Source organism: Hakea prostrata, chromosome 1, assembly GCF_041222555.1.
Source record: "Hakea prostrata isolate BN-2017 chromosome 1, UWA_Hpros_2, whole genome shotgun sequence".
Lineage (NCBI taxonomy): Eukaryota > Viridiplantae > Streptophyta > Magnoliopsida > Proteales > Proteaceae > Hakea > Hakea prostrata.
Genome location: NC_142600.1, coordinates 74,991,536 through 75,055,763, shown reverse-complemented (window position 1 = coordinate 75,055,763; position 64,228 = coordinate 74,991,536). Strand labels below are relative to the sequence as shown.

The 64,228-nt window shown below is 36.7% G+C and overlaps 5 protein-coding genes across 5 annotated transcripts; all 5 read left to right on the top strand.

The window, feature by feature from the left end:
• The first annotated feature begins 21,044 nt into the window (after positions 1-21,044).
• LOC149030077 (uncharacterized) lies at positions 21,045-21,497 on the top strand. Its single transcript, XM_089144504.1, has one exon. The coding sequence runs from the start codon at positions 21,045-21,047 to the stop codon at positions 21,495-21,497; it is 453 nt and encodes a 150-aa protein (XP_089000630.1).
• An 11,209-nt stretch (positions 21,498-32,706) lies between these two features.
• Positions 32,707-33,141, top strand: LOC149030076 (uncharacterized). The gene has a single exon (XM_089144491.1). The coding sequence runs from the start codon at positions 32,707-32,709 to the stop codon at positions 33,139-33,141; it is 435 nt and encodes a 144-aa protein (XP_089000617.1).
• Positions 33,142-39,317: 6,176 nt separating this feature from the next.
• On the top strand, positions 39,318-39,752 carry LOC149030075 (uncharacterized). Its single transcript, XM_089144479.1, has one exon. It carries the CDS (start codon positions 39,318-39,320, stop codon positions 39,750-39,752), a length of 435 nt encoding a protein of 144 aa, XP_089000605.1.
• Positions 39,753-54,935: 15,183 nt separating this feature from the next.
• LOC149030074 (uncharacterized) lies at positions 54,936-55,370 on the top strand. Its single transcript, XM_089144466.1, has one exon. It carries the CDS (start codon positions 54,936-54,938, stop codon positions 55,368-55,370), a length of 435 nt encoding a protein of 144 aa, XP_089000592.1.
• A 6,387-nt stretch (positions 55,371-61,757) lies between these two features.
• LOC149030073 (uncharacterized) lies at positions 61,758-62,192 on the top strand. Its single transcript, XM_089144456.1, has one exon. The coding sequence runs from the start codon at positions 61,758-61,760 to the stop codon at positions 62,190-62,192; it is 435 nt and encodes a 144-aa protein (XP_089000582.1).
• Positions 62,193-64,228: the final 2,036 nt, after the last annotated feature.

The following is a 64,228-nucleotide window of genomic DNA, read 5'->3' as shown; positions in this document are numbered from 1 at the left end:
ACATATACCATCCTGAACCCAACCAAATGTTCCTTATTGGGCCCTTCGCCCCATAAGCCATTGTCCCTCATTCAAAGCTCCACTAGTGATCATTCTCCTTCCATGCCGCCGATTTAGATCCTCCTCTCTCTTCCCCTTTAAGTATTCTTGCTTGTGCTGATTGCAGAAGCAGCAATCGCTTAGTTAAGGGGGACAACCCATTCGGCGAAGACTTTTTGGTTGATCTCAAGCCCATCAAGAATAAGAAGAATATGAAAAAATCCGCAAAATAGTCTCTTTGGCCTTGTCTAGCCCATCTTCCTCGGGCCCTGCCCGTTTTGCATTGTTTGTGCTTTTTAATTTTTGCTTTCCTGTGCGATGTAGGCATGTTATTTTCTCTTAATACAATTACTTATTCATGCAAAAAAAAGAAAAGAGTAAGTTAAGTAGTTGTTGTTTGCTTGTAAAATAAGGCATCAAAATGGTCTTGAGTTGAACTTTTTCTCAAACAAAATGACAATTGATTTCTATATGTTTAGTTTGCTCATGTGAAGCAAAGATTTAGAGCAATGCAAAATAGAACTTGGTTATTGCAAAATAATTTATTGCAATCTTGGAAGTATTGAAACCTGGTTCTTCTAATTAACAATAACTTTATCCAAACTAATTTATTTTAATTACCAGCTAATGTCATGGCCCTTTGTCCTTGTTTTGCACTTGTCCCTACCACATAATTTTTTTTTTTTTTTAATTTTAACTTGCAGATAAAAAAGCATGGTGAGTATTGTAAAACTTGATCAAAGCAGATCTTTTTTTTTTTTTTTCACTAAAATAAGTATGTTCAAAGACATTAGGATTTCTTATTATTTTTAAAATATAGATTTACGTTTATTATTGTTTGTTGCTAAATAATTTGTTTTTCAAGTGTTTTGGAAGGTTAAACTCTTCAAGTTTATTTTGACTTGGTACGACTTATATCCCATCATTTTTTTTTCCATTCAAAATGGGCAACTGATTCCCTTTTAAAACCCGATTTTCTATCGTTGTACTAGCCTAATATTCAATGTACATTTCAAAACACACCTAATGCCATATCTTCCATACACAATAGGCCTCACACACTATTCCTGTGAAAACTCAAATAAGTTGAATTTAACTATACATCAAATAAGAAAATAAATTAATCATACGTAGACATCAATGGTTAGTAATAAAAATACTAATGGAGTCGCATTGAATTCCATTTTGGTTTGCTACTCAACAAGAAGCCCAGTCAATGTGATAAAATATTAGAATGAACACAAGTTCCGTCTGGCACGGAAAACCAAAAAAGGTTCCGTCAACCCTCACCAACTGTGACTAACAAATAAATAAAAAGCCCGCTTGTGGGACTCGGTCCACTTTTGGACGAAGACCCGGTGTTTTGTGTCAGCGACTCACCTTCAGGTTTTGTATATAAATATCCATCGATCTGATGATCAGACTTCACACCCACAGCAAGCATACTGCTCTCTTCTAGATAGTTGCAGAGAGTTTTTCAATTTTAACCTTCTTACGTTCTATCTGTTACCTAGTTGGTCCTATTCTTCATGGCAACTGATGAGAGAGCTGGGGCTGAAATCATCCGTGGAAAGGAAGCTTGTGATCTATTTTCAGCAGAATTGTTGAAGGAACTTGGATTTCCCAGTGGTGTTCTTCCCACGGGAGAACTGGTAGAATGCGGGAGGGTTAGATCCACGGGCTTTGTGTGGTGGAAATGTAAAGCACCCTATGAGCACTTCAATGCAGCCACCAACACCAAGAACAGCTATGCTGCTGAGACCACTGCGTATGTAGAGAAGGGGAGGATGAAAAAGATGACCGGCTGCAAGGCCAAAACACCGCTGATGTGGGTTTCCATAACAGAGATGTGCATCGACGGCACCAAGATTTCCTTCAAATCGTCCATGGGAGTCGGCAAGTCCTTCCCCCTCACTTCTTTCATGCATGAAGAAGAAAAGAAAGCTTATCTCTCCAACAATTAATACCTTCTGTACTCTCCTTCAGTTGATGATCATTTGTTAGCTATACGTCCTATTTGTATTAAGTTCTTGATTTGTCCCTTTGTATCCCTTCATGAACTAATATTAATACTTTGAGAATATTTATTCCTTCATCTCATAACTTCACTAGTGTTTGATGTCAATGTGTGTCTGGGACACAATCAACACCAAAAGGAACTCAGCCAAAACAGACTATATACAAAGCTAGTTTATATTATAAACGTTATAACAGAATGTTCCTCCACAGAATAAGTGAGATGTGCTACACTAGCCCACAGATTTAGTGAAAATATGGTGCTATTGATTATCATAAGCACTTACTTTGAAAAGAAATGAGAATTTCGTTACCTTCACAAGTGGATATCAGAGTAGGCCAGTACATTTTCCTAACCATGTAGAAGGTCTAGTAGATTGTTATGCGAGAAGTACTATTACGTGATACCAGTGGAGAACGAATCCGGATCATCTCCCCATCGGGGGAGCACGGCTTCCTGACCACAAAAACCAGTGGGCCCCACTGGTGAAAAAGTTTTTTTTTGTTTTTTCCAAAAAGTGTTTTTCACCATGGGCCCCACATGGTCGGGGTCGCAGATCCGGACTCAGAGGAGAACATATATTATACTATATCGATTGGGCCTACAATTGTAAATTTTTTTGCAATAAAAGATAAATAAACCCACAACAATAGCCTATAGCTGCAGAATACCTGGCTTTTTAGCTACAAATGTTCTTGTAGCTATCCCTATGGATGTTGACTATAAGTTGCAAATAATTCTATAGCTACCCTCTACCTATCAATATTGGGATTATGGATGTTTCTATGGCTATCATATAGCTGCAAAAAATATAACTACGGATATTTCCACAACTATCCTACAATTACGAAAAATATAATTGCAGATTTCTCTGTAGATTAAGGATGTTTCTGTAACTAAAAGTTAAATTACTAATCATGATTTATGTTTACTATACAAAATTGTGAGAAATGTAACCCTAGACTTCTTAAGATTGGGTGCTGGACTTTAGAAGGAGATATTTTGAAAAACTTTACTATTGAAGTGGTAATACAAGGAACAAGTGTGACTTTAAGGCAGGCACAAATGCATATGTAGAGAAGGGGAAGATGAAAAGATGATCGGATGCAAGGCCAAGACACTGTTGATGTGGGTTTCCAAAATAGAGATCTCCATCAATGGCAACAAGATCTCCTTCAAGTCATCCATTGGAGTTGGCAAGTCCTTCCCCATCACCTCTTTCATGAACGAAGAAGCAAAAAGAAGGCTTATCTCTAAAATAATCAGATGATCTGGCTGACATATATAAACCATATTCTACCCTCCTTTAGTAGTAATTGAATTTTTACCATTCCGATACCTTATCAGCTATATGTATATGTATTGAATTCTTCATTTGTATCTTTTTGTATTCCATGCATATACGAAATAAATTCCCTCGTTTGTCTTATGTTCTAGAGTAAGGACTTATTTACTTAACTAGATTACAGAGTGTCCAATTACAATTGGTATTCTAATCCCTATACAACTCTCTATCTAATCTTTTATTGGCTGAAGAAGTTTATCCAATTGCCTAGCAATTCAAGTTTGGTTCTGTTAACAACTTCAAGTTTGGTTCTGTTAACAACTTCGCAAACCCTTCCCTACTAGTAGAAGTGATGAATATGTCAGAAGTCAACTTAGAAATTATATCTTAAAATACCGTCATGGAAAGTGCTTTGGTAAACATGTCAAATAGTTGTCTTCCCTTTTTAACCTAGGGCGTCAAAATGCTCTTGACTTGGAACTTTTTCTTAAACAAATGACAATCAATTTCTATTTTTATAGTTTGCTTGTGAAAAACAAAACTTGGAGCAATGTCTATGACAAAATAACTTCATAATTTCATTGCAATCTTGAAAGTATTCAAACTGGTTCCCCCCCCCCCCCCCCCCCAATTACTGTCAAAACTTGCTACAAGTAAAGAGTATCTGCAGGTGAGGAATAAAAATGTGTTTGGTGATGTCCAAACTACGATCAAAAGTCTGCAGTTGTAGTTCCAATGGATTCAAGGGTTGCCTTGGGAAGAAGAGACTGAATATAGAGAAAATGATCTAACTTAAAAGCTAAACACCTTTCTTGAATATGAAGAGGAATTCTGGGCCCAAAAATCTAGAATTGATTGGATCAGCTGTGGGGACAAAAATACTCAATTCTTCCATGCATGTACGTTCCAAAGAAGGCAAACCAATAGAATCATGAAGACCAAACTTAAAAATGGGGAATGGAGCTTGAAAGAGGAGGAATATATCATGAGTTCAAGGAGCATTACAAAACCCTATTGACAACTAAGGGGTGTGATAGTAGGCTCTACAAATGTGATGCAAGTTACTCAACTGAGAGTGGGGAGGGAGGAGAACGAGGCTCTATGTACTGTTCCTATAGAAGAGGAAGTCAGAGGTGCTCTCTTTGATATGGGATCTTTGAAAGCCCCAGGGGTGGATGATTTCCCCGCTTTGTTCTCCCAGTCCTTTTGGGAGGTGATTAAAACTGACTTATTAAGTTTTGTATGTTAGTTCTTCACTTTTAGGAGTATTACTAGACGCGGCAAATGAAACATTAATTATGCTTATCCCAAAAAGGGCTGGTCCAGAAGAGGTGGATCACTACAAACCTATTAGCCTTTGTGGAGTTTGCATTAAGGTTGTGACAAAAATTTTGGCTGCTAGGTTGAAGGTTGTCCTCCCTGACCTCATCGACCCAGCCCAATTTGTGTTTGTACCTGACAAAACAATCTCAAAAAATGTTTTCATGGCCCACGAGCTTTTTCATTATATAAAGCTCAAGAAGAAAGGGAAATAAAAGTTACTCGTAGCAAAGACTGACATGCAGAGAGCATATGACAGAGTAGAATGAGAATTCTTAAACAATCTACTGCCAAGAATGGGTTTTTCTGGCAGGTTCACTGAACTGGTGATGAAATGCATATCAACTGTCAAGTATTCTTTGATGATCAATGGAGCTATCAGATGTAGTATTATACCTACACGTGGGCTTAGATAGGGGGACCCTTTATCTACAATTCTGTTTGTGTTATGTGGGCAAGCCTTTGGTGCACTGATGAGACATGCTAAGGATGTTGGACTTTACTTAGGAATGGCAGTGAAAAATAGAGGTATGCCTATTTCACATTTGTGTTTTGCAGACGATCTAGTGGTATTCATGAAGGGTAGCCTAGGGGCAGTCCAAAATCTCAAGACCCTTTTACAAGTCTATGGCACGGCTAGTGGTCAGGTAGTGAATGCAAGGAAGTCTTCCCTATGTTTTAGTCTGAATACCCCATCAAGAATTAAGAGATGGTTCTCACGAATACTTAAAATGAAGTATGGGGATGGACCATCTAGATATTTGGGGCTACCATCTATTATAGGGGTCTAAAAAACTGAGGTCTTTCATGAGCTCAATGAGAGGTTGGCTGCAAGGATGAATGGGTGGACAAAAAAGATGCTCTCTTCGGTAGGTAAGGAGGTGTTACTTAAAGCCACTGCCTTACCATTGTCAAACTATGTTTGCATGCATTTTATACTCCCAAAAGCTCATCACAAGAAGACAACTCAGCTGGAATCAAACTTCTACTGGGGTGGAATAAACGGGGAGAAAAAGGTGCATTGGATTGCATGGGATAAAGTATGCTTTCCTAAAACACATGGTGGATTGGGATTGAAATATACATATTTGCATAACCAGGCTCTATTGGCAAAGGCAGCATAGAAGTTGTTCCAAAATCCAAAAACAATTTGGACAGTTTTCCTAGAGTCTATATATTTCCCTAGTATGACCTTTTCTGGAGGCAAGAGTGGGTAGCAGGCCTTCATGGGGTTGGAGATCCTTAATTTTGGGCCGTGCAACACTTTGTAAAATGTTGACCCTTGGATCCTCTTGGTGGAGGGCTATAAAGTGAAAGGGGAATCAATTCAAGTGGAGGGAGTTAAGGTGGTGGCGGACTTTATCACTCAACCAGGTCAGTGGATATGTGTTATGCTGAATGAGTTGTTCCCAAATGAGGTGGTAAAGGAGATTCTAGAAATCCCATTACCAGTCGATATACAGGATGATAGGATGGTCTACGGGCCTGATAAAAAATGAATATTTTCAGTTAAATCCACCTGTGCAATGTTGTCCAGTGAAAAGGAGAAGGAACAGCTAAATCAACCGTCCTCATCTAAAATGGATATATGGGCATGTACCCCAAAAAAAGCTATGGAAAGAAACATGGGCTCTAAAATCCTTGCCAAAGATAAAATCTTTCATATATAAAGCTTGTGCATATGGAGTTGCCTCGGAGGAAGCATGTATGAGAAGGAACCTGAACCTTGACCCAAAATGCCATCAATGCAATGAAGATATGAATCGGTTGACCACATTCTGCTGCATTGCATGTTTGCCAGATCAGTTGGGTTTGGGTGTAACTTAGGCGTTAGACCTCCAGGTGATGTTTCTACCCCCTTTGCAGAGTGGCTATTGAATAATGAGCAGTTGGGCCTTTTATCAAATAAAGAAAGAAGGGAGACCCTTGGTGAAATCAGATTCATACGATGGTACCTTTGGAGAGCACGTAACAGTTCAAGGATGGGGAAAGAATCATGGACCCCAATGAAGTCATCCAAATAGCACAAAAGGCATATGGGGAGTTTCCAGATGCAGGGAAGATCAATGGGGAGGCACAAGGAGGCAAGTGGGAGGCGAATGAGGTGGTCCAAAGAAATGTCTCTTGGCAATGCCCTGAAAGCCCGTGGATCAAGATAAATAATGGGATAGATATTGTGGTTCATGATTGCTCTAGTAATATCATCTGGTGACAAACGCAGGCATGCCCTTTGATGATATCTAGGTAGGGGAGGCACTGGCAATACGGGATGGTCTTATAGAGGGTATCCAACTACGTATGTTTGATATAATATTGGAATTTGATTCAAGCCATTGGTGGATTTGCTTAACTGTGTCAATTCCCTCTCCCCCCCCCCCTCCTAATTAGGTTAGTGTGATGGTTGAAGATATTTTGTCTTGTGTTTCCCCTCCTTTGAGGTGTTGTTTTCGCTTTATTCCTAGAGAAGCCAATGTGTTGGGAGATAAGATAAACCATCCATAACGATACCCGAAACGATACCCCAATTGTCTATTTTTACAATAAAAGATAAACCCATCCATAACGATAACCTATAGTTGTACATTACCTGTCGTCTACTACCCGTTGGTAGAACATTGTTGCTAAGATAGTAGAACATTGCATGTACAAGGTTGTCTATAACTGGTTTTTTAGTTACGAATGTTCCTGTAGCTATCTCTATCGATGTAGCAAGTAAATTGTAGATGTTTCTGCGGCTAACCTTTAGCTATTGATATTATAGTTATGGATGATTCCACGGCTAAACCTTTATTTAAGGATTATATATGTATGAAAAATTAATGATGTAGTGGATGTCCATGGCATGAGTAAGAAGTCAGCCCTTAATATTGTTTATAGGACTGAAGATGGTAGGAGAAAGGTGGTAAACGAAAGGTCGGTCACTGCTAACAAGAATTTGGAAGCTTTAATTTCAACGAAGACACCGTCTTTATCAGATGAAGCATGTCTATATTAGAATGTGGGCCCAACGTAGTCTACCTGTTCTTCTTTAATCAGGTACTTACATGTAGAATTAAGAAGAAATTACCAGATGCGAGTTATGTATTAAAACTTAAACTAAAGGAGTGCAGTGAGCTTTTGTTTAACCAATGGAGAAGTGGAAGTGGGAATCTTTATATTCATTACAACCCATCATACTAGATTAAAATAAAGGCCGGGTCAAACCAGGGAAATTCTAGTTCAACGCAGAATATAAAATTTTTGAAAGAGACCCGTTTCACGCACCCATGGAGCCTTGTGTATAAATTTTCATTTGCTTTGACTTCACACTCACAAACATACATCATAACTCTTCCAAAAACTTGCAGAGAGTTTCTCATCCATTAATCTTCTTACTTTCTATCTATTACTTGAGTAGTTGACTCTTTTCATAGAGAGCTGGGCTGAAATCATCCATGGGAAGGAAGCTTGTGACCAATTTTCTGCAAAGTTGTTGAAAGCGCTTGGATTCCCCAGTGGTGTTCTTCCCACAGGAGAACTGGTAGAATGCGGGACGGTGAGATTCACGGGCTTCGTGTGGTGGAAATACAAAGCTCCCTATGAGTACTTCAATGCAGCCACCAATACCAAGAACATTTATGCTGCTGAGACCTCTGCGTATGTAGAGAAAGGGAAGATGAAGAAGATGACCGGATAAGGCCAAGACACCGTCTATGTGTATTTCTATAGCAGAGATGTCCATCAATGGCAACAAGATCTCTTTCAAGTCATCCATGAGAGTTGGCAAGTCCTTCCCCATCACCACTTTCATGGACGAAGAAGAAAAGAATGCTTATCTCTCCATCAATTAGATGGATAATCAGCAATTATAGACCATACTTTACCTTTCTTTCAGTAATGTAGTTCCTGAAGGTAACTCCGATATTTTTCAGTTACTCATTTGATCCGTTTGTATTCCATTCATCCTCGTTTGATGACCAAATAATAATTGATGAAAGAGTTAAAATATAGGACTCGTTTCACTTGTCTTATTAGTGAGAATTCATTTGCTCAACTAGATTACAAATGCTATCTTATACCTTTTAGAGCAACTTGGATTTGGTTTTATGACTAACCTTGCCGGCTCTTCCCTCCAAGGAGTAAAGACTCGTCTATCGAAGGTCAACTTGGAAAGCATATCTTGAAGCACCATGCATTCTGAAACGTCCTTAAACTTGTCGGTTAGTTGCTGCACTTCAAACATTGGGCATCAAAATAATCTTGAGTTGAAATTTTTTCTCAAAGAGAATAACAATCAAATTCTATAGGTTTAGTTTGCTCGTAAAACCAAGATATGGAGCAATAAGAATTATAACTTGATTATCACTATTAGGGATATTTTTGGAAAATCAACCAAAATCCTAGACGCCACTCCATCTCAAGCTTATGCGGCTAGGGTTGCTTCCAAGAGTTCCACCATTGTTAGAAGGCCCACAGGTGATTACACACCAATTACTACATTTAGGGCTTCCAAGAGTTCTACCGCTGTTAGAAGTCCCATAGCTGATCAAACACTAGCTACTACATTCAAGAAGAACTCTACAATTGGTACTAACAAAGACTCTAGTCAACCCAAAGAAGAGTTTGATACAGATTGGTACAAAACCCTGGTCAATATTTTATGTAATCTAAAACACCTATCTTCATGTAAATCAAAACACTGTAACTCAAGAGTTCTAGAACCATAACTACAAGAGTCCTAGAACACTGATGAAGAAAGACTCTATTTCTATATAAAGCCATGTACACAACTCTTTGTAATTTTATGTGAATACAATACAAGTTCTCTCTCTCTCTCTCTCTTCTCACGTCTTCTCTCTCTTTCTCCTTGAACGTCTCTCTCTTCATCTCTCTTTCTCTCTACAACCATCATTATCAAATATGGTATCAAAGCACCAGGTTTTTTCTTCCCTCCTGCTTTGCTTCCCTCCCTTAACAATCTGCTGACCATCAAGCTCACAGACAACATTACTTACTATGGAGGTTGCAACTTGTTCCTCTCTTGAAGACTTATGACTTATTTTCTCTCATGGATGGCTCCTCAATATGTCATCCTACAACTACATTCATTGAAGAAGATTCCATTCCTATATGCAAACCGAATCCTGCATATAATTCATGGATTCGTTAGGACCAACTTCTTATGTGTTGGCTTATTGCCTCACTCACAAAATCCGTTCATGCTCAAATTGTTGGATGTTCTACCACCACAGCAGTTTGACTTCATCTTGAATCTTCCTATGCCACACCCTCTGCAACAAAGATTACGCAACTACGTCTTCAGTTACAGAACATGAAATGATGTAATAGTAAGATTCATGACTACCTTCTTCGTATTAAGCATACTATCGATCAACTTGTGGCTGCAAGTAAGACTATTTCAGATGATGACATTTGTCTTCATGTTCTCAAGGCCCTGATTATTCGGCCTTTGTTACTTCTATCACAACTCGTAGCATACCCTGTCACTTTTGCTGAGTTAAAAGGAATGTCACTCACTCAAGAAATTCGTCTTGAGGATGACTTAGCCGATGACACCTCTTTACCTTTGGTTAATCTGGCTTAGACGGGCAATGCTCACAATTATCGTCCTCCCTTTTGGGGTTGATTGCATAACAGAGGCAAAGTTTTTTGTGGATGTTCTTCTAGCTATCGTCCTCGACTTCTTGCCACTCCACCCTCTACTGATGGTTACAAACAACAACAATCCTCTTTCATTATTTGCCAACTTTGTGATCGTCACAGCCATAAAGCTTGTGATTGTTATCAACGCTACAATCATGCTATTCAAGGTACAACCAATGCTCCCCCTTCTATGCATGTCTCTAAACTCTCTGAAGGGCCTTATATAGACAACATTTGGTATCCTGACTCTGGGGCTACACATCGTATCATCAATGCCCTTGACAATCTTCAACTTGCTCAACCTTACACTGGTTCGGATTAGGTTCTGGTAGGTAATGGTACATGCTTTCCAATCACTCACACTGGTACTTTTTCTCTTCCTACACAACTTTCTCCTATTTCTCTCAATTACATTCTTCATGTTCCCTCCATTCAAAATAATCTTTTATCAGTTTCCAAGTTCACTTGTGACAATAATTCTATCTTTGAGTTTCATCCTGACATGTTTTATATGAAGGATCGAGCAATAGGGTGTCTTCTCTAGGGAACCCATTAGGAATGGGCTTTACTAGATGCACTTGGGAGACTTTTCTCCACAAGCTTTCATTGGTGACTGCGCTTCTGTCTCCCAATGGCACTCCAAACTTAGCCACCCTACTTTTAAATTAGTCCATAATTGTCTTGTTTCTCAATTTGAATTACCTGTTACTTCTGAGAAAATTCTGTTTTTGTGTGATGCTTGTCAACAAGGAAAGAGTCATAAAATCCCCTTCTCCTCTTCTACTTCAGTTTCTATAGCCCCTTTGGATTTGATCTATTCAGATGTGTGGGGACCCTCTCATATTGCTTCTATTGATGGTTTTCGGATATTGTGTTATTTTTGTAGATGCCTTTAGTAAGTACACTTGGTTGTATCCTATGCATTTGAAATATGAGGTTGTTGGGATTCTTCAACGGTTTAAATTACTTGTTGAATTTTCTTTTTCAAGACGGATTAAAGGATTTCAGAGTGATTGGGGTGACAAATATCGTATTATGTCTACCTTTCTCACTTCTTGTGGGATTGATCATCACCTCCCTTGTCCTCACACTTTTTGAGAAAAATGGGGTTGTCGAGTGCCGTCATTGCCATATTGTTGAAACTGACCTGGCCTTACCTTGTTATCTTATTTTTCTTGCCCTAGAAAATTTTGGAACTATGCTTTTGAAACTACAGTATTTCTTATAAATAAGATTCCTACCCTTGTTTTGGGAAATGTTTCACCGCACTACAAACTCTTCAAAGTCTGGACCATACCTCCTTAAGAGTTTTTGGTTGTGCATGCTACCCTTACCTTTGCCCTTACAACAAACAAGAGCTAGAGTTTTGCTCTAGCATGCATGTCTTTCTTGGATACAGTTCTCGTCACCGTGGCTATCGTTGCTTTAATCCTCAAATAAGTAAACTCTTAATTTCTTGCCATGTTGTTTTCGATGAAAAATAGTTTCCCTTTCACCATCTATCACCCACTGCGGTTACCAATCAATCTCAACCACCTTTACCTTCTCTTCTTGGCCCTCCTCCTATTTTTCCTTCCCCTACTCTATCTCCTCCACCTCCGGTCCCACCACCCCCTCCCACACCCTTGGCCGAATCCCCTCCCTTAGAGGACCACAACTCCCCTCCCCAACTAACCCCTATTTCTTCCCCTGGGCCCCACACCTCCACCTCTTCCTTATCCTCTTGTCCCTCTTTGGAAATCTTCATTGAACTTCCTTATGACTCTCAACCTCATCCAAACTCTTCTCTTGACACTCATCCCATGGTAACTCGCTCCAAAGCCCACCATCCACCTAGAGCCTTACTTACATCCATATTTGCTGATACCCAAATTGAGCCTACCTCTTTCACTATTGGCAACAAATACCCTCACTGGGCGAACAACTATGGATTATGAATTTAATGCCATAATAAAGAATGACACTTGGTCACTTGTCCCTCCTCCTCCCCAGACAAATGTTATTGGTTGCAAGTGGGTGTTTCGAATAAAAAGGAAGGATGATGGTTCTATTGAAAGATACAAAGCCCGCTTAGTGGCCAAAGGGTTCAATCAACAAGAGGGTCTTGACTACAATGAAACTTTTAGCCCTATTGTCAAACCCACTACTATTCGCCTGGTTCTATCTCTTATTGTCTCCCACTCTTGGCCTATTCGCCAACTAGACATCCAAAATGCCTTTCTCCATGGCTTTTTAAATGAAATAGTCTACATGAAACAACCACCAGGGTTTGCTAACTCTCTTCATCCTGATTATGTTTGTCGCCTTCACAAATCTCTTTATGGTCTCAAATAAGCCCCTCATGCTTGGTTTGATCGTCTTAGTGCCTTCTTACTGGAATTTGGTTTTGTTGGATAAAAATTTGAAACTTCTCTTTTCATTTATCATAATATTTCTGGTATTCTTTTTATCTTAATTTATATTGATGACATCATTGTTACTGGCAATTCTGAAGTGTTGCTATTAAAATTCATGACTGTTATTGCCTTTGTCTTTACTGTCAAAGATTTTGGTCCCTTACATTATTTTCTTGGAATGTTTGTATCTTTATTCTCTAATAGTCTTCATCTTTGTCAACAACAATATATTACTGACCTTCTTCACAGGGCCAACATGAGTGATTGCAAGCCTGTTACCAATCCTCTTTCTCCCTCTACCTAATTGAGCAAATTTTCGGGGGAGCAAATGGCTGATTCTACATTGTATAGAAGTATTGTGGGGGCTTTACAGTATGCTTGTAACAACCCCCATATTTCTAACCCAGAATCCGTATTGCAAACCCGATAACCCGAAGGTCAAGCCAGAATAAGTTGTGGAGTATCCACATTGAAGTCCATGATCCATATCTTGAGTCTATGGATCTGGATTCTCTTGATGAAGAACCTGCCTTACTGGGAAAGTGGATTTCCAGTCAGAGTCAAGAGGTGTTTGAAGGTGTTCGGATTGAAGGTAAGACCTCCCTCATATTTTGTTTAGGGTTAGGTTGGAGTTGGGGATCAACCCCTTGAGCAAAGCACCCAAGTACTGAAAAGTACTAGGGGGCGGTTAGTTAAGGATGTTGATTGGCCAATCAACCGCTCCAAGTGACTGTCAGGTCTGCTTGTGTGGTTTCTAATTTGCCCCCTGTTCCCTATATATAGAAACCCTGACCTTTTACTCATTATTTTACTCAGAAATTCTGTTGTGGATGGTTAGGAGGTAGAGAACATGTGTTGGAAGGTGAGAGAAGCGTGGATTGCGAAGTAGAACCAATCCCTCGTCTGTTTGCGAATCTTGAAGAGGTAAGTGATCTTCACTCACTCCATTCTCTTCCCTCATCTTTTGGAATGTTGTAGATCTATTTCCTTTTTGTTGGTAGTGACTAAATTGTATTAGTTCTATTCCCTATCAATGATTTTGAGAAGATCCTGTCTGAAAACAGATCCTTGCATTCGAATAAAGGATGGATCTAATCAAAGGAGAGGAATTGAATTATGAATCTTTATAATTTTAGGTTTCTGTTTCACACCTTTGTTATAGACTTCTTAAGAACGAATTTTGGACTTAAATCATCCCAAAATCATATTCAAATTGGATGATCGAAAGTTAGAATTTCCGACTTGCAAACTGTTTGTAACAGGGGCGGTCACTTCACAAAGCTACTGTGACCCAGCCGGTTGCTTGGGCCGGTCAGTTGGGTCAAGTGACTGCCATAATTTGCTTATGAAATCTGGGAGGCATTAGTCAAGAAAAATACTCTTGAGGATGCCGGTAACTTAAGGTTTGTGGTTGAAACCTTTCTGGAGTTTACCATGGTCGATGGGATTAGCATCTCCGACCAAGTAAACAAGTATCAAGTGTTGGTGGGGAATCTGGCAACAGAGAATATCATTCTGCCAAATGCCTTTGTGACCAGTGCCTTGATACACAAGCTTCCTTCCTCTTGGAGTGCCTTCAAGGTCTCAATGAAACAGAAGAGGAAGGACTGGGCCTTTGACAGTGTTGTGGTTCGGATCAGAATAGAAGAGAGGAACCGACTTAGGAACGAACCTAAGGCCAACTTGGTAGAGCTGAAAGGTACCCTCACAAAGAGAGTTACTTTACCCTTTCACCCACAGCCTTTTGGGCTCTATATAGACTCAGTTTCGTGTTCATTTTGAAGACTGAATTTCTCCTCCTCTTTCTTTCTCTCTCTCCCTGTTGTTGTTCTATCAAGCAGTGAACATTACCTAATACACTTTAAGTAACCTTTCTTGGGTGCAACCTTAAAGGTTGGGATGACTGATCTTGGGGTGAAGACACTGTTGAACCCGTATTGCACAATTCGGGGTGTCTAAATACCTTAAAGAAAGTATCTTTGGTATGTTTCAGCTCTCAAGAAGTATTGTAGATCAAATGTATTTGCAGATTCCTCAACAACGTTTCAAAGGTGAGAATAGATGATAGGGGGAGGAAGGTGAGGAAGGAAAGGTGGGTCGATTTTAACTTACATCCTGATCCATACCACATGTTTATGGCGATTTGAACAAGAATTTGAAAGCCTTAAATTCAAAGAACACACCTTCTCTATCATATGGAGCATGCTTATATTAAAATATTTAATATGGGCTCAACATGGCCTACCTGTGAATTTAGCCTTGTAGTTTTCTTCTTTAATCAAGTACTTAAATGTAGAAGAAATTATCAGATGGGAGTTATACATTTAATCTTAAATTAAAAGGAACCAGTTTTGTTTGACTACCAACGGAGAAGTAGAAGTGGGAATTTCCATGTTCATTACAGCCATAACACTAGATTATAATGAGTGGTCATTTGACTTCGATAATAACAAGAACCCAATATATAATTTATCCCACTTGAGCATGTTAAAGTTTAAACTTTGGTGAAGTTTTTAAATTATATATAATCTCTCCCACGTTCATATTCGTTCTATTGAATTTATATAAACATTTTAAAAACTTACAAAATAAATATCCATGCACTGCGTACTTCAATAAAATAAGTTCACCATCAGGTTTAGGTTTAGGTTTAGGTTTTATATGTCTATAAATAGGAATATCCAAGCATTGCATCGCAGAATCGAACTTCGACACCACAAACAACCGGCAATTTGATAGACTTCCTCCGGTGATCTATTTGCGTTTTAACCCTAAGGTTGTCATGGCCACTGATGAGAGAGCTGGAGCTGAAATCATTCGTGGAAAGGAAGCCTGCGCTCATTTCTCGGCTGAGTTGATGAAAGAGCTTGGATTCCCTTCTGGGGTCTTTCCCACGGGCGACCTAGAAGAATGTGGAAGGGTGAAATCCACAGGCTTTGTGTGGTGGAAATGCAAAGCTCCCTTTGAGCTCTTCAGTGCTGCAACCAACTCCAAGAACAGCTATGCTGCCGAGACTACTGCTTATGTTGAGAAGGGGAAGATGAAGAAGATGACAGGATGCAAGGCCAGAACGCCATTGAGGGTGTGGATTACTATAGTAGAGGTGATCTTCGACGGTGACAAAATCACCTTCAAGTCATCCCTGGGAGTCGGCAAGTCCTTCCCCCTCCTCAATTTTATGAATGAAGAGGAAAAGAAAGCTTATCTCAAATCAAATGGTTCAGCATAGTAAACCATACTCTACCCTGAAGGTCTTGATTAATATCAAATCCAAACCTAATCACCCTATATGTATTGAGTTTATGTCTCTTTGTCATCCTTGTATGCTCACTTCAATTCATGATGCAATAATATCTACTTGATGAAATGTGCCATCTAAAATATGTTTGCATTGAATTTCATCCGTGATTTCGTGCTTTCCTGCAGTAGGCTTTTGCATTTGGGCATTAAATATCAGGAAGATATATTTAAAAAGGAAAAACTTAACATTAAAAGGTCAACTAGGGACCTTGCTTATGTCTTGTGCATTAAATGCGCAGAACACGTTTCGCGAACACTCAATTGCTAGATCGATTTCGAGTGGAATCTGGATCATAATTGTTGAAAATCAAAAGTCGAGATTGAAATCTCGACTAGATCTTGATCTAATGGTTCGCTTAAATGCATCGGATTAAAGCAAAATGCGTCAACTAGCCTCTGGATTGGATACTTTTTGTTACCAAAAAAGAATTGGATAATTTTCAAATATTAAAAGATCAAGTAGGTCTAATAAGTGAAAAGATTCATTTCTATTCATCTATTCTCTATGAATGCTTTAGCTTGAATATGTGGACTTAATAGTCAATTAGGTTTGTAAATTATTTAGGGCCAGATGATATCTTGTCAGGGAGAGATATGTGTTCTCTTTATACTTTTCTAGCATATAATAAGGGTGAGACTCACTTGAGATCCACTAGGGGTTTCACATCTGATTCATTTTATCAGCATTTAGAGGAGTACATACCTCTCCCCTAATAGGAAGGTGATCCCGATCGAGTCGATTATTTAGAACTTTAAAAAAGTTATGTTCACGACATTTTGAAATGATCAAACTTCACATACTCCCTTCCCTTGGAGTTGGGATGTACACTTGAGTTTTATGCTATTCTCACACCTATCTACCCGGGGGTCTCCCTCTTGATAATTCTGAAAAGAAAAATTAGAGATGAATCCCCTACTTACACCCCCCCCCTTTTAATGTGTAATGAAAAATATTAGGGGAGCAAGAATCTCTACCTGTCAAGTAGAAGATCTAGACTCTTCCCATGACCTCTTCAACATCTATAATTTATTTGAATATGCATATATTATTTGGGATGCACTAAGGACACGATTGGTAATGGGACAAGGAACAATTTTTGGCGTTCTTTTGTTTTCAAAACATTGAAAAATGCGAAAAAGTATTTTGTAAAATGGGTTGTTCTTTCATTTTTAGGTACAAAACTTTTTGCAAAACAACTTTGACTTGTTTCATCATTCCCAAAAACGAAAATCACAACTAAAAATTACACACAAATAAGGACACTTGATCAAAATTTCATTCACACACAACTTCTAACTATTTTCCGCCTTCATGGTGAGTCTCTTTTCCTTTTAAGTCATGATATAAGTCAAAAAAATATAGCTAAAATGGTTCTTAAGAACAACAGCTGCTAATTTGTTCAACTAGCATTTTCAAGTGTTCTCAACACAAGTTTTATTAAATGGTCAAAATTGTTCTTAAATCACCGTTCTTTGATAAAAACGCTAGAAAACGATTCTCATAAAAAGTGTCATTTTTAGAAAAGACTGTCACCAAACGCACATTAAGAAGCACAATTTTGATACTGTGAAAAGTATATATCTTGTGGTTTTTTTTCTTCTTTTTTTATGATAAACGATGAAAATAATATTTCTTTCTCAAAACAACTAATGCTTTAGAGTCGTTTGAAATGCCTAAGGAGAATTTGATTTCTTAATTTATTTATTTATTCAAGCTTTTCTATAAATGCTTGTTTGGTTACATGAGTCTGAGAGATTTCAAATCTATAGAATCATAATTTATAAAATTAAATGTTTGGTTGTGGAATGAAATCTATGGATTCATCCTAAAAAATTATTTGATAAACATGATTTTTTGTGAATGTGCAAATGTATAGCTTTTTTGAAATCTCTGGATTTCACCTCTTACCCATAAATCTACAGATTCACGTTTTTAGTGTAAAAAGGTGAATCTCTAGGTATAATTCTCAGATTCATGAATCCAGAGATTTCAAATCTCTAGATTCATGTAACCAGACAGGCCTTAAATGTTGCAGAGCAGTTTTGGTAAATGGGGATTCATATGCATACTTTCAATTTTGGCCCCTCAAGGACCAATCTCATCATTTTCACTTTTCTATTATTTAATCATGTATAAATTAAGTTAGATGTTATTTTATTTTTCTTTTACGCATTAACCTCGTTCAATGTTTACACTTATTTTTTTATACAATTGACCTGTCATAGAAAGGGTTTGTTAATTATGTCTCCAAGGCATTTCGATTAAACCAATGCCGAAAGATCAGTCACATGCTGTGACACCGACTTTACTTAATTATTGGGATCCATAGATCAAATGTTGAAACAATAAACCTTTCTAGATGAACCGTGGACACTTATATAATAGATATTATATATAAAATCTAGAAGTATTAATTTAAATATATTTATGTTTGAAAATTTTAATAAGGTAATGGGTTGAGTTAGATCGAAAAATCCATTTTCGTATAATTTTAGTAAAAAGAAAAAAAAAAGATTATTAATAGTCATGTGATGCGTGTTTATTTTAAAATAAGAAAAATGTTAGAGACACTTTAAGATAATTGGCGACAAGTTTGGACACTCCAAAACTACGTCTTATTAGTAGTGGTCCTCTTTTCCATTAAACTATTAACTTGTTAGAAGAAATGATGAATATATCTTAGTTGTGTTTTATATCATAAAATATAAAATAACTAAATTGAGAAAAAAAGAAGATACTCATGGATGAAGAAATAAGAAGACATTTAAGATTCTATTTTACGAAGGATAGTTTTGTAAGATCACAAGAGATTAAAGACAAATATAAAAGGGTAAATAACATTTACCTTCGCTCTTTAACCAAATGACACTTAGACCTCTTATTAGTTAGATAATATCACTTACCTCCCCTCTTACCTATTAAAGTTATCAAATACTTTTTTGTTAAGTTTTAGTTTTTCTATTAAATATTTTCTAAAACCCGAATTACCCTTAATTAAAAAAGTATTTAAGTTTAAAACCTCAAATTATTCTCAATTAGTCTATTAATTAAAATTTAAATTACCCTCAATTAATATTATTGTTAAAACCTCAAAATATGTTTAATTATTTTAATAGTTAAAATCTTAAATTAACCTCAATTAATTTTATTCCAAGACCCTAAAATACCCCCTTTGTCTTTTAATTTAGGTATCTTTCTTTTGTTAGGAAAATAAATAAATAATTAAAACCTAGGAAAGAGTCATTTATATTTTTTGATTGAATTTTTTTCTTTAGTCTAACTAAAAAGAAACATAATTAAAGAACATAGGGGTATTTTGAGATTTTATTAATAATATTAATCGAAGGTAATTTAGGGTTTTAATTACTAAAGTAATTGAGGATACTTTAAGTTTTAACAATAATATTAATTAGGGATAATTACTGTTGCCCCCTTGTACTCTGATTTAATTACTACTTTATCCCCTCTACTTTTAAAATTGCTAACCAACCTTAACTTTGTCTAAAATTACTAATGCCCCTCCGTTGCTCGGTTAGTTTCGATGATGTGGCTTATAGTTTTCAAAACCCAAAAATAACCTAAGTATCTTTCCTTTTTATCTTTGCAGTTATAATACTATCCTTAATTACTATGGGAATTAATTTTAAATTAAATTTTCTTTCAAAAACTACCGATTAAAGAGCTTGATTTTCTTCTCAAAAGAATCGCAATAAAGGAATATATGTTAAATAAAACTTAAAATAGAAACTAAAATATTAGGAATATATGTAATTCAAAGTTGATTGAAATCTCCTAATATTGCTCGGTCGTGTGGGTCCCCCAAGCCATTTATTGTAAAATATAAATTTTGGATATATTGCTTCAATATAGTTTCTAATGAGGGTAATGTTTATTTTGTAACTTCTTAATTTTAATGAAGGGCAATGCATTCTTTTGTGTTAACAACCACTTCCCGTTGGTGGGGGGCCGTTTTCATGGGGTTTGATTGTTCCGTCAGGGGCTGTATTTCCCTATTAATTAAGGATAGTATAGGATTTTAATTGCTATAGTAACTAAGGATAATTTAAAATTTAAACTAAAACATAATTTTAAGTCGGGTAATTTGGGGTTTCAATAATACTTAACGAAAAGAAATAGAACTTCACGGAACAAGTTAACAAAAGGGAGGTGTTCGATATCTTGCCAACTAAGAGGGGGTCCAAGTGTCATTTCATCAACTAAACTAATAGGGGAAGTAAATGATATTACTCAATATAAAATTATTTAACCATGATTTAACGAAATTTACTATCAGAGTATACTATTGTACAAACTTAAAGACATTTTCGTGGAAGGGGTTACTCCCAATTTGACATACTTTTGAAATGTTCATTTTTTGCCAATTATCTTAGGATCTCCTTGAAAATTTTCCTATATTTTACTTATATGTTATATCGATCTTAGATTTATTTATTTATTTATTTGTCTTTTCTTTTTGGATTTCCTTGACAAAATAATTTATCCAAAAAATTTTTAAAAAAAATTATTTAAAAAAAAAAAAAAAAAAGGAATGAGTTCCGCTGTACCATCCATGGTGAAAACAAAATCTTCATTCCCATTCCAACCAATATGATCAAAGTTGATTAGTCGATGAGAGAATTGAAGTGTTGGGCACGTTGTGGTTAGGGTTTAATATTAATATGGTTGGGTGCGTTCGTTTTACTTTCTTTATCTATAAGGGCCGGTGTGAGGACAATTAAGGACAATGATGAGTTCTATAATTTCTTCTTTAAATTTCATACATTTAATGCACTGCATGCTCAAATAAAATAAGTTGCTCAATTTTCAGACATCCCAAGAGAGGTGTCACTTTCATGGATGCATTGCATGCTCAAATGAGGTCACCATCAGCTAATCTGTTTATACTTGTATAAATATCCATGCATTTGCATGCTCGAACTTCACAGCGAATTTAAAACAGCCTGCAATTACAATTAGGAGAAAGGGTTTCTCCACTTATCATTCTAACTTTCTTTCTCTGTTAGTACTTGGTTAGTCGAAGTGATGGCTACTGATGATGAGAGAACAGGGGCTGAAATCGTCCGTGGAAAGGAATCGTGTGTCCGTTTCACAGAGGAGCTCATGAAAGAAGTTGGTTTCCCTGTTGGTGTCTTCCCCACGGGAGACCTTGAAGAATGTGGAAGGGTTAAATCTACAGGCTTTGCATGGTGGAAATGCAAAGCTCCATTTGAGCATTTCAGTGCCGCGACCAACTCCAAGAATAGCTATGCTGCCGAAACCACTGCTTATGTGGAGAAGGGGAAGATGAAAAAGATGACCGGAGTCAAGGCTAGGACGCCACTGAGGGTGTGGGTTACGGTGCTGGAGATGTACATCGATGGCAACAAGCTCAGCTTTAAGTCATCTGTGGGAGTCACCAAATCATTCCCCCTAGTCTCTTTCATGAATGAAGAAGAAAAGAAGGCTTATCTCGCAGTAAATGGTTCCGCAAAATAAACCATACTCTACCCTACCTCCTTCATGGAGATTAGTCAATATCAGTCCCTGGATCGAGCTACTATAAGCATCAAGCCCGTATAATATGCCATCACCCCTATATGTATTGAGTTTCTTATGTTTTCATTTTAATTCATGATGTAATAATCTATGTATCTCTCTTTTTTCCGTGTTCTCTTCCAGAAAACTTTCTAGTCAAGTGTTCCCATTCTCTGTTGCTACAAGTCAGACAGACCTCATAATCATATTACATATGTTTGAAGAATCTTAAGGTTATGAGGTCTATATTTGAAATGTCCAAAGAGAATATATATCCTCTCCTAGATGTTGCCAAGTACTTTCGGCATGCGTGGATTCATGTGTTTTTTCTTAGTAATTTTATTTTTTTGATTTTCTATAAAGAAAGATGTTATATTTTCCAATATATTAACATAGCTAGTTGAGGTTTTCTTTTTTCTGTGAAGTGAACATCAGGACCATAACCATAAACTTAGGGATTCTAAATTAGGCTAAAAATGGGGACTCCTTAAGTTTTTGTTTTTTTGGTAGAACAGAAGTTTATTATAGGGAGAAACCCCGGTTACAACCGACACCTAGTTGATCAAATAGTAAAGGCTCACTTTCCTTTGCCAAAACATCACCTATCATATTAGCTTCTCGATAGATATGTCTGAATGTGAGAGAGGCAAATAGTGGCACGAGTTCTTCGATGTCAGAGATGATTGGGAAAATCTTCCATGGTACTTCATGTGGACTTCGTTGCAAGATGTGAAATAGTGTCTGATTGTCAGTTTCTACTTCAAGTTCTGAAAAATGAAAATCACGTGCCCACAACAAGGCTTGACGCAACGTCATAGCTTCAACAGTGAGAATGTCTTGAGAGTCAGTTCCTCTACCAAAGCAAAAGAGCATATTGCCCTTGTGATCCCGTGCAATGTCTCCAAAGCCCACAACTCTGCAATCCTTAAACAAGGAACCATCCACATTTAATTTTATGCATGGGGGGTATTGGGGGTACCCATTTGATGCGGATTGGTTCGATATTTGGCTACTTGATGTGTTGTGAACCCTTTTTATAAAATTGAAGACCTTTCCAAATTTGGAAAGTTACCTGTGTTGTGGCAGGGTGCTCATGATTGTCAAAAAGACTTGTGTACGCTTTCCATAGAAGCCAAAGCGCTATGAGTGTGTTAATGGGTCTTTCAGCCAGCGGGTCTTCATGCCACTGGTTGAGAAAGAAATGACTTTGTCTACCAGATTTCCCTGTTGTTCCAAGATAGGTAGGTGTAAAGTCGCCCAAACGGCCTGAGCGAGAGGACAAGTGACAAAGATGTGGTCAAGGGTGGTTTGTTCTTCTCCACAGTGGAGACAGTAGGTGGTACATGAGCATCCTCTCTGTTCTAGCAGAAGTGCAGTGGGCAGTTTCGGATGCATGACTTTCCATAGGAAATGTTTAACTTGAGGTAACAACGGTACCTTCCACAAACGCCTCCAAGTATTCATCTGGATGTGAGAGGACATAGAAGAGGTCGTAGCCATCCTATATGCTGATTTGACCAAGAAAATCCCCGAGGAAGTCCATTGCCGATTTTTTTTGTCGGATTGTTTTGTGACTGATAATGGAATTTCCAATAATCTTTAGACAAAATCCGGAGGCCACCATTGATTTAATAGTGTTTTGTTCCAAGAGTGAGAGCGCATGTCAATGAATTGAGAGACCATATGAGGGGCATTGTCAGCATAAGGGAAGCAAGCCACATCTGGATTCGTTTGAGGGATCCAATGATCAATCCAAGGATTAATGGGATGACCATCTCCCACTTGCCATAATAGGCCTTTTTTGAGCAAGTCTCACCCCAACAAGATGGATCTCCATCCCCAAAAATCTGTGGGTAATGGGGTGACATCAAGGAAAGAGGAGTGATGACAATACTCTGAAGCATTAATCTACCCCACAGAGTATGGGGATTCTTTAATAATTCCCATGCCTTCCGAGACAGAAGAACGAGGTTGAAAGCTAGGAGGTTATGAAAATTTAGCCCTCCTGCTGAATTTGCGGAGCAGATAGTGTGCCAATCAATGGTGTGTACCTATTGTTTGTTACCATTGGACCAAAAGAAGCTTCTCATTGTTTTGCCCATTGATTGAATGAAGACCATCGACAATCTGAAGTAGGACATAAAGTGAGAGGGGAGTGCTGCAAGGGTAGACTTAATGAGTACTACTTTTCCTGGCTACGCCAAGTATTTGGTTTTCCAACCCTGCAGTCGAGCGTTGACCCTGTCAAGGACGGTGGCACAATGTTTCTTCTTCATTTTCCTAGCAAATAGAGGAATGCCCAAATACATGTCAGCCTCTGACGTGGGTGAGATATGGAATTGAAGTGTAACGATAACTCCTATTTCATAGATGCCGAAAGTGCTTGGGTTATAATGGGCACTTGTTTTGCTCCCATTCAATTCTTGTCCCAACATGTCACAATATTGTTTGATAATTTGTGCGAAAATCCTTTTTTCTTTGCTTGTAGCTTGACCAAATAAGATTAATCATCAGCAAATGCTAGATGTGAGAGTCTTCCACCCCCTCTTAAGAGTTGCATACCCTTCCTTTTTTTTTTTCTTTTGAATTGCTAATTCTAGGTGGAATTGAGGTTTGCCTAGGCTAGCATACATGTACCTTGACTACATCTTTAAGAAATGGCTTTTATATATAATTTAAATATAAGTCAAGGCTTCACCCCTGGTCCGAGGGAATTCAAATTCTTGAGTCTTGACCTCATATCATGAGGTGTTAGTCATTTGTCAACTATATATATATATATATATATATATATATATATATATATATATATATATATATATATCAATAAACCATGAGAAAGATATGGTAGAGTCAACGAAACCAAGATGCAAAAATAGGCCAAACCATCAGGCATGGCACTAATAAGACCATCCAAGTCGAGTCAAGAGCTATTTTCCTCCTTGGAATAAAAAAAAAGTACATGTGGAAACGTACAAGATATATCATCTTGCTGGCCACCGAATATGGTGCACTTTAAATTGCTGGTGGTTGTGCACTAGCTACCGTAACCTCCACTTGTGACTGCTTCCCTGGTTTGTGGGGGTACTTCTGTGTTAGATCCAACAACCAAATTTGGGCATTTTTCACTAAAAACACCAAACTTCTGGGAGATTAGCATTTGATTGGTGGTGCTTAAATCTCCATCCTTTATAACATCTCTTGTCATTTGGTGATGAGAGTGATCCTAACTCTACTTGGATGAGAGAATAGCAACCCATAGTGGACCGATTTTGGGCGATAGTGTCGACACCACTCATGAGTGGGCATATCCATCTTGCAACACCCATAGCTTTTCTCTTGTTTCCGACAAGAATCTGAGCGGCATCAGGTAGATAAGAAAGAAAATCCTAAGAATGACGGTGGAAATAGATTCTCACCGGATCCCGGGCTGGATGACGTCTTGCTATGTTTATGAGAGAGTGGAGCAGAGAGAAAGAGGAACTTCTTAGAAAACTTAAGTTGAATTTTTATTGTCCCCTTCACCCTTTCTTTCTTGAGCCCGGATCCTCTCCATCCACGGGTTGTCCACCCATCCGCCACCCTCACTGGGTTGACACAACCCGCTGCGCCGCAGGGTGGAGATCCTTGCCACCCAACCTACCCATCCCCCATCCTCCCCCACTCACAGGCCTAAGCATGCCCTAGCTGACCCAGGCCTTGTATCAGCCTTGTAGAGGGGAGTGAGGGCTTGGTCGGTTTGGATGCCGGAGGCCTATGTAGGGTAGGCAACCGGGTGGAGAAGATCTGCCCAATTGTTTTTTTCTCAATAGATAAATAATAAGAGGTGGCACGTGGTGCAATCAGCCAACCACTGTATTTCTTTTAGATCTCCTCAAGCTCCCTCCAAAAAGCTTGTGGTGCATTAATGTGACCCATGAATTTTGAAGATGAAATGAATCCATGAATGAATATCACACGTCTTCGAATTGTCCCGTGTCAGTTGTTACCCTTCTGTACCATTTCTTTGGGATATAAAGGGTCTCTTTGCAGGAAATGAGAGAGAATTAGAGGAGCTCCAAGGAGCTAGGGGCGGACCCACTAAGGGGCCGGGAGCTCTTGGCCCAGTGGATTTTTAAATTTTTTTATAATTTCCTTAGCTTTTTCATTTTTTATATTAATTTCTTTCATTTTTCCAGTTTTTTTCTCTTCTCACATGTGAAATATCACTATTTGGCCCCTCCTCAAATTTGAAAACAAATTTTAAAGATAAAATAATGGGTATAAATGTCATCCCCTTCTTAAAAATAACTCTTCAATCCCTATTTATCCTCCTCTCTCTTCTCTCTCACATCTTTTCTTCCTATTTATTCTCCTTCTATAAACGTGGGTTAAGGGAAATTTAAAAAAAATATATATGTTATCAAATATTCAAAATGTCATTTCTAATGAAAACTAACTCCTCAATCCCTATTTATTCTCCCCTCTCTTCTCTCTCACATCTTTTTTTTCTATATATTCTCCTTCTATAACGTGGGTAAAGGGAAATTTTTGAAAAACATATATTATTAAATATTCAAAATGTCATTTCTAATGGAAATTAACTCCTCAATCCCTATTTATTCTCTCATATCTCCTCTTTCTTCTCTCCTCTTTTATTTCTATTTATTCTCATCGGTTTCTTTCTTTCTATTTATTCTATAAGTGCGGATTAAGAAAATTTTGAGAAAAAAATATTCTCCACAATTAGGTTCTCTTTCTCTATTTCAATTTTTATTTATTTTTTCCCTTTTACTCATTTTTTATGTTATTCTTTATTTGATTTTATTTTTTTGCAATTTTTGTTATTTGATTTTATATTGTAAATAAAATATCTATATTTAGTAAGGTAACTAACTACCATTGGTTTGCATGTCTTACCTAAATTTTTTTTTTGTTTGCAACTGACTTTTAGGGTTGAAGTCATGTGTATTTTTCTTGAACTAATGCTTTAATTTACTTATATCTTGTTGGAAAAAAAATACCATTACTAATAATTTACCTATTTTTGTCAAATCTATGTGGGCCCCACAAAATATATGTAGGCATAAGGGCCTATACAATATGTGTGGCAAAAAAGCATTGGTGCTTCCCTAATCTGGACTTTTATTATTCCCCCTCCCCCCCCCCCAACTATTGAATCTTGGCTCCGCCCCTACAAGGAGCTCAGGTAATTCAATCACAGTCAAACCATCTTGAGATTGGATGGGATCGCTGAACCGATCTTGTTGTTCCTTTTTTATCTTTTAATTTTAAAATCATTAAAACTATCTTATTTTGTTTTAGACTTTGTTTTATAGGACTCTTATTTTTGGTTTTAATTACATATCGTTTATCCATGATGCTATTTATATGATTATATAATTATATCTTGTTTATCTTTTTATATTATCTTTTATTCTACCTTACCATACTTATATTATATTATTTTTTTTCTTCTTCTTCTATCTTTTCTATTTTTTCTTTCATCTCACTTATATCTACATATTCAGTTATCATCAATATGGTTAGCTACTTTTTTTTTTATCTTGTTATTTTTTTTGTTTTCTTCATTGTCTGTTACTTATCTCTTTCAGTACTGTTGAGTTTGGTCTATTGTTTATCTTATAACTCAATCAAACCGATCTTAATACCTTAGAATCTTCTACACCTCAACTCACCTGAAAGTTTCTTTTTTTCATTTACTACTTCGGGTATGTCATATTTTTATATTTTATTTCTTTTTATTTTATTTTTTCTTTGTGTCTTTTTTCTAACAATCTTAAGGTATTTAACACATATAAATTGAACACCTTTTCATGCCTCGCAAAATCCTCTCAGTTTTAAACACACTGTATCCTCTAAACCATTTCTTTCCAACGAATTTATCCACCTCATGTTTGAGTCTTCTATAACCACATCGATTATTCTTACAAATAACCAATTCGTTTCATTTTAATAAACGTATCTTTCTCAAATAGGTCTTTTGCTTGCACACAAGCAACGAACTTGAGCAAGGATCTGGTTCAGCTGTTATCTTAAACGTTTCTCTTTTCGAACTTATAATTTATTTCTTTGGTATGCCTATATGATTGATCTCTCTGAAAAATACACTTGGAGGATCCGTGGTATTTTCAATTTCTAAATTTCATAATGAACGATGATAGAATTTCCCACGTTACCATTCGTTTTCGTAAGAAGATATTGATCTTTTTTACTACTCTTTGATTGAAGCTTCTAACTCTTGGAATATTTTTAAGTTGAATATGAAACACAAAGAAGGTGACTTTACTTGTTTTATAATTAAAACAAATTCAATCAAAATCTTGTAACCTAAGCTTGGGTCTTAGTAGGGATAAACTTGAAAAGAATGTTCTTTACATTGTACTCACTACAACTTTTAATTAAAAACCAATTAATCTCATTAGAGACATCTTTCGGATATCGATTATTTTAAAACACTCATCGCATACATTTTGCAATGATCGAACATGTTCTCAAAGTACACTAGTTTTTGAATAGTTTTGGGAAATTGTTCCTCTTTGTGTTGCAAATACTTTAACTTACATCGAAGACTTTGGTGTTGGACAACTCTTCATGTGCTTTGAGGATTTGTTCCTTTGACGTATATTTCTTTTGATTGATAAATTAATTATTACTAAAATAATTATTTTGAGGATATTTGAATAGGCTTTTTCTCTTTCTATTCAATAAATGATAAGCATTTTTTACTTTTTGAGTTTTCTTTCATGCTGATTAGGTCATTCTACTCCTTACATTAAAAATGTTAAGATTGCTTATTGAAATCTAAACCTTCTTTAAATAAGTTACATCGTTGAGGCTAAATTTACAAACCTCATAAGTCATATGACAAATAATTACTTGGTTTGATACATATCTATTGATTTTAAATCTTGTCTGTGGAAAAAATATTTACTTTCATTGATGATTTTCACGTATCTTGTATATTTAATTCACTCTAAGGATGAGCATCTAATCTTTTATTACATACAAACGTTACCAACTGTATTAAACTTAAACCATGTTTTTTTAATCTCTTTTTCTTAGGTATGGAATAATCATAGACAACGGCACCATATCAACCAGAATCCAATGGAATAGCTAAGAAAAAGCGACTTTAAAGGAAATGATGAATTCATTACTTATTAGTTCGTTTGTCTTTTGATATGTGGGGGAAGCTATGCTAACAGCTTGTTTCATTCTAAATCGTATACCTCACAAAAGTCTTGGTATGATTCCCTATGAACTATGGTTTAATAGAAAACCCAATCTTAAATATTTAAGAATCTGGGGCTGTTTGGCTAAGGTAGCAATACCTATACCAAAGAAAAGGAAAGTAGGACCAAAGACTTTCGATTCGTATTTATTGGGTATGCAAAACATAGTTCAGCATATAGATTTATGGTCCTTAAGACCTTAGATGGAATATGTGAAGAAGGGGACATAACGAGAATCTGGGATGCAGAATTTTTGAGAATATCTTACCTTTTAAGTTGCCTTCAATACAAGAAAAGGGAGTTAGTGGTGAGTCCGTGTCCGGTCAAAGAAAGGATTTGGCACGAGTTGCTAGTGATCAAATAGAAATGATGATCACTTATCAAGTGGTGAAGGTTCGTGCAACCTTCGTGAGGTAAAAGACAAGAACCTCTAAACACTTTGGAAATGATTGGATAGTCTACTCAATAGATGATAATCCAACTTGGTTGGCTTATCTAATAGATAAGGATCCTTTTCGTATGGGAAGCGGTGACATCAACAGATCTGTTTTTCGGAAAGAAGCCATCAAAAGTGAGTTGGACTCAATCATTTCCAATCACACTTGGGAGTTGGTTGAACTCCCTCGAGGTTCTAAAATCTTAGACACTAAGTGGATATTCCCAAGAAATTAAAGGCGGATGGATCACTTGATAAGTATAAGGCAAGACTAGTAGTTAAAGGCTTTAACGAAGCAAAACATTGATTACTTTGACACTTTTGCTCCAGTAGCAAGGATCACTGCTGTAAGGATAATGATAGCTCTTGCATCCATTTACAAGTTGGTTATTCACCAAATGGATGTAAAAACAGCTTTTCTAAATGGTGACTTAGAAGAAGAAATCTATATAAGACAACCTGAAGGTTGTGTAGTACCTGCCAAGAGCGAAGGTATGCAAACTCAAAAAATCATTATATGGTTTGAAACAAGCGCCCAAACGGTGGCATGAAAAGCTAGATCGGTACTTCTAGCTAGTGGCTTTCGGTAACGTGTGGAAAGATGTTTATACAGTAGGTTCCATCAAGGTAAAGGTGTGTTTATCTTGGTATATGTGATGACATGCTCATAATGGGAACAAATTTGGACATAGTGCAACAAACTAAGAAACTTTTAATGTCAAAATTTGACACAAAAGACATGGGTGAAGCGGATGTTATTCTTGGAATCAAGATTATCCGAAAGAATGAGGAGATAATATTATCTCAAGCACACTATGTTGAGAACTTGCTCAAGAAGTATAATTCTTGGGATGAGAAGCGGTCAAGACACCATTTGAAACAGCTTGTCATCTTAAAAGAATTTGGGAGATCCGGTTAACCGAACGTTACTCCCAGTTATCGGTTCATTTCGTACTTGATGAGCTGTACTAGACCGGATATTGCTTTAGCGGTTGGGAAGTTGAGTCAATATACTCACAATCCCGGATTCGGCTTGGCTGCCATTAATGGTTATTACGGTATCTAAAGGGAGCGGTGACTTATAGCCTATGTTCGGTGGGAATCTCTTGTACTAGAAGGATATTGCGATGCAAATTGGATCTCCGATACCAATGAGTCATTAGCAACAAGTGGATATGTATTCACACTTGGCGGTGGAGCAATATCCTGGAAATCTGTTAAGCAATCTTGTGGAACTAGCTCCACAATGGAAGCTGAATTCGTAGCCTTAGAGAAGGCGGGGACCGGCGGATGGCTCGGGTTTTATGGCTGATATTCCGTTATGGCACAAACCAATGCCCTCGATATCACTTCCTTGTGATAACATGGCAGCAATAGCTAAGGCTAAAAATCGTGTATATAACGGAAAAGGAGACATATTCGGCTGAGACACAATTTGGTTAGGCAATACATAAGTGAAGGCGATAGCTATCGATTTCGTAAAGTCCGAAAGAACTTAGCGGACATGTTCACAAAGGCATTGCCAACTTCATTAATTAATGAAGCATCTAAAGGAATGAGCGTGAGGCCTATGTCGAAGGTCTTGTGATGGACACCCAACCTATGTGAAGAGGTTTTAACCCGAATTAGGTTCAAGGGTAAAACGAGTCACGGGGGACTGTTTAGTACTACTATTGTTTTGCTCATTCGGTTAGATGGTAGTAGTACCACCACAATGTAAGAGGTTGAGCGGTGGGCTCTTAATTAGCCAAATCCTCGAAATGTGGGGGTGTGTTAACGTGGTGCGCATCGGGCTAACCTAAGTGAGTGTGAGGGTGTGGCCGCCCTCGATAAGGTTTTAAGGCGAACTCTTTAAACACTCATGAGACCAGATAGGGGATAGGGCCTAGAATGTCCCATTGATATATTTCGGGAGATACGGCGTCGACTAGTGGGACATGGATGGTGGCTGCCAGCTATGATGAAGAGGAAGGGTTCAAGAGTCGACTTCACCCATACTCGTAGCGTAGTTCATCGGACCTAGTGTAGGTTCAAGTCCGAAGACACCTCCAACGTGTGTCCTACTAAGTCAAAATTTATCAGCACCTCTTCGTTTCTGATATTTTGAAACTTGTGGGGGATTGTTGGATTTTGTTTAAAAAATATATAACATAATATAATATACTATTTAGATAAGTTTCAAAATCATTAAAACTCTATCTCCCTAGTTTTGTTTTAGGACTCTTGTTTCTATAGGACTCTTCGGATGTCTATTAGGTGATTTAGATTACCATATGCGTTTAGTCCCACATCGGATGGAGCTAATGATTATATGATTATATAATCGTATATAGCTCCTAAGTGGGGTGTATCTTGGTAGAGAGCTATGTGTGGATCCGCGTATGCAACGAGCTGGACCAAGTCGGGCGTGGTTGCGGTAGTGGTCCGTAGACCCTAGTCTAACCAAGCCATGGGGCACCTTAATATTATATAAATAATATTAAGTTGTCTATGATGGGACTTGGCCTGGGTGGGTCGTGGGTCATGGATCTAGGCGGGTCTGGATCTAAACCCGGCTTTGGGTTTTGCGGTGGAGGTGGCGATCATACGGTCACAACTCTCTGCGATGACCTTCGTACATATGCGCCCTCGAAGGTGTCCATCGAGTCAGTAACATAGAGGTTAAGCTCGAACAAGAGGCCATTCCGTTTTGGTGAAAAGCAGATTTACAAAATCTAGTGTTAGAAAATTCCTTCTTTTGTTTTCTTCATTCGGTGCTGTGTATTACCTTCGGATCTCCTTTGCAAGTAGACTCCGTTGGAGTGCTGCCTTCGGATCTAAGAGTTGTTGTATCTTGGAGGTAAGAACGTCAAGGTCAAACCCAGCAGCATAAAGGGGGCGTTCAAATACCTTAAGGAAAAGTACAGTTCGTACCCTCAACTCACCCGGAGTTCGTTTTCAAGTGTCGACATAAAATTTCGTTATATATTTATTTCTTTTTATTCGTTGTTGGTCCTGTCTTCTGTGCCTCTGGTCTTTTGGTTCTAACATCCTTTTTTATGGGAAAAAAAAAACAAAAAATCAATCCTGTCCTACACTTTATACATTAAATGTCTGATAAAAAAAGTTATTCAGTTAATTCAATAGGTGTATCCTTTTATTTTATCAATTCAACTAGCAGATTAAAATTAAATTTTATTTTGACGTACTAATATTGAAGAAAAGTCAACAGTCAAATGTCTTAGAATTTGTAGCCAAACCTAAACTTAAGATTTTATTCCCACTGTGCCTTCTTTATTGAATGAAGACCAGGTCTTCCTTAGTAGAATAAGGTTGGCAAATTGGACCATGGGTGTTGAACGATAAGGTCATCGTCATCTCATCACCCTCTGCAGGTTTTGTGTATAAATATCCATCTCCTGATCAGCCTTTACACCTACAAGCAGCAGTCTTATAAGCAATTGCAGAGAGTTTCTCACCCATTAATTTACTTTCTTTCTATCTGTTACCTTTATTTGTCATGGCAACTGATGAGAGAGCTGGGGCTGAAATCATCTGTGGAAAGGTGGCTTGTGATGAATTTTCAGCGGAGTTGTTGAAAGAACTTGGATTCCCCAGTGGTGTCCTTCCCACAGGAGAACTAGTAGAATGCGGGAGGGTCAGATCCACGGGCTTCGTCTGGTGGCAATGCAAAGCCCCCTACGAGCACTACAATGCAGCCACCAACACTAAGAACAGCTATGCTGCTGAGACCACTGCGTACGTTGAGAATGGGAGGATGAAGAAGATGACTGGATGCAAGGCCAAGACTCCGCTGATGTGGGTTTCTATAGTAGAGATGTCCATTGATGGCAACAAGATCTCCTTCAAGTCATCCATGGGAGTCGGCAAGTCCTTTCCCCTCACTTCTCTCATGAACGAAGAAGAAAAGAAGGCTTATCTCTCCAATAATTAGATGGTTCCATTGGAATTCAAACCATATATATTCTACCAGCCTGGCCTCCTTCAGTAGTAACTCAGTTATTGTTGTCATTCTCATACTTTATCAGCTATATGCATTGAGTTTTTTTTTTTTTTGGTAAATATATGCATTGAGTTATTCATTTTTGTCTATCTGTAATCCATGAATCCTATTTAATGACTAGATAATAATTGAGTGTACTACTTAAAAACCAAAGACACAGGGTTCACCTTAATTTATTTCTTCACCTCTATCTCCTGCTCTTGTATTGCAAGACCTATGAATTCAACTTCAGTTAGATGCACTAATTTGAAAGGTTTTCTCCTCTCTAGTGTATGAGACTGAAGCATCAAATTGTGTTCTTTCCCTTTGTGATCTTTGCATTACAAATGCTATTATTGAACACACTTTCCTCTTAGTGAGTTTCTCTCCCAAAAAAATAAATTTCCCTTCATTTTATTTCCGAAGGTGATAACAATATATCAAGGTTCAAATATTATTATTATTATTATTATTATTATTATTATTATTATTATTATTATTATTATTGGTAAGTATTGCAAATATTATTATGTCATTGTAAAAATTGTCACTGCCATATGTATTTCTTAACATATGTACATATTAGATAACATTGTGAAGTGCAGAAACTATGTGACACACAAAAGAACAGGCAATTAAGTTTACAAATTATTTGACACCTAGAAGTTTTTTAATAAGAAAATTGTTCGAAAAAGTCATATTATGTTGAAAGAATATTAAAAGATAAAAATTACATTTTTCAATTTTTACACAAAGAGTACATAAAACACAAAATCAACATAGCAAAAATGTTTATTGACTATCACTTGGATGGATAGCAAGGTCCCACCAACATTAGTTTTTTTTTTGGTGGAATCCACCAACATTAGTTGCATATGATATTTTAGGTAAAAAATATGTCAATGTTAAAAATAAAACAACGAAAAAGACTCTACCGATTCAAAAATGTCTCAAAATGTTAGATCGATTTCGCCCTCACCAAGATCTTTCTCTTTTGTTGATGTATGCCTATAAAAGAAATGATGAATCAGATAGGTTTTCCCCATCCCTTAGGAGCCTTACTCATGGGATAGGATTTTGTTTTCATTTATTTATCAATTAGAAAATTTGAATCCATATGCATGATTTATATACGAAATAAAAGCACAATATTTTCCCTTTAATTTAGTACCACATCTAACAATTACAAAAGCCTTTCACTTGTTGTATATCTTCTTGTTTTATCAAGTCAGATCAAATTCTTCTTTGGCATGCCAGTATAGAAGAACAGTCAATAGTCAAATGAAGATTGCTTCCCTTAAAATTTGGATCTGATGTTGGCTTACTGGCTACATTTAAGATTATTTTCCCATGCTAATTTCCTTCATTGACCAATTACTCTGATCTAGAAGCACAAATTATTAAATTAAGTCACAGAAATTATGGAGCAATTTCTCTTTATTTGGCTAAGGCTGTAAAATGGATTCTTATTTTGAAAGAAGACTTGTTCCACTCTCATCATCAGGTTTAGTGTTTGTAAATAACTATACCCTCAAGAGTGCAAACCCACAAACACCAAAGGTCCTTTAGGAAGTACAAGAAAGCTCCTATATCAATATCCTTATGCTCTATGTATATTACTTTGTTGAGTCATGGCTATTGATGAGAGAGTTGAGGCTGAAATAATCCGTGGAAAGGAAGCCTATGATCAATTTTTAGCAGATCTGTTGAAAGAGCTTGGATTTCCCAATGGTGTCCTTTCCAAGGGAGAGCTGGAAGAATGTGGAAGGGTGAGATCCACAGGTGGAAATGTAAAAAACATGTTGTTCCAAAATCTGGCTGTAGGTGATCTAATTCACTATTGGTCCAAGCTTGGTTCCTAAGAATAAAAAAAGGTGAGAGTAGGCTACCTCTGAGGATGGGAAACCACCTCCAATAATTAAATAATATTTAGGAAAACAAAGTCTTTGTATGGAAGAATAAATCTTTCTATGGAGTTTCCAGGAGAGTAAATGTTGGAGTTATTGTCACTGGACTTACTCTAATTTGTGTAGAACATTGGATTATATAACAAGTTTTTTTTTATTATTATTTTATTTATTTATCTGAGGTTCATCTGGGCCAGCTTACATGCACCTCGACTACATCCTCAGGGGAGCTTTATATAATTAATATAGGTAGGGCTTCGCCCTGGATTATATAACAAGTTCATACCTCTAAGGTGGCCAAGATGCATCGTAGCCCTCTGATCGTTTAGTTCAAGATGAAGAGTTGTTATTACTCATAGTGGGTTACTCAATCACCAAGTTAAGAACCCAATCTTCTTGAAAAAACTTCAAGACAGTCGTACCTTATCCCAATCGGATCTATTGGTCAGAGTCACGTAGATGTGGACATGATAAGGGGTGCAAGTTTGGCCCTGACGGCCCTAACCCACATAAGCCCGCCCTGAGGATGGGTTAGGGCCAAAATATTCTAGCCTTTAATAGGGCCAAGGGTGGGCCTAGGATTACTTTGGCCTATCAGGCATGTCCTTACCAGTCCCTGGTTTTTGGCCCTAACCTTGGCCTTGATTTTGACCCTAATTTAATCCCTAATGCTTGATCTCAATGAATTAGGAACATGGACAAGGATATGGTCAATCAGGGTCAAGGCCGGGACAGGGCCAAGGGACAGGGCCAAGTATATGGCCAATCAGGGCTAGGGCAAGGGATAAGGCCAATTAGGGCTAGAGACAGTGGCAATTAGGGCCAGGGAGAGGCCAAGGTTAGGGACAATCAATGCCAAGGACATGGCCAATCAGGGTGGGAATGGGCTTGGCTTGGCTCTGTAAGGCTTAGGGTTAGGAACAATAATCCTCGGCCCTAAATTAGGGTTAGGGCAGGAATGAGCTTAGATTAAAATATATAAGGTTGGGCTTGGGATTGCAAAAGCCTGGCCCAGCCCGGCCCTGTTGCAGCCCTAGACGTGATATGAGCCCCTTACTTTAGCAGACAAAATGTAAGGGAACAATATTCAAGGAAGTCCTAAGTGAATGAGAAACTTCTTGGCAGGCACTGAGCATTTAATGAGTCTCAGTGCATTCAATGTTGAATTTAATGTATTGATTGACGTTTGGATAAAGATACATCAGATCCCCTTACAACGTTATTTTTTCCGAGATATAGCTTTTCAGGCACTTGATAAGGGTTATTCGAGAAGTCCATTATGCTAGCTGGCAGTCACAATGAAGTGTCCTTCTAGGCAAGTATTCTTCCGAGAAGTGTTCTTTAGAGAAGTGCCTGATGAACCTTGTGAACCAGATTTGAACCGAGCATTCTCAACCATGTGGTTTGTTCGAGGCTCACGATTTGAACCATAACATGTATAACAGAACCCTATGAGCATATCAATCTTGTGACCAGCACCAAGAACAATTATGCTGCCAAGACCATTGCATATGTGGAAAAGAGAAGGATCGATGAAGAAGACGATAGGATGCAAAGCCAAGACAACACTAAAGTTGTGGGTTTCTAGAGATGCACATCGATGGTGACAAGATCACAATGGGAGTCGGCAAGTCTTTCTTTCTCATATCTTTCATGAATGAAGAAGAAAATAAGGCTTACCTCCATAATTAGTAATGATTTTGTAGCTCAAAGTCTTTATTAGCTGTATGTATTGAGTTCCTCAGCTCATCCTTTTACATTGATGCGCTTCATTTAGCAAACAATGATGGATGAAGACTCCATCCTTTTGTATTCTTGTTTAATTTTTATTTGGGCTGCTGCATTGTTAAATTTATGAATGATATTAGTTGTCACCATTAAGGGAAGGAAACGAAAATTTGAAAAAGAACCTGGCTGCCAAGCTGCATCTGTATCCAAGCACAGAGCAAAATGGCTGCCCAACCTTGTGAATGCGTATATCTTATAATTTTTTAATGTTGTCAAGTAAAATTTGACTCATCCCATTTTGATGACGAAATAATATGATAAATGTAATAGCTTAGACCCTCAAACAAAGCAATAGTATAGCAACAATTCTTTAATTTAACACTTCTTTTTTTTGTTGGGTAACTAGTAGCTTTATGTAAGGGATAACTATTTATATATAGTGTAAATACATTTAAACTCCTAACCTTATGCTATGAGACTTTGGTTCTTATGAACTAAGCCAAGCCCCATGGGTTATTTTTCTTGCAAGTTGATTTCGTACTTGTTTTAGTGGTTCTTTTAATTAAAATGGTATAAAGAAGTGATTTAATTTCGATTGAAGGAATTAGAAGAGCTAGGTACAAACCAACCTTATGAGAACTGGTGTATAAACTATATGCATATCTTAACCTTTCTATCTAGTATGGCATGATACAGAGCTAATTAGAATGTAAAAATTCATGCGGCCAACCACATTTAGTTGGGACAAAACTTATTGCTTCATTTTTCTTTCTTTTTTCCCCCCTTTTAAATGTTTTCTATATCAATTTACTAGAAATAGGGGGTGGGAACTATTACATATACCATCATGGAAGATTGAATCCTCACCGTTCTATTGGGAGGCATTGGCCATTTCCAACTAAGCTAATCTTTGATGGTAAAACTATTTGTTGTTGTTAATTAATAGGATATAATCGAAACTTCCCATCATTGGAGGGGAATATATCTTTTTAAAAAGAGTTATCTATTGGAAGAAAGTCTAATTAATACTTTGATTTATTTTGAGGTTGTTTTAATATTGGGCGGCAACTCAAGGAGTGGTATTGATAATTTTCTGAAATTAATTATACATTTTCAGATATTAATACTGGAAAAAAAATTCTAAAACACTTTAATCATCTTTCCCAAGACAATAGTACACAACCATTTAATATAAAAATTGAGTTTCATACAAAAAACATAGATATATAAAAGAGCAAATTGCATTGGCACCCCAAAATGGAGGTTTTAAAGTCCTGACACCCCCATTTTTTGTTTGAAAAATATATAAGTCATATTCTGTTAGAATGATTAGTTATATTATTACAAAGATTATTATGCCTTTCCAAGAAATCTTATTCTCATTTATCAAACATACATAAATAAATAAAAGGCATTCTTCCACTTACGAAGGTTATTTGATGAAGACATTGTTGTTGAATCTTTCATTTTTTTTCCCTCAAATTTTGTTGTTAAGGGCATTTGTATCTGTGTTTTTCAAACTAAAAGTAGGCGTTAGTATTTTAAAACCTCCATTTTGGGGTGCTAGTGCAATTTACTCTATATAAAAATTGAGTTAGCGTGTGTTATAATAACCCAAACAAATAAGAATAATTTTAAAGGAAATAATGAAGATAACCAACAAATTTGAAGATAAATTGAGTTCTTAGAAAATCTTCTGCTTTATATGGTGAGCCAGGGATCAAGAGATTACGGCGGAGGCTTTGCAAAAAAAAAAAAAAAAAGTTTCCTATTCATAACCTCATTCTCCTATTTTTGTAACAACTTCCCCTGCAACAAATTTGTTCATAAATATTGAAATTAATTTACATACATATCAATTTTTCTACCAGTTTTATTCATTTTAGCTTTTGATTTGGTATTAACCATTTGTGTATGGAATAGTTTGTAGAATATAAAACCATCCAAGGTCCTCTTCAGGCTCAAGGCTGGTTGGGATTCATAAGAGCAAACTTGTAATAAAAGAAAAAAGAAGATGGAAACTTGATAGTGGTTGAGAGATATATTGGTTTTCAAACTTGCTGGTTAGGAAAGATTTTGTGCTATTAAATGCAACTAATCTATCCCATAAAATGAGTTTTGTTCCCCTGAAGAAGTTACACAGAACCAATGCTTAAAAATTGTTTCCAGGTGGTTAGGGAGTAGCATAAGATTGACTTCTAATTTGGCATATCTACCAGTAGAGAAAGCAATCCAATTCCTAGCAGCTTGACCAGACACCGACATAAAACCATTAATTAAGAATGAAGACCTTAGTGGAAGGTTCGGCAGCCGTCAACCTTGTCTGATTCAAGATTGGAAGGATAAGGTCAGCTTCCCACGTTTAAGAATTGTATATAAAGATACCCATCTGCTCATAATTCACATCCACAATAATCAGCATAGACCCTTTTGAGCAGTTGCAGAGTTAAGAGTTGTTCTTCCATCAATCTCTTTACGTTTTATCTAGTAATCATGGCTACTGATGAGAGAGCTGGGGCTGAAATCGTCCGTGGAAAGGAAGCCTGTGATCAATTTTCAATGGATCTTTTGAAAGAGCTAGGGTTTCCCAGTGGTGTAGCTCCCAATGGAGAGCTGGTAGAATGCGGAAGGGTGAGATCCACTGGCTTCGTGTGGTGGAAATGCAAGGCTCCCTATGAGTCCTTCAATCCAGCGACCAAATCCAAGAATAGCTATGCTGCCGAGACCACAGCATATGTTGAGAAGGGAAAGATGAAGAAGATGACAGGATCCAAGGCCAAGACTCCCCTGATGGTGTGGGTTTCTGTAGTCGAGATGTCCGTCGATGTTGACAATATCACCTTCAAGACATCAGTTGGAGTTAGCAAGTCCTTTCCCATCACCTCTTTCATGAACGAAGAAGAAAAGAAGGCTTATCTCCAAAAATAAACCATACTTATCTACAGTTTCTCCAAGAAGGTCTTTTAATTATCAGCTATAATATCTATGTAGTATTAAGTTCCTCAATCTGTGTTCTTTTGTATGATATTTTTGGATCCTCGTTTCATAACCTAATAATACTTTAATTATTGTACAATTTCTTCAAGCTTATAGTGGATTACAGTAATTTCACTCACCATTCTGTCCCTTTACAAAACCCCCCCCCCCCCAACCCCACCCAAAAAACAATCACAAAAACCAAAACTCACCATTTACATAAAGCAAGAAATTAAAGAACCAATCTGTGAGAAAACTCCAATATCAAACCTTTGATTAGTGCCAGTTCTTAATCAATTGACAAATAATCATTTGCTATCCCTTGGATGGTGGTTTGATCGACTCTAATCTCATACCAATGACCCCATTTTGGTCACTGTAGAGAGAAGGTAGCCATTATATAAACTTGTTCAGCAATCAAACTCCATTTTATAGAGACCATGCAATCTAAGAGGAGGAAAACTTATCCCAATTGCCAACAGAGTAGTCAAATTAACGCATTAGCCTTCTTAGAACTCTAGAAATAGAAATGGTTTTGGTTGACCTATTTAAGGTTATGTGTTTGACTTTGACTTCAAAAACCCAATGAAGACTTTTTCTCTCTACTTTAGGGTTTGTAGGGTTCCCTCACCAGTTGAAGAGGAGCACAAGATGTTTATCTGGGTAGGCTTCATTGCTCTGCACAATTCATTATGGAATGAGGTATGAGAATCAAATCAAATAGTTTCTGAATTACAAATCACCATGTTAAATTTGAAATGTAAATCAGCTCTTTTGAGAAAGCCACAAGAGGCAGCAAATCAGGTCTAAGAGGCTAGTCACAATAGGGAAATAAGATGGGGGCAACTTCTACTCTGAACAATTATTTACTAACTTCAATTTTTCTCTACTCAAAAAACGAGTCAAAAAACCTGGTTTCGAACTGTGTTTTTAGAACTCCAGTAACCAATATCTCTTCCTATTCAAAATAAACCATCCTATAGCAAGCTGTACAAAAAAAAACGATTGAACAAATTAGTAGGCCAGCATTTGCAAACAACAAATCTAATCGTAAATGAATGGGTGTTATTGGTGTGATATCAGATGCTCGATTCTTTGCAGCAATCTCCTCTGCTTTGAGAATCTCTTCTCCATGCTTGGCTTGGATCAATGCCCGCTTTTCTTCAGCTTCCTTATGGACTAAAGCCTCTGCTTCGAGAATCTTTTCTCCATGCTTGGCTTGGATCATTGCACAGTTTTCTTTAACTTTCTCAAGGATTAAAGCCACATCGGTTTTCATTTTCTCCAAATACTCAGCCTTCTTTTCCGGTTGTTCCTGTATCCCACAAACATCTTTGTCAAGGCAATATGAACTCAATGCAAATGATTCATAACACCTTTAATACTACCATTTGTGTATGTATGGTTCAAAAATTTTGACAAAAAGTTATTTGTATGATTGGAAAAAAAAAATAGTTGACATCTGGAAGGGCCAGATGAAAGCATTGTACAATTAGTTTGACGAAAACCCTGCAGGATGACTAGGTAATCAACATCAACCTGAATGATCTCCTCAACGGAGTCTCTTTCCTAGTTTTCTTCTTCAGGTATATGCAAGCTAATTTGCAGGATAAGTAAAGCATGAGAATACATGGTAAGCTTTATTGCTTTACCAAGTCAGACATAAAATGTGTTATGTGCAGTACATATATGTGTATGTATGTATAGAAACAGTTTTTTTGCACATAAAAGCCTTTTAAGGTTAAAAGACTTCGGTAGCATAATAAACAACTTCCACCAAATGACCTACTTTACATTAATCTTGATTGCCCTTTCCAATTAATTAACTATCTTGTCAGCTTGTGAGATTAAATACCCAGGAGTATAACTGCCCAAATACAGTATAAATTAAGGATGGCTTTGTGATTTAACAAGGTAAACTTAACCCCAATCAGGTTCCCGTTGAAGCCAACACCAGCTCCCCGAAAGGGGGGGGGGGGGGGGACAGTTCTGACATTTGGGGGCTACAGATGAAAGCATTGTAAAATTAGTTGGAGGAAAATCTGTAGGACGACTAGGTAATCAACCTGAACGATCTCCTCAACAGTGTTCTGGCATTCTATAAATCTTCTGAATTTTCTGCATGAGAACACATGGTAAGCTTGTTGCAAGCTAATTTTTAGGAATGGTAAAGCATGAGAACACATGGTAAGCTTATTGCTGTACCAAGTCAGACATAGAATGTGTTATGCGTAGTACATCATATGTGCATATATCTATATGAGAATCAATTATACACATAAAAGACTTTGGAAACATGAGAAACAACTTCATGGCCAAATTTACTTTAATCTTGATGGCTATTCTAATGAATTAGCTATCTTTCAAACTTGTGTTTTTAAATACCCAGGAATATTTAACTGCCAAAATACAGTATAAATTAAGGGCAACTATAACTGAATCTTTGATCTTAAAATTTGCAGTTCAGTTTTCATAGAATTATTTGATGGCATTAGCAGTGCATATATGCTAAATGACAATGCCATGTAAGAAGCACATACGCTTGGTTGACTTTGTGATTTAACAAGCTAAACATATGCCCATTCAGATTCCTATCGAAGCCAACACCAGCTTCCCAAAGGATTAACAGAGAAAAGGATTCAAAGCCGTGACCAGGGTAGCTCAATGGATTGGATAGACCCATGCTTACTTGTTGAATAAATCCAAATTCTAAGCCAAGATCAAAATGGTGTACCCAGTGCACAATGTTCCCACCATTGCAGGGGCAGGGGAGTATCTTTATGTACACAGCCTTACCATTGGTTTTGCTGAAAGGTTTGTTTCCAGACTCGAAACCAGTGTCTAGGTAGAGACCATTGATAGCACATAGGTTCCGTACTTGATTGCACAAGCATCGTATGCAGAAGGAGGCCTTTGCAAAAACATTGCATGAAACTCAAGAAATGGAAACTTGTTTACCTCAATCCTTTTCAGCTTAGCTTCGAAAGCTGCTTTCTTGCTATTCTCCCATGATTCAATGGCATACAGCTTTTTATCAGCCCTGTTAATAAAGGTAGATTAGTAGCAAGCTCAATAGAGTTCAAAATGCTAACAGGAGCAGAAATACCATTCTAACAAAGTTCAGAATTTTAAACCTGCTTTCTAAGTCAATATTTTTTATTTCCAATATCAGCTCAACTAAAATCAGTTGATAGGTAAAACTTTTTTTTAGTTGATCAAATCTGTTCTATGTTAGATGGTTAAACCATAAAAGTTGGGGTTTTGAACCAAGTCAGCAATAGAAGATTCAGGGCATTATTGCCAGTTTTCAGACAGACAAATGAAGGCTGGAGGTAAAATTTGAGAGCCTAAAACATTGAAGTTTTTTATAATAGATAGCCCAGGGCATTGTAGTGTAGTTGAAAATGTCTGTCCATAAATCATGAGGACTAGTTATAACGTTGCTATTGTCTTGGCCCCATCATAAGGATTGTACTTAATAACGTTCGCATGACAGAATCAGCAATCATAACACTAGACTGAGACTCACTCTTAGAAGTCAAAGCAACCTCACCAAATAGATGTGCTAACTTAGATGAAGGAACTCAAGAAAAGAAGCTCAAAATGTCCTACTTGTTTTCTGCTTTCATCTTTGATATTTTTTTCCATGCTTCAATCGAAGGCAATATCTCGTCAGCATCAACCCATGCAGGAGAAAAATCTACAAAAACATAAAAGGAACCAAGTTAGTTTATGGTCTTGATTGCGTATCCACTGGTAGCAGGCAGTAGATCTAGTTTAACAAGTACCTCTGTCATTGGAACTGCCAAAACTTCTCGGTGGTGGATTCTGGACCTCTGTGGTAGAGAAACATCAAATGATTAGACAATAATGATATCATCTAAAGAATTTCCTGATTCACTCCAAACTATGACAAGTTGCGGCAAAATAGTAGAAATTAAATAAACATAAGCTTTTAGATTGACTGAGACAAATATTAGACCCAAAAAGAATAACTGGAAATGTAACACCCGCAACTAAAACATAGGGGTAGTCTTGGCATTTTGTATTGATATTCAAATAATTACCGTTAAAAGCCGAACTAGTATGGGATTAACATAGTTACAAGGATTTATTTGCTAAATTCAATCATAGGTTGAGAATTAGCTAGACGGTTAACAAGCTCCTTGAATAAAGAAAGAGGTCCGGGGTTCAATGCCTCATAGCTACATAAATTATATTACACATTTTGATATTGTTTTAACACCATCCAGTTCTACTTTAGAATCTTGGGGATTTCATGCGTGGAAGTCAAAAACATTGCATAAATAAAAGAATGATTAAATGATAAAGAAAATATTGCATAAATAGGGAGATATGCATAAATAGGGAATAAAAAAACAAATCAAATATTGCATGAGAGATAAAATATGTAATCAAATAAAAAGAGGAATCCAATATTGAGGGAATCAAGTATTGAGAGAAACTAAGTATGGGAATATAAGGAAAACGTGGGAATTCAGGAGGAGATGGTTGATGGAATCGTGGAGGTTAGGAGGAGGGAATATTGAGGAGAGAGAAATGGATGGTAAGAGGAGGGAATATTGAGAGGAGAGAGAAATTGATGGTGAAAGAAACGTGGAGTTTAGGAGGATTTAGGTGTAGTTTAGGAAGAGACAATATTGAGGAATCTTGAGGAATATTGAGGGGAGAGAAGAAAGATGATGAGAACGTGGTATATTAAAGAAGAGAATTGAGAGCCTATATTGGTTAAGCAAGAATAGAAAAGAAAGACAAGGGTGTAGAGAAAAGAAGAAGATAATTTAGAGCGTTGAAGGCCCTCTATCCAAGAGTGATATTCTTTTTGTGATTTCTCCACTGTAAGTACAATCTTCACACTTTCAATATGTTATTGTCTTCTTTTTCTATGATCTAATTTATAGTTTTACGTGACTTCTTAGCGATTGATTCTTTTATTGAATTTATAACTTATCTTGATTATTAATACGTTTTATATGATGTTTGATTTACATAGTTTATTGGTATATGATTTATTTCTTTGATTTAATAATTTGATTTTGAGTATGAATACGTTTTAAATTTTGTCTATCTTGATTTATTAGTATCTTGTCTTTGAGTATATAAATATGTATTCTTTTAGATTATATTTTATGAAATTATTATGATCTATCAATAACTAATCTCTCCCTTGAATTTATTAATCTTTTCTATAAGCATGAATGTATCTTTATATTTGTGTTTTATTGGGTTATTTATTATTGTATTATGCATTGATTTTTATAATGGACTATATCCAAAATTCATCATTTTCATATGATCTTGCATTGTTTGCATATGATTCATCAAGACATGTCATGGTCATATTAGCATTATGTGTGATATTGAGTTAGTAGATATTTTGGATGAGAATGTATGTTAAGGTTGTGTAACGCGCGCAGATCATGTAACGGCATGGAACATACATTGATTCTAAAACATTTGGTTAAGGTAGATGGATGTTGGGGCTGTGTACACCCCCCCCGGAGGGCCATGTAACGGCATGGGACATCCGATTTACCTTAGACCACGTATGCATGAGAGATGGTAGTTGTGTTTTTGGATGAGAATGTATGTTAAGGCGTGTAACGCGGCCATGTAACGGCATGGAAAACATGGTTTGGAACATTTGGGTAGGGTAGGGTTGGGCGTAATGCGCCCCATGTAACGGCATGGAACATCCGATTGAGCTTGGACACATGAATGGGTGAGGGGTAGATGGATGTTGGGTGAGAATGTATGTTAGGCCTGTGTAACGCGCAGCCCATGTGACGGCATGGAACATACATTGAGTTTGGAAACATTTGGGTTAGGGTAGATGGATGTTGGGCTATGTAACGCCACAAGCCATGTAACATGGGACATCCTATCGACCCTAGACCAGTGAGGGTGTGGTTTATTTATTTCTTCTTGGCATCATTGAGTCTCATTCATATCATTTGGCATATCATGACTTTATTTTCTCATTTATACATGTTAGTTAATTTTATTTGTATAAGATTCTATTTAATTAAATATTAAATATAAAAAGAAAGGAAACTGTTGATATGTGTTAGGTTGTACTTGCTAAGTTTCTTCCCGAAACTTACCCCTTACTTCTACAGATGATGGACTTGATCAGAGGGATGATGGATATTCGGAGGATGAAGATCAAGATCATGTCTACTACATTTCTTAGGATAGATAAATATTGAAATTTCCTATTAGTTGTAAATCTTGGATTCTAGACCTTTACTTGGATTTCATTAAAATTATGAGACAATTCATGGAAGCATTTTTATTTATATTTGAATATTTTCCGCTGCGATCATTTGTAGTTTTGGTGGATTTTATTATTCACATTGTTTGTGGAAACCTTCTTAGTGTATTTTGGTTCACTACCTAAGTAACGTCGATCCTTGATCAATGACGACTTTCTCCTTACATGGAGATTGGGGCGTTACAGGAAAAGATATGATTCATTACAAGGGAAACTATGTGAGGATTCACAGATCCTCAAACTGCCTAAAATGCTTCTAATTAAATTTGTATTCAATGTGAAATGAAATTGAAAACCCATAAACTCAGTTTCCAGATATGGTGAAGTAGGAATAAAGGTGACGTATGTAAAATAAAATAAGGGAGAAAGTCTCAAGAGATCACAATTACCAGAAAACCACTGGATGTGGCCATATAAGGACCTGCACATGGGTATGATAGTGCAGTGGAAAGAAACCCACTGCTCATGGCTGCAGTGATGAACTCAGAAGATCAATGTCCAGTTAACTGCAGATGCCATGCATGTAGGAAACAATATTTTGTGACCATAGTTCAATGAATGATTCCATTGTCAATACAAGGTTAAAATATAAAAGCAATGGAGAAGATTTTTCCATGAAAAAAAATTCTTCAAGATTAACGCAAAACTCGAACTCAAACCAGGGATCAAAACAATAAGGATAAATCTTGTTCATCCAAAAAAAAAAAAAAATACGGATGAACAAACGGAATGTAGCTGAAACTTTTTTGATCTGCTCTCCCCCCCTCAATATATAAAGTAATAACATAAAAGATTACGAAAAAATAATAAACTAAAAAAAACATAAAAAGAAAGGAGTAAGGGATGGATATCTCAGTCTTAGGTATCACACTACAGCTATCTCAGCTGTTGAACATGGATTTTACTTCAAAACTGAAGTTACGAGGACACAAAATCAATTACTTCAATTCTAATTTTTTTTATTACAAAGAAAAGAGCTATATATAGCTTAGCCAGAGGTTTCCAAGATAAAAATTGAAAAATCTAGAAATCAAAAAATAAAAGCTAAGCGACTAAAATAGTAGCAAACTGAAAGTAGGAGCTACCTAATTGAAATAAATTATACTTTCTAAAACTGTCACAGCATCAAGACTAAATCTCTCTACTTGATGAGCCAAGGAGATCTTCTAGGAAGAATTAATCCAGAAGAAGGCATATGTTGGCAATGACACTCTTTCTTTTTGTCTTTTTTTTCTTCTTCATTGATGCTTGTTTTTAGAGCAAGGCAATCCAATGAACCAACAAAAGCTTCAAACATCAGAGGACTAGGCTGCCTCTCACAGCAGTCGCCTCCCACAACCTTGATGGGCTGATGATTTTGTCACATATTACTAGGGGTGCATATGAGCTTATGATCCACATTAATATCCTAATACTACAAGGCAACTAAATATCTAGAGCAATAAAAGATTAGTGAAAGAAACTGAACAAACAAAGAAAAAGTATAATGGAAGATTCTACACAGAATAGAATAATATGTCCAATAGAACCTTGTGCAGAAATCATCAAAAAAATAAGTCACCTACCTCTTGTTTTCAGTATAGCTTGATCTGGCCGTGTTTCTGGTTTGACCACCATCTTCAGTGCTCTATCAGTAGATTCAGCTTGATTAGTAATATGACGGGTGTATCCAGGCTTCTTCTGGGGGAAGCTTGGAATTAAAGAATCGGCATTTCCAATTTGAGCATCATTATTCCTCGTCACTGATTGGGAAGACCTATCCGTTGCAAGACCCAGCAATCCAGAACCAGTCGCTTTCAATCCAGACTTCCCCAACGATTTGCTCTCATTTGCAGGAAGTTCACCTGATGCATTTGCCTTGGCTTCATTGCATTCAGTAGCAACTACTGTCTCATGGTGAATCATGTCCCGTTTAAGCGTAGTAACACAGTTCCCAATTATTTTGTTGGCAAGTTTTTGCCTAATTGGCAAAACATCCTTATCTTTCACCAGGAGACTATCTAAGAGTAGGGAAAGAAGATTAAGGAGACTATCTAAGAGTGGGGAAAGAAGATCAACGGATACATCATCACTTATGGAATTCAAGAAATGTTGGAACATCTCAAGAATCATGGCATCACATTGAATATCCACCATTAGAACACATGATTGAAACCTTGCCATGAATTTAAGAATCCGGACTCTCGTAAAATATGAATAACTACAAGTATCAGATAATTTCTCAAACGCATCTACAATCAACCGAAAATACCTTTTTCATTTTTTCATCGCCGCAAGGAGTAACTGGTGCTGATATTCTTATTACCTCACTAATGCAAGAGGCAACTGCAATTTTGACGTCAATATCTGAATGTCTCATAAGATGGTCAACAACCAGTACATCCTTCAAGCGGCCAAGGGGAATTTCAATTGGTTTTGGTGGGCTTTGGTCTATCCATGAAAGGCAACACTCAACTTGATCAAGAAGAGAGAGGAGTTGATTGACATTAGCAGGAGGAAGAAGGAGTATCGCCCAAGCTTCGTTCAGATGTTCTACGAGCAATCTTACCGTAAACACCATTTCTTCCCGTTCCAGATCCTTGAAAGCTTGGAGGTAAACTACAAGTTCAAGAACACAAAAACCCTAGAAAACCAGAATAAGATCGACGACGACGAAACTAAAACAACCCTGCTAGGGCTTTAAAAAAAAAATGTAACGAGAATCCCGAAAAGAAAGAATCCAGGTGTTCTTGGCTCCGCCGGAACCGGTGGGGTTTCTGTTTCCTGTTAGCGTTTATTTGAATTTTCCCTCTTTTTTCTCCATAAATAGATATAGAATGAGAAGTACAAAAATCAAACCAAATGATTTCTTATTTGTAAAAATACAATATTAAACTGAGACGTAAAATATAACAAATTAAGTTTCATGAATACTTTTTCTGACCCCAAAAAAAAAATTAATAGTTTACCCAAAGCCAAAAGAAAGGATCTTCGGAATAGTCACATAAGAGAGATGATTGTGGAGCTTCTACACTAACAATTATTCACATAGGTTTTCTATTTTTACTTTTTTTTTCCTTCTGGTTCCTTGTGGGTTAGAGCCACCTTGTTCTTCATTTTATCCTCCATTTGGCTGCACTTTGTCGATCCTTTGGGTTAGATTAGGAATAGTTATGGATCTTAAAAATCCATTTCAGCTCCCCTATTTGTGACGCAACTGGTAAAATGGCTTTGATGTTGAGTAGAGTTACACAGGGCCACAGGAGCCTTTCCAATATCAAAGTTAGGAATTTATTACTAAATCTTTTTCTATTTCTTTTCTCTTCACTCCTCGTTCTTAAGGAAAACTTCAAAAGCTAAATGTTAGACGTTTATTCCTAAATCTTCTCTAGAATCAAGTACAAAGGGGCTTAACTTGTTAAGCCGGGGGATGGGGATATTAATATGCCTCCACTAAGAGGTGTTGGTTTCAACCACTAGTATTTTTTTGGTACAAATGGGCTTTAATAAGCCGGGGGATGGGGATATTAATATGCCTCAACGAGAGTTGAATCCATGATCTCTTCACTAAGAGGTGTTGGTTTCAACCACTAGGACAGCTCTGCGTTGGCAACAATTCTCCTGCTTTAATTTACCTATATTTTATAAGAGTAAAATTATCATTCTCAACAATTCACCTATAAGACTTGCTTTTATTGTATGCTGGGGTGTAGGTATTTCTCATGAATTCTTAGAAGCAAGGTTTAAAGTATGTCCTTTTCTTTTAGGTAGAAAATACATTTATTGAGGAGCAACTGATGCTACCAGGGTAACATCAATGAGATAAAGAGTGGAAAGCGGAATTTTTTTTACGAGACAAGCAGAGTAGAGCTCTGAAAGAAAATCCGATGCGAGTGAGCGTCGGACTAAGAAAATAAAGACTGGAGATGCTAATGAAGGTATAGCTTATGCGAAAGAGATTGATCAGTTGCAGTGGAGTAATAAGAAGATGAAACGAGTTTTTGGATACATGACAACAATTGCTGGAATCACCGAAACGATCTTATGTAGAGATGGTTTCTAGAGGTGTCATGGGAGGTCAACAAATCCCTAATTTGAGTTTGGTCGTTTCTCAGGGGATGAATGTTGATGGCTTCGTTGAGGATAATCTTTCTGATTGGGAGACAGATGATGAAACTGAGTCAGATATGGAGGGAAAGAACGATCCTATTTGTCCAACCATAAATTTAGCAAAGGAGAAAAAGGAAAAGCTAAGGAAACCTTGACAGCAGGCCTTAATAATAAAGCTTGTAGGGAAAACAGTGGGATTCAAATCCTTATCAAGAAGACTCTAGGTATTGTGGAGGTCAACAGGAAACTTGGATCTCATTGATATAGGGAATGACTTTTATGTTGCCAAATTTTCTATCAAGGAAAATTTCCAATGATCTTTTATAGAGGGACCTTGGATTATAATAGATCACTACCTCTCTGTGAGGAGATGGGAGCTTGATTTTAACCCAAAGGAGGAAATTGTTAAGAAACTAGTTGTATGGGTTCATTTCCCAGGCGTCTCAATTGAATATTTTGATAAGAAGTTTCTAATGAATATAGGTGGTCGTGTGGCTAAGGTTATCGAACAATTTGAGGTGAGTTTGCTAGGGTATGTATTTAAATAGATTTGACAAAACATGTTCTGTGCAAGTTCAGGCGCAAGGACCATGTACACCATATCCTTTATAGCTATGGATGTGGAGGTTTCGAACATCATCAAGAACAGTGCACTACCACCACCAATGCCTCTGGATATACTGAAGAAAGTAATTCTAATGGATATGTACAAGATAATTTGGCAGCACCTATTACTTTGGTTGTAAACAAGATTCTAACAGATACCTATGGACCTTGCATACATGTAAAAAAGCCAAAATACAAGATGGATATCCGCTAGAACCCTAATAATGATGCCGGAGATATGGGTGGTGGATTGGAGAGGGATAATCAAGGTCATGAACAGGTTGGAAGTGGTGGTAGAGGAGTCCAGATCATCTCCCCCGACGGGAAGCACTCTTGACTTCTCATCGGCCATTGACTACAAATTATAGGGGGACCCACAGGATTAGGGTGATGAGTTTATTAAAAAATATATTTTATTATTTTTTACTTGTGGAGTACCCTACATAGTTTGTGGTTGGAAAGCCGTTGGGGGAGATGATCCACACTCTGGTAGAGTTGGCACCGGCTCTAGGTTTGATGCGCTAGCAACAGAGGAAGTAAGGGAACCTAACATGCTAGAGGTGGCATATACAGTACATGCCACATGGCAACCTAGAGTCCAAATTAATGAACGAAATATGGAAACCACTAATAGAAGTCCAACATGGAGAGGAGTTCTAAATCCAGTAAATGTTTCAAGGGAAATGGTCGGACCCAATGTGCGGATTTCAGAAATCCAACAAGGAATCAGCTATGTGCTCCCAAAAGACATGCAATGTGCAAAAACATGGATTGAAAATACGGAAGAATGTGGAAGGGTTAAATCCACAGGCTTCGCGTGGTGAAAATGCAAAGCTCCATTTGACCATTTCAGTGCCGCGATCAACTCCAAGAATAGCTATGCTGGAGATTAGTCAATATCAATCCGTATAATATGCCATCACCCCTATATGTCTTGAGTTTCTTATTTGTGTCTAGGTTGGTGATTAATAAGACTAAGGCATTAATTCTGTGTCTAATATAATTTGATTCATAAACCTTAACTAAGACTTGTGTTAAAGTATCATTTCTTAATGCATAACATTAAAAAGTAATTGATGAGGTGTATCTTCCCAAAAAAATGATTGGGGTGTACTTGTCAAGAGTGTCTGAAACTAATATGATAGGTACTTGTAATACCCTAAATATTACGAGTTGAGATCTTTCACTTTCACGGATAGAGGACTATGCTCCCCTCACACCTCTTCACCATATGTTTCGGATAAGATTCAGTTTTTAAATAGTAATAAAGTGGTGCAGAGATAAATGCCCCTCCTCATGTATGATGGTGGAATTTGAGGGGAGTACAATCTTCTCCCTTGTAGGTAGAAGATTCAAACTTAGATGTCACGTGAATCTTGAAATATGGATCCCAACATCACATATGTGTCAAGTTAGCACGCCCATTTTTATCTCTAGAATAAATAATTTGATGGTAAAAAAGAAGTATTTTTAATAAGATTTATGTTAGAAGTAAAAATTAAAAGGAACGATGTTCTTATATCACCTGTATTGAAAGATTATCTTCATACCCATTCGAGCCAATATTAGGGCTGTCAATGGATAATCAAAGTTTGTTTTTGAATTCACATTTGTATCAGTTTAGGGGAATTTGAATCTATCTAATTATTAATAGGATTCAAATAGGCTATTAACCCTTTTAGACTGATTATTATCCAATGGATTAAATTGTCTGATTAAGTAAAAAAATTCAATTTTTTTTTTAAATAACATGTTGACCTCAGATATATTAATATTTTCGGGATTTTCTATAAAAATAAATACAAAGGGGGAATCAATACTTCAAAAATAGAATTTTTTTTACATGAGCTCCCTCCTGCACCCCCTTCAAAATCGAAATCTTACAAAGCCCCCTCCATATTTGATATGGTTAGATTTTCCTTAGTTTTAACTTTAATTTGACAATTTTATCCTTATTTGAATAAATTTATTTAAAATCTTGAAAGTTTTTATACGAGTCCCCTCCATTTCAATCAAAAATACTCAATACCTCCCCAAAATCAAAATCTTACAAAACCTCCATCCACACTTCACACCATCTATTTTCTTTTAACCGCGATATGCTTTTACTTTTTCACCCACATTCAATAAATTTATATAAAATTATGAATAATATTTTTAATATTCATTTTAGAATCTTAAATATATTTTGATGTCACTATATTACCCCAAATTATATGACCTAAATTTTCTTCAAATTAAAAAGAATCTTGCATTATCATTTTATCACTCTACGGCCAAATGCGTTGAGTTTCCGCTATAATTAATTCCAAGTCAACTTTACCGTCTAAAATTAGAGGTGTAGGCTTTATCTACTTTTACTTTAAATTTTTATTCGTGTGAGCCTCTTTGGTGATTTTTGGTTTTAAATGTTATATACTCTGTTATTTTATTTCAATAAGGATGAGTTTTTTTTTTTTTTTTTTTTGCTGATAGAAACAGGAACCTCAACCAACAGGGGTTGGTCCAAGTGGTAAGTAACTTGGTTTGCTTAAGCAAGGTTCCAGTATTGAAACCTTGTGGATGCAAAAAATCCCCTCTGGGAGACTCACCCACTACACCTGGTGTGTAACCCTGATTGAACACCGAATTAGTTAGGGCAAAGCCTTGGAAACCGGGGTTTGGCAAACCAAAAAAAAAAAAGAAACAGGAACCTCAACAATACGAAGATCCTGCTGGGTTAGTATGACCCAATTAGATCACTTTTGAGGGACAGAAGTAAGGATGAGTTTTTGGATTCAAATCCTCCATTGTGCCCAAGTGAGCGGTCATGTTTAGCAGCTAGTTCTTAATAAGCATCACATGTTTCCTATTTATTTTGAACTTTTGGATTATGATATCTTTAAATCGGCCTAGGCACTTTGGTTAATCAATCAAATCAAATAATGAGTAATTCTTTATTTATTTATTTATTTTGGTGAAACAAATAATGACTAATTCAAGGGTTAGAAATAGATAGGGAAGACCGTTTACTTGGGCGTTGCAGAGAGACTTGAACAAGAATTTTCTGGGGCTAGCTTTCGGGAATCAACTATATGAGGCCTATAATGGAGTAGATCTAAAGATAATGGATTCCATTTCATTGGTTTCTAAAGGCATCCAAATTCTCTACACCCAGGTGCATGGTGCACCCAACTTTCTCTCTCACAATCCACTTGACACAAGTGGACCCTGGGTGGCCTGTGTCAGATGGGCTATGAGAGGAAAAAGTTGGGTGCACGGTGCACCTAGGTGAAGGAAATTCAAATCCTTTCTAAAGTCTCTTGGTCCTCTTTGTACAAGAATATTGATTGAAAAAAAAAAAAAAAAATAAAATGCATCAATCAATAGGTCAATTAAGAATGATAACGCATGTAAATATCTATACATTTTCCCTCTCTTTTTCATGAATACAACACGTGATTAATCTAGTGTCTATAATTAGGATAATTGGTAGGGTTGGTATGGCAATTGAACAAGCAATCTATAGCGTTAATATCAAAGCGCATGTTAAATAATGAAATGATTTGTTAACCTGTTCTAAAAAATAAATAAATAAATTAAAAAAATAAATAAATCTGTTAACCTGTTTGATGTTAATATTATTACGAATACCAAATTAATCTTTAAGATATCAGTCACATACAGATGCCATTTCCAGTAACCTACATATTGAATATATAGAACCAAAATCAATCCTATGCTCCAGTTTATATATTAGATATCTGATTAAAAAAAAAAATTATTCACTTAATTCAATATGTGTATCCTTTTAATTTTATCAATTCAACTGGTAGAGTAAAATTAAATTCTATTTTGGCGTTCTAATATAGAAGAAAAGTCAACAGTCAAATGTCTTAGAATTTGTAGCCAAGCCTACACTTAAGATCGTATTCCCACTATGCTTTCTTTAATGAACGAAGACCAGGCCTTCCTTAGTGGAAGGTTGGCAAATTGGACCTGTGTTGGATGACAAGGTCATACGTCTCATCACCCTCTGCAGGTTTTGTGTATAAATATCCATCTCCTGATTTGCCTTTACACCTACAACCAGGGGTCTATAAGCAATTGCAGAGAGTTTCTCACCCATTAATTTTCATTCTTTCTATCTATTACCTTTATTTGTCATGGCAACTGATGAGAGAGCTGGGGCTGAAATCATCTGTGGAAAGGAGGCTTGTGATCAATTTTCAGCGGAGTTGTTGAAAGAACTTGGATTCCCCAGTGGTGTCCTTCCCACAGGAGAACTAGTAGAATGCGGGAGAGTCAGATCCACGGGCTTTGTCTGGTGGAAATGCAAAGCCCCCTATGAGCACTACAATGCAGCCACCAACACTAAGAACAGCTATGCTGCTGAGACCACTGCATACGTTGACAAGGGGAGGATGAAGAAGATGACTGGATGCAAGGCCAAGACACCGTTAATGTGGGTTTCTATAGTAGAGATGTCCATTGATGGCAACAAGATCTCCTTCAAGTCATCCATGGGAGTTGGCAAGTCCTTTCCCCTCACTTCTTTCATGAACGAAGAAGAAAAGAAGGCTTCTCTCTCCAATAATTAGATGGTTCCATTGGCAAATTTAAACCATATTCTACCAGCCTGGCCTCCTTCAGTAGTAACTTAGTTATTTCTATCATCCTCATACTTTATCAACTATACATATTGTATATGTATTGAATTATTCATTTGTATCTTTATGTAATCCATGCATCCTCACTTAATGACTAGATAATAATTGGGTTTACAAAGACACAGGCTTCACCATGATTTATTTCTTCGCCTCTATCTCCTGCTCTTGCATTGCAAGACCTATTGAATTCAACTTTAGTTAGATGCACTAATTTGCCAGGTCTTCTCTCTAGTGTATGAGATTGAAGCGTCACATTGTGTTCTTTCCCTTCGTGATCTTTGCATTACAGGTGCTATTATTAAACACACTTTCCTCTTAGTGAATTTCTCTACCAAAAAAATAAATTTCCCTTCATTTTATTTCCGAAGGTGATAACAATATATTAGGGTTTTCAAAATATGTTGCAAATGTTATTATGTCATTGTAAAAATTGTCATTGCCAAAATGTATTTCTTAACATACATACGTAACAAACAACGTCATGAAGTGCAAAAACTATGTGACGCACTAAAGGACAAGCAATTAAGTTTACAAATTATTTGACACCTAGAAGTTTTTTAGTAAGAAAATTGTTCGGAAAAGTCATATTATATTGAAAGAATATTAAAAAAAATACATTAAATTATATTTTTCAATTTTTACACAAAGAGTACATAAAACACAAATTCAACATAGCAAAAATGTTAATCGACTATCACTTGGATGGTTAGCAAGGTCGCGGCAACATTAGTTGCATATGATATTTTTGTTAAATAACTTCAATTTTAAAAATAAAACAATGAAAAAGTTCTATCGATTCAAAAATGTCTCAAAATGTTAGATCGATTTTGCCCTCACCTAGATATTTCTCTTTTGACGGTTTATGCCTATAAAAGAAATGATGAATCAGATAGGTTTTCCCCATCCCTTAGGAGCCTTACTCATTGGATAGGAGGAGTTTTTTTTTTTTTTTTTTTTTTTTTTTTTTTTTTTTTTTTTTTTTTTTTTTTTCTTTTTCATTTATTTAGAAAATTTAGATCCATATGCATGATATATATATATATATATATGAACTAAAAGCACTTTTCCCCCTTAATTTAGTACCACGTACATCTAACAATGAGAAAAGCCTTTCACTTTAGCTATGTTCTATCAAAACTTGAACATGTTGCATTCTATGACACATCGATGAAGAAAATGGTCAAATTTGTGAAAAATAGAAGAATTTTAGTTTTTGTTTGGCCATGCATCACCCTATCACTTTACCAGCAATATTCATAAACCCTTGGTGGGTGTATTTGTCGTATGAGCTAAATAATTAATCGATCTAGTAATCATCGCCGTGGTTAACTTAGTTTTCCTTTACACTCTTAACTATTTAGCAATGCGATCGCTTTAACTTAAAGACGAATTGGCCAGATGACTTGAAGATTTAGTATAAAGAATCAAACATTGTTATAGAAACTCTAAAAAAGCATGCAAATGCTTCAAGGATATGTGATATTATTAGTTGACACCTCAAAAATTAGATGATGAACGAGAGATATCTTTAATCTTGTTGGTCTGAAAATATATTGCCGCTCATATATTCTAGAATGGTCTTAGTTAACTTGTTTGATCGAGGTTAATGGATGTCCATTTGGACACATTACTATATAATAGACACTAAAATTACCATTTAGGAGATCAGCCACATTATAATTTATAATAACCTTTCTTGTATCATACGTTTTGGAAATATAGCATCAAAATCATCGTATAGTCCAACTTAACCTAGATATTTGATTAAGAATTATCCAATTGATGTTTGTATATCTTCTTGTTTTATCAAGTCAGATCGAGTTCTTCTTTGGCATGCCAATAAAGAAGAACAGTCAATAGTCAAATGAAGATTGCTTCCCTTAAAATTTGGATCTGATGTTGGCTTACTGGCTACATTTAAGATTATTTTCCCATGCTAATTTCCTTCATTGACCAATTACTCTGATCTAGAAGCACAAATTATTAAATTAAGTCACAGAAATTATGGAGCAATTTCTCTTTATTTGGCTAAGGCTGTAAAATGGATTCTTAATTTGAAAGAAGACTTGTTCCACTCTCATCATCAGGTTTAGTTTTTGTAAATAACTATACCCTCAAGAGTGCAAACCCACAAACACCAAAGGTCCTTTAGGAAGTACAAGAAAACTCCTATATGGATATCCTTATGTTCAATGTATATTACTTTATTGGGTCATGGCTACTGATGAGAAAGCCGGGCTGAAATCATCCGTGGAAAGGAAGCCCATGATCAATTTTCAGCAGATTTGTTGAAAGAGCTTGGATCCCCAATGGTGTCCTTCCCAAGGGATAGCTGGAAGAATGTGGAAGGAGGAGATCCACAGGTGGAAATATAAAGAACCTGTTGTTCCAAAATCTAGTTGTGAGTGATCCGACTCACTATTGGTCCAAGCTTGGTTCCTAATAATAAAAAAAGGTGAGAGTAGGCCTCCTCTGAGGACCGAAAACTACCTCCAATGATTAGGTCAGATTCAGGAAAACACAATTTTCGTATAGAAGAGTAAATGTTCCAAGAAAGAATGTCTTCCTATGGAGTTTGCAGGAGAGTAAATGCCAGAGTTATTGTCACTGGACTTATCCTAATTTGTGTAAAACATTGGACTATATAACAAGTTCATACCTCTAAGGTGGCCAAGATGCATCATAGCCCTCTGATCTTTTATTGCAAGATGAAGGGTTGTGATTACTCACAGTGGGTTACTCGATCACCAAAGTTAAGAACCCAATCATCTTGAAGAAGCTTCAAGACGGTTGTACCTTATCCCAACCAGATCTGATGATTAGAGTCCAGCAGCCTTTTACTTTAGCAGACAAAACATAAGGGAACAATACTCGAGGAAGTCCTAAGCGAATGAGAAGCTTCTTGGCAAGAACTGAGCATTTAATGAGTCTCAGTACATTCAATGTTAAATTTAATGCATTGATTAATGTTTGGATAAAGATACATATGCCGAATCCCCTTACAACGTTACTTTTGCCAAGATATAGCTTTTTGGGTGTTTGACAAGGGTTATCCGAGAAGTCCACTATGCCAGCTAGCAGTCACAATGAAGTATCATTCTAGGCAAGTATTCTTCCGAGGAGTGCTTGATGAACCCTTTGAACCAGATTTAACCAAGCATTCTCAACCGTGTGGTTCGTTCAGGGCTCATGGTTTGAACCATAACATGTATAACAGGACCCTATGATCATGTCAATCTTGTGACCAACTCCAAGAACAGTTATTAAGCCCAAACCATTGCATATGTGGAAAAGAGAAGGATGAAGAAGATGACAAGATGCAAAGCTAGGACACCACTGAAGGTGTGGGTTTCTATAGTAGAGATGTACATCGATGGTGACAAGATCACACTCAAGTCATCAAAGGAAATCGGCAATTCAGTCCTTCTTTCTCACATATTTCATGAATAGAATGAAGAAGAAAAGAAGGCTTACCCCCATTATTAGTAATGATTTAGTAGCTCAAATTAAGTCCTTATCAGCTGTATGTATTGAGTTCCTCAGCTCATCCTTTTGCATTGATGCACTTCATTTAGCGAACAATGATGGATGAAGGCTCCATCCTTTTGTATTCTTGCTTAATATTTATTCGGGCTGCTGCACTATTAAACTTACGAATGATATTAGTTATCAACATTAAGGGAAGGAAACGGAAATTTGAAAAAGAACCTGGCTGCCTAGCTGCCTAGCTGCAACTATATCCAAACATAGAGGAAGACAAAATGTTGCCCAACCCTGTGAATGCATAGATCTTATCATTTTGTAATGCTGTCAAGCAAAATTTGACTGATCCCAATTAGATGATGAAATAATATGATAAATGTAATAGCTTGGGCCCTAAAACAAAGCAATATTACAGCAACAGCAACAGTTCTTTAATTTAACATTTTTTTTTTTTGTTGGGTAACTAGTAACTTCATGTAAGGGATAACTATTTATATATAGTGTAAAGAGATTCAAACTCCTGACCTCCTGCTATGAGATATTGGTTCTTACAAACTAAGCCAAGCCCTATGGGTTGTCTTTCTTGCAAGTTGATTTCCTATTTGTTTTACTTGTTCATTTAATTAAAAGGGTATAAAGAAGTGATTTAATTTATATTGAAGGAATTAGAAGAGCTAAGTACAAACCAAAAATAACCTTATCAGAACTGGTGTATAAGCTATATGCATATATATCTTAAGCTTTCTATCTAGTATGGCATGATACTGAGCTAACTAGAATGTAAAAATCCATGTAGCCAGCCACATTTAGTTGGGACAAGACTTATTGCTTCTTCTTTTCTTTTCTTTTTCATTTTCTTTTTTTTTTCTCCCGGCCCTTTTAAAGGGTTTTTATATCAATTTACTAGAAATAGGGGGCGGGAACTATTACATATACCATCAAGGACAAGGAACACCCTTTTCGCCGAATTTTGGCTGTTTCGGTCTAGGACGAAAAGAATATATGTCAAAATTCAATATTACAAAATATCACCGAAAATTCGACGATTTTCCACCGAATTGGAAAAAATTGTCGAAACCACACTGAACCTGCCGAAACCTTTGCTGGAATCACTGGTAAGTGACCTCCTTGGCTCCTTCCTTCTCTCTCTCTCTCTCTATGCGATGATTTCCACTTCTGTTTTTAAATAAGTTGGTTGTACACATTTTCTCTGGCTATACCTTTCAAACACTCATCTTCCTCAAATTCATTTTCCTCCAATGGATTCTCTGTTTGCTTTGTACCTCCTGTTCAACTTCAACTTTGTTTGCTTTGTACCTCTGATTCAACTTCAACCCAAGCAGAGACATGGGTTCCTTGCCACATGATCGAAGCAGAGGATGAGAGGAATATACCGAATACCGGACACTGGGAGCTTGGGCTTCAAAGTTTCTTGTTGTTTCTGGAATTTGGACGAAGCAAAGATGATGAGAGGAATACCTAACGCAAGCTTCAATGTTTCTTGCAGGCTCTGGAATGCTAAAGAATCATCTGGAATGGGGTGTGGATTGAAATAAAGAAGTTGAAGCCTTTTTAACCACATAGAGAGAAAGAAGAAGCATTAATGAGAGAGAGAGAGATACATTAATGGCATTAATGGTGTTAATTATTTTATTATTATTTTTTCATCCCATATGTCAGCGAAATCTCAGCCAGATTTTGCCAATTCGCCGATTGCCAGAAAAGGGATACCCCAACGAGATGTCGCACCTTGATTAGGGAGGATTGAACCCTGACCTCTCTATTGGGAGGCATTGGGCATTGCCAACTAAGCTAACTTTTTATGGTAAGACTACTTCTTGTTAATTAAAAGGATATAATCAATACTTCACATCATTGGAGGGGTATGTCTCCTTTTAAAAGGAGTTATCTATTTGAAGAGTGTCTAATTAATATTTTGATTTATTTTAAGGTTATATTAATATTGAGCGGCAACTCAAGGAGTGGTATTGATAATTTTCTGAAATTAATTATACATATTCAGATGTTGGTACTAAAAAAAAAATTAAAACACTTAAATCATCTTTCCCAAGACAAAAGTACACAACCATTTAATATAAAAAAATTGAGTTTCATACAAAAAAAAAACAATTTTCCTATTCATTAGCTCATTCTCCTATTTTTGTGACAACTTCCTCTGCAACAAAAAAATTTGTTCATAAATATTGAATTTAATTTACATACATATCCGTTGATTTTTCTACCAGTTTTATTCATTTTAGCTTTTGATTTGGTATTAGCCACTTGTGTATGGAATAGATTGTAGAATGAAAAACCATCCAAGGTCCTCTTCAGGCTCAAGGCTGGTTCGGATTCATAAGACCAAACTTGTAATAAAAGAAAAAGAGAGGTGGAAACTTGATAATGGTTGAGAGATACATTGGTTTTCATACTTGTTGGTGAAGAAGTTACACAGAACCGATGCTTAAAAAAATCTTTCCAAGTGGTTAGGCAGTAGCATAAGATTGACTTCTAATTTGGCATATCTACCAGTAGAGAAAGTAATCCAATTCCTTGCTTGACCAAACAAAATCATAAAACCATTAATTAAGAATGAAGACTTATTTCCCTAATGGAAGGTTCGGTGGCCGTCAACCTTGTCTGATTCAAGATTGGAACATGTCATCATCGGCGGAGATGGAAAGACAAGGTCACTTTCCCACCTTTAGATATTGTATATATAGATAGCCGTCTGCTCAGAATTCACATCCAAAATAGCCAGCATAGCCCCTTTTGAGCAGTTGCGGAGTTGAGAGTTTTTCTTCTAACAATCTCTTTACGTTTTATTTACTAGTCATGGCTACTGATGAGAGAGCTGGGGCTGAAATCGTCCGTGGAAAGGAAGCCTGTGATCAATTTTCAATGGATCTTTTGAAAGAGCTTGGGTTTCCCAGTGGTGTAGCTCCCAATGGAGAGCTGGTAGAATGCGGAAGGGTGAGATCCAGTGGCTTCGTGTGGTGGAAATGCAAGGCTCCCTATGAGTCCTTCAATCCAGCGACCAAATCCAAGAATAGCTATGCTGCCGAGACCACAGCATATGTTGAGAAGGGAAAGATGAAGAAGATGACAGGATCCAAGGCCAAGACTCCCCTGATGGTGTGGGTTTCTGTAGTCGAGATGTCGGTCGATGGTGACAATATCACTTTCAAGACATCAGTTGGAGTTAGCAAGTCCTTTCCCATCACCTCTTTCATGAACGAAGAAGAAAAGAAAGCTTATCTCCATAAGTAAACCATACTTATCTACAGTTTCTCCCTTTAGATCTTTTAATTACCAGCTATAATATCTATATTGTATTAAGTTTCTCAATCTATGTTCTTTTGTATGTTCCTTTTGGATTCTCATTTCATGACCTAATAATATTTGAATTATTGTATAATATCTTCAAGCTTATAGTGGATTATAGTAATTTCACTCACCGTTCTGTCCCTTTACAAATACCCCCTCCCCCCACCCCACCTAGAAAAGAAGAAAAAAAAAAATCACAAAAACCAAAACTCACCATTTACGTAAAGCAAGAAATCAAAGAACCAATCTGTGAGAAAACTCCAATATTGATTCTTTGATTACTGCCTGTTCTTAATCAATTGACAAGTAATCATTTGCTATCCCTTGGATGGTGGTTTGATCAACTCTAATTCTCAGACCAACGACCCCATTTTGGTCACTGTAGAGAGAAGTTACCCGTTATAAACTTGTTCAGCAACTCCATTTTATAGATATCATGCAATCTAAGAGGAGGAAAGCTAATCCCAATTGCCAACGGAGTAGTCAAATTAACGCATTAGCCTTCTTAGAACTCTAGAAGTAGAAATGGTTTTGGTTGACCTATTTAATGTTATCTGTTTTTCCAACTTATTTAATAACTTAATGTCAAAACCTTTCCATAAAAACGATGCTAGGAATTCCATGCATGACATGGTTAAACGCTTTCTTGACTCTGGATTTAATTCTTAATTTTTTTTGGTAGATGAATATAAATTCTTAATAATCAAAAGAATAAATTGCTGAGTCAGTTTCTTTTTGGGTTACAACTGTTTACAGTCGTCAGCTTCTTCTTCTTCCTCTTCTTCTGTCTATGAATATCATTTCCATTATTTCTAAACCATAGAATTAAGAGTAGAGTTACTGTAGAAAGGTAAATCGTATATTATTGAATATGGTATACAAGTCAGTATTTATAGAAAGATATATACAGAGTACTATACTAACGGTGACGGTGTATCCTTAACACTCCCCCGCAAGCGCAAGGTATCAAGGACTGTAAGCTTGTCACGGAGCCATCTGTTTGTAAAGTACAAATCCGACTAGAAAAGTGATTCTCCACAAGCTTCTGAAATTTAGTAAAGACAACATACGAATCTGATTTTTGTTTCATAGGAAACAACCATGTGTATTTCGTATACTCATCAACAAAAACAACATAGTAACGAAATTGATCATAAGAAACAAAAGGAGCTGGTCCCCACAAATCACTATGCAAAACATCCAAGGGTCTTCTACTAACTGAGGAAGACAAAGAAAAAGGCAACTGATGACTTTTTGAACAAAGACAAGCATTACAATGAGATAAAGACCCAAAGTTACTTAAACCCAGTTTCCGTAAAACTTGAATAGTCTTAGCAGAGCCAGGATGCCCAAGTCGCCCAAGTCGCCTATGCCAAACAGAAGCAGCAGAAACATTTGGTGAAGAACCAGTAGATTTGATTATATGAGAATCAACAGTATTTGAAAAAGAGACAGAATCTGAAGAAACAGCAGCAGCAACAACACGATTCTTGAGAGCATGCAAAGAGGAAGCAAAACACAGCTGAGGAGAGAATTGAACAACATACAATCCATTAAAAATCTGTCCTCGTAACAGCCCCCTGTGAGTCTAATCCTTAATCACAAAACAATCTAAGTAAAACACAAAATAAACTCCATTGTCTTCAGAAAATTTAGAGACAAAAAGTAGATTATATCTTATTGTAGGAACACACAGAACCCCAGTTAACCGAAACTCATGACCAGAACACTGAACCAATAAGCTGCCAACATGAGAAACATGCACAGAAGTTCCATTACCTACAACAACATGCTGAGAACCAGAATAAGGTTCTTGAATTGCCAAATGTGCTAAATCTGCAACAATATGACAATTAGCTCCAAAATCGAGGATCCAAAAAGAACTATCTAAAGATCCTGAAGCAGAAGTTAAGACTGAAGAGCAGACAATATTACCAACATAAGCATGATTAAAACGTTGAGGACATTGAGAGCAAACA

Excerpts from the sequence above, each read along its gene's own strand:
- LOC149030077 (XM_089144504.1), top strand. The coding sequence starts at position 21,045 with ATGGCTACTGATGATGAGAGAACAGGGGCTGAAATCGTCCGTGGAAAG.
- LOC149030076 (XM_089144491.1), top strand. The coding sequence starts at position 32,707 with ATGGCAACTGATGAGAGAGCTGGGGCTGAAATCATCTGTGGAAAGGTG.
- LOC149030075 (XM_089144479.1), top strand. The coding sequence starts at position 39,318 with ATGGCTACTGATGAGAGAGCTGGGGCTGAAATCGTCCGTGGAAAGGAA.
- LOC149030074 (XM_089144466.1), top strand. The coding sequence starts at position 54,936 with ATGGCAACTGATGAGAGAGCTGGGGCTGAAATCATCTGTGGAAAGGAG.
- LOC149030073 (XM_089144456.1), top strand. The coding sequence starts at position 61,758 with ATGGCTACTGATGAGAGAGCTGGGGCTGAAATCGTCCGTGGAAAGGAA.